At 37.3% G+C, this 70,889-nt stretch overlaps 5 protein-coding genes, 2 long non-coding RNA genes and 1 pseudogene across 10 annotated transcripts; 3 read left to right on the top strand and 5 right to left on the bottom strand.

Moving 5' to 3' along the window:
- The first annotated feature begins 20,563 nt into the window (after positions 1-20,563).
- Positions 20,564-21,502, top strand: LOC113735069 (uncharacterized). The gene is made up of 2 exons (XR_003459507.2): positions 20,564-20,623; positions 21,027-21,502. It is a non-coding gene; the product is annotated as an uncharacterized lncRNA (long non-coding RNA).
- Positions 21,503-25,228: 3,726 nt separating this feature from the next.
- LOC140037968 (trans-resveratrol di-O-methyltransferase-like) lies at positions 25,229-25,847 on the bottom strand. The gene is made up of 2 exons (XM_072083158.1): positions 25,605-25,847; positions 25,229-25,489 (listed from the first exon to the last, which is right to left on the bottom strand). The coding sequence occupies exons 1-2, from the start codon at positions 25,845-25,847 to the stop codon at positions 25,229-25,231; spliced, it is 504 nt and encodes a 167-aa protein (XP_071939259.1).
- An 8,764-nt stretch (positions 25,848-34,611) lies between these two features.
- LOC140037967 (uncharacterized) lies at positions 34,612-35,744 on the top strand. The gene is made up of 3 exons (XM_072083156.1): positions 34,612-34,934; positions 35,000-35,106; positions 35,221-35,744. The coding sequence occupies exons 1-3, from the start codon at positions 34,612-34,614 to the stop codon at positions 35,742-35,744; spliced, it is 954 nt and encodes a 317-aa protein (XP_071939257.1).
- A 12,432-nt stretch (positions 35,745-48,176) lies between these two features.
- On the bottom strand, positions 48,177-50,195 carry LOC140037966 (trans-resveratrol di-O-methyltransferase-like; annotated as a pseudogene).
- Positions 50,196-52,846: 2,651 nt separating this feature from the next.
- On the bottom strand, positions 52,847-54,800 carry LOC140037720 (trans-resveratrol di-O-methyltransferase-like). The gene is made up of 2 exons (XM_072082725.1): positions 54,010-54,800; positions 52,847-53,665 (listed from the first exon to the last, which is right to left on the bottom strand). Exons 1-2 carry the CDS (start codon positions 54,790-54,792, stop codon positions 53,351-53,353), a joined length of 1,098 nt encoding a protein of 365 aa, XP_071938826.1. The 5' UTR covers positions 54,793-54,800; the 3' UTR covers positions 52,847-53,350.
- Positions 54,801-58,333: 3,533 nt separating this feature from the next.
- LOC140037718 (trans-resveratrol di-O-methyltransferase-like) lies at positions 58,334-60,361 on the top strand. The gene is made up of 2 exons (XM_072082722.1): positions 58,334-59,138; positions 59,492-60,361. Exons 1-2 carry the CDS (start codon positions 58,356-58,358, stop codon positions 59,804-59,806), a joined length of 1,098 nt encoding a protein of 365 aa, XP_071938823.1. The 5' UTR covers positions 58,334-58,355; the 3' UTR covers positions 59,807-60,361.
- A 3,475-nt stretch (positions 60,362-63,836) lies between these two features.
- LOC140038140 (uncharacterized) lies at positions 63,837-64,835 on the bottom strand. The gene is made up of 2 exons (XR_011841963.1): positions 64,569-64,835; positions 63,837-64,097 (listed from the first exon to the last, which is right to left on the bottom strand). It is a non-coding gene; the product is annotated as an uncharacterized lncRNA (long non-coding RNA).
- An 820-nt stretch (positions 64,836-65,655) lies between these two features.
- LOC140037717 (uncharacterized) lies at positions 65,656-67,865 on the bottom strand. Of its 4 annotated transcripts, none has more exons than XR_011841723.1 (5): positions 67,701-67,865; positions 67,255-67,488; positions 67,050-67,101; positions 66,525-66,598; positions 65,983-66,433 (listed from the first exon to the last, which is right to left on the bottom strand). XR_011841723.1 is itself a non-coding variant. In XM_072082721.1 (4 exons), the coding sequence occupies exons 1-3, from the start codon at positions 66,650-66,652 to the stop codon at positions 66,077-66,079; spliced, it is 402 nt and encodes a 133-aa protein (XP_071938822.1). In that variant the 5' UTR covers positions 66,653-66,689; the 3' UTR covers positions 65,656-65,716; positions 66,055-66,076. The 4 variants fall into 4 exon arrangements, 2 of the variants coding, with proteins under 2 accessions (XP_071938822.1, XP_071938821.1); XR_011841722.1 differs by having other exon boundaries at positions 67,255-67,401; XM_072082721.1 differs by lacking the exons at positions 67,050-67,101; positions 67,255-67,488; positions 67,701-67,865 and adding an exon at positions 65,656-65,716 and having other exon boundaries at positions 66,055-66,287; positions 66,371-66,433; positions 66,525-66,689.
- Between the last annotated feature and the right edge of the window lie 3,024 nt (positions 67,866-70,889).

Raw genomic sequence — 70,889 nt, 5'->3', positions numbered from 1 at the left:
GAGGAGATATGAACCTCCCTATTCCGTCCAAGGCGGGTACGGGGCCCTCCAGGCCCAGTCGACGGGGCAGGTCCCTCTAAGGGGACCGTAGGCTGAGGAAATGAAGTTGAAGGCTTATTCTTGCCTTTGGTTTTCGGTTTAGTCATTGGGGATTGGAAAAGAGAGCAAAGTCAAGGTGAAGTTGGGTAAAATGGAGTGGTGGTTAATTCACAAAGCAAAGGGTCCCCCAAACACAGCTCCAAGCACCAACAATTAAACAAATAGCAACCAAACAGCCCAAGAATCAATTAAGTAGATAAACAATAAAAATTGCACCCAAAAACTAATTAAACACGTAAACAGCAGACTACTCCCCAAACACTACCAAATCAACCCAAATCACTTAATTAGACTAATCGCAGCAAAGTTCCCCCCAAAAACGAATTAGAGAAACCACCGGAGTGAAAACTTTCCCCCAATATCTCTGATTGAACACCAAATTTCACAAATAGACCACAATCAACCACAGATATATCACAGCACCCAAAATCAAACAAGAAATTGAAAATCTGGCCTCAGCTAAGAAAGTAAAAATCTGTCCTCTGCTAAACAAAAATTAAGAATCTGGCCTCAGCTAAGTGACAGGAAATTAAAGAAAGAAATCACCCGCGGGGGACAACTGGCAGTTGCTGATAAGAGTTTATTTTACGTATTTTTAGTGTGTTTTATTAGTTAATTTTGGTTTGATTATTTAGTTTTATAACTAAAATAACTAAGGTTTTGGTAAAAAAACTACATTTTATGTTAAAATGGCTAAACATTGCATTTTATGGATTTTTATGGTAAAAAAACTTCATATTTTGTAGGTTTAATGATTCAATCATCAAATGAAGTGCATTGGGAAGATATTTGGATGATTGAAGATGAATTAAAGTGGTGAAAATAAAATATGAAGTGTAAAAGGAAAAATGCAAGAAAAGTCAGGTTTAACAACTCTGACACGTTTTGGTATTTTGACTATATCTGGAGCTACACAGATCGGATCAAGGTGATCTTGGTACCATTTTGAAGCTAAGAGATATATCTACATTTGGTATGAAGACATCAAAGTCCAATTCAGCCGTTTTCATAGTCCAAAAGTTGAAATACCAAAATTCAACTCAGCTGTCCAAAGTGGAAAACAGAGCTCCGACCAGTCTATAGTATTTCGGTCATATCTCAGGCTACAAAGCTCTAATTTGGATGATTCTTGAAGCATTGAAAATCTAACTCAAAGGGCTACAACTTTGGTGTTTTACACAAAATCCAGTTCGGCCTGTATCATGGAGAAAATCGCAGTTGAAGTAAGGACAAAGTGAAAACGCGAGTACACAAAACGTGACTTGTAGCTGCGTTTTGTATAGGCGCGTTTTCTGGCCGCAATTCTGCAATTTGCTCAGTCAGTTCTCTTACGTTCAAACTACTTTCCAGCTACAATCTGCAAGAGAATTCGGTGCACATGCTTCAGAAGACAAAATGGCAGACAATATGGCTTATTTTCAAGTCAAAAACAATGGTTTTTGACTATCTTAACAAAATGAGATTTGAAGAATCATAGCAGCAAATTTGGACTGGGAGAAGAGGAACTTTTCATGAGTTTATATGCAGAGACAGAGGATTCATTCATGGAGGAGAACATACGGGAGAGAACTTGGAGTGCAGAAATGTAGTTTTTCCATTCTCTTAGTATCATATTAGTGTAGTATAGTTTAGCTAGTGTAGTTCATCCACTCTTGTATATTGCTAGACTAGGATTAAGATAGAGATGAAGAAGGCAAGGTGATGAGCTCAAGTGACATGGGTTACATTCCTTTCCAACTCTTTATCTTTTGTACTTGATTCCAAATTTAGTTAAGATGCAAGTTCTGGATTTTATATTTAATATGTGTCTTTAAAGTTTATGCCTTGGGTTTGGTTGAACTTTCTATGATTGTGAGTGTTTATTATTTGGTTATTTGATTGCTATGATTTGAGCAAGTTATTTAGCACTTTTGCTCTTTAAATCATGATTAATCTGGTACCATTAATTGTGATTATCTAAGGTGTTATTTCTGCAATGAAAATTGAGATTTAACATTAGTTCAAGAAGTGCTAAACATAGGGAGTACACTCACGAAAGTAGAGGTGCACCTATGGGGTTTTGGTGATTAATTTCATGTAATTTCATTGAAGAAATGAACTTGTAACTAATTTCATAACCATGAGAATAGGTATGGATTGGTTATTAGTATAATTGATTCACTACGAAAGTAGGATTCAAATGCATAAGGAAATTACACCATAACTAGCCTAGATGTAGTATTCAATGATCCAAATATAGCACTTGCATGAGTAGTTAGGGATACCACAACCTAAGGAGCATTTATTTGTTATTTTGTATAATTTCAGTAGGTTAAATTTGTTATAATTTATTGATAGTCTAAATAATAGAGAAGTTTTAGTAATACCGGTAATTGTTCACTCTTCCTTGTGGGATCGACCCGATATATACCCTAAACTACTAGTTGATCTGTATACTTGCAGTGAACGGGTGTAATTCGGTATTTTTTATCTTGCACGTATGTAAAATACCCGTCAGTTGCTATGGTGGCACTGGAGGAGGAAGAAGGCGGCGCGCGGTTGGGTGCGAGCTGCTAGCTCTGTTGAGTCTGCGCTGGCGCAAGGCGGGCGCTGCACTGGAGTGGCGCGCTGGTTCCTGAGGGCTGTCGCGCAAGCTGTTGGGCGGCGCACGGACTGCGCTGGAGGCGCGCGCGCTGGAGTGGGCTGAAGTAGCTGGTCTGCGCGCGCGGGCTGATTCGGGCTGTGCGCTGGCGCGCAGCAGGCGAGGCTGGACAAGGTCGCGCGAGGCTGGTGGCGTGCGGCGCTGCAAGTGGCACAGGCGCGCGCGGTCTGCGCGCTGGGCAGCGCGCAGATGGGGAAGCTGCTGGTGGCGAGAGACGCGGCTGAGCAGCTGCGTGGTAGGCGGCGATCCAAGTGGCGGCGCGCAGATCTGAAACGCGCAGAGGGCGGCGCTCGGTTGAAGCTTGGTGGACGGCGACGGGCAGTGCGGCGGCCGACCAAGTCAAAGAAGGAAAAAGGAGAAAAGAAAGGAAGAAGAAAGAAGAAGAAAGAAAAAGGAAGAAAAGAAGAAGTAGGTCTACAGAAGTTTTTTTTTTTAACGTGACCACCTGGCGTGGGCACGCTCAACTGCTATGAAGGTTGCAGAACCTGAGCAGAAATTTCCTCCGTCAGGCGTGACCGCCTGGCGTGGGCACGTCTAACTACTATGGAGTTTGCAGAACCTGATCGAAAATTTCTTCCCCTCAAACGTGACCACCTGGCGTGGGCACGTCTAACTGCCATAGAGTCCGCAGAACCTGAGCAGAAATTTCCTCCGTCAGGCGTGACCGCCTGGCGTGGGCACGTCGAACTACTATGGAGTTCGCAGAACCTGAGCGAAAATTCCTTTTCCTCAGGCGTGACCACCTGGCGTGGGCGCGCCTAACCACTAATCACCTGCCACAAAACATCAAACCATCAATTAACACTAATACATAACTAAAACTTCAAAAATGCACGAAAACTGAAACAAATAGTCTTGGGTTGCCTCCCAAGTAGCGCCTTTCTTTAATGTCTTTGGCTAGACATGGCCAAAAACCCTCAAGCATGATAAGGTGGATCTTGGAGGTGTTCAACTTCTACTTCTTCAACATAGAAACCCTCATAATAAGGTTTGAGACGATGGCCATTCACCACGAACTTTTTCTCCGTTTTTAAACTCTGAATTTCCACTGCACCATAATGGAACACATTAGAAACGACAAATGGACCAATCCAACGAGAACGCAACTTACCGGGAAAAAGTTTGAGTCTTGAGTGATACAAGAGGACTTTTTGCCCCACTACAAAAGTTTTCCTAGAAACCTGCTGATCATGAAAGATTTTACTCTTTTCCTTATAGATCGTGGCATTCTCATACGCCTCATTTCTTATTTCTTCTAACTCTTGTAGCTGCAATTTCCTTTGGACCCCTGCTTCATCTAATCCCATGTTACACTGCTTCACTGCCCAAAACGCCTTGTGTTCGAACTCCACGGGGAGATGGCAAGCCTTACCGAAGACAAGTCTATACGGAGACATCCCAATCGGCGTCTTATACGCTGTTCTATAAGCCCATAGTGCGTCTTCTAATTTTAAACTCCAATCCTTCCTATCCGGGCGCACCATCTTCTCCAAGATCGATTTGACTTCCCTGTTTGACACTTCGGCCTGACCGTTTGCCTGCGGGTGATACGGTATGGATACCTTATGAAGTACACCGTATTTTCGAAACAAGGCCGTGATAGTCTTGTTGCAGAAATGTGTCCCTCTATCACTAACCACAACTCTTGGCATTCCAAAACGGACAAAGATATTAGATTTTAAGAAATCTGCAACCACTCTTGAATCATTAGTACGAGTAGCTTTAGCTTCCACCCATTTAGAGACATAATCTACAGCAAGTAAAATGTATAGGAAACCAAAAGATGAGGGAAAAGGACCCATAAAATCTATCTCCCAAACATCAAAAATTTCAACAAACAACATGGGGGTTTGAAGCATTTGGTCCCTACGAAAAATATTCCCCACCCTTTGACACCTATCACAGGATTTACAGAATAAATAAGCATCTTTGAACAGGGTAGGCCAGTAAAAGCCACTCTCTAACACTTTGCAAGCTGTTCGCTTGGGCCCAAAATGCCCTCCACATGCAAATGAATGACAGAAATTTAAAATGGAGTGGAATTCACCTGCACTTACACACCTCCTGAGCACTTGATCCGAACATTGTCTCCAAAGGTACGGGTCGTCCCAAATGTAATATTTGGCATCGCTCTTCAACTTGTCCCTCTTAGCCTTTGGCCACCCTGCAGGCAGTTGATTAGTCACTAGAAAGTTTACTAAATCGGCATACCAGGGTACAGACGAGTTAATAGCAAGTAGTTGCTCCTCTGGAAATGCCTCCCTCAATGGTGGCTCCTCCTTATGAGCCAGCAGGCGGCTCAAGTGATCAGCGACTAAGTTTTCTGCCCCACTTTTATCCTTAATCTCCAAGTCAAACTCTTGAAGAAGCAGGATCCATCTGATGAGCCTTGGTTTAGCATCCTTCTTCGTCATCAAGTATCTCAAGACTGCATGATCAGAGAAAACTGTTATTTTTGCACCTAACAAATAAGGTCTAAATTTTTCTAATGCAAAAACCACAGCTAGCAATTCTTTTTCTGTGGTAGAATAGTTGAGCTGAGCTCCATTTAACGCCTTCGATGCATAGTAGATTGCATGTGCAGCTCTACCAATCCGTTGCCCCAGCACCGCTCCTACTGCATAGTCACTCGCGTCACACATTATCTCAAATGGGAGGCTCCAGTCTGGAGGTTGGATAACAGGTGGTGATGTCAATGACTCCCTCAACCTGTCAAATGCCACATTGCACTCCTCGGTGAAGTCAAATGCCACATCTTTTTGCAACAATTTGAACAGGGGCGCTCCAATTTTGGAGAAATCTTTGATGAATCTCCTGTAGAACCCTGCATGACCCAAAAAGGAGCGCACCTCCCGCACACTTGCGGGGTAAGGTAGAGCAGAAATAATATCGACTTTTGCCTTGTCTACCTCTATACCTCTGGCCGACACTACATGCCCTAAAACAATACCATGATCCACCATGAAATGACATTTTTCTCAGTTTAGAACCAAATTTGTCTCAATGCATCTTTTCAAAATTAAAGCTAAATTATCAAGGCATTCGTCAAAACTGTCTCCATACACACTAAAATCATCCATAAACACCTCAATAATCTTTTCTACATACTCAGAGAATATACTCACCATACACCTCTGAAAAGTTGCTGGGGCGTTGCAGAGGCCGAAAGGCATCCTCCGGTAGGCGAATGTACCAAAGGGACAGGTGAAGGTAGTTTTCTCCTGATCCTCTGGTGCTATTGCGATCTGAAAATAACCAGAGAAACCATCAAGAAAACAATAATAGACACGGCCAGCTAACCTTTCTATCATCTGATCAATAAAAGGTAGAGGGAAGTGGTCCTTCTTCGTCACAGCATTCAGACGCCGATAGTCAATGCACTGGCGCCATCCTGTGAGTTTCCTCACCGGGACCATCTCACCCTCTTGGTTCTTTTCAACTGTTACTCCCACCTTTTTCGGGGCTACTTGCACGGGGCTCACCCAAGGACTATCTGAGATGGCGAAAATGATCCCCACCTCTAGGAGTTTAAGTATCTCTTTCTTCACCACTTCCATCATTAGTGGGTTCAGTCTCCGTTGCCCTTGCCTCACTGGTTTTGCATCATCCTCAAGCCGGATCCGATGCATACATAAAGAGGGGCTAATTCCCTTGATATCTGCTACGCTCCACCCAATTGCCTCCTTATGATCCCGAAGAAGACGAATTAGTCTGTCTTCTTGCCCTGGTGATAGGTGTGCAGATATGATGACTGGTAATGTCTCATTTTCTCCGAGAAAGGCATACTTCAGATGCTTAGGGAGAGGCTTGAGCTCCAACTCAGGCGCCTGCACAATAGAAGGCAACAATTTTGCCTGAGTTTCTGGTACAAAAACAAAAATAAGCTCATACCTTGGAGAAACTGGGGGGAGCGAATGTAGTGCTCCAACAGCGTGGTATAGCTCATCACTTATTTCTACATCAAAAGTTGCTCCCAACTCAAGATGTTTGGCCAATGCCACTGCCAGTGCGTCAACCCCATCCAATTCAAATATTTCCTGTACAAGGGGCTCAACAATACTTAAAGCACAAACATAGTTAGTTTCATCTGGGTACTTCATCGCTTCAAAAATATTAAAATTTACAATTTCTCTATCAAACTCCATTGACAAGGTACCCTCATTTACATCTATCTTTGTCCTAGCAGTGCTTAAAAATGGCCTACCTAACAATATAGGAGACGGATTTAGTGCCCTTTCAACCCCCATGTCTAGGACATAGAAATCTGTAGGAAAAACTAACTCATTGACCTGTACCAAAACATCTTCAACTAACCCTTCTGGGTAAGCATTGGTACGGTCTGCAAGTTGAATTATGATGCCTGTGCCTTTTAACGGGCCAAGATTTAGAGATGCATAAATTGTCTTAGGCATAACATTAATTGACGCCCCCAAATCCAACATTGCTTTCCTAATGGGAGTACCTCCTATCTTGCAGGGAATGGTGAACATACCTGGGTCCCCACATTTTTGTGGGAGCTTTCTCTGGAGCATAGCTGACACGTTTTCTCCCACCGCCACTCGTTCATCTCTCCTTAGCTTCCTCTTGTGGGTGCACAAGTCCTTCAAAAATTTGGCATATTTTGGTATCTGCTTGATTGCATCCAGTAGGGGAATGTTGATCTCCACTTTCCGAAACACATCCAAGAGCTCTTTTTCCTTTTCTACCTTCTTTGTCTTTTCCAACCTGCAAGGAAAAGGGGGTAAATTAGAGCTAATAATGAGCGGAGAAGTGGAAGTTACCTTAGGATCCTCATGAACACGTCCTTCCTCCTCAATTTCCTTTTCTATCTCCTCCTCGCTTGTGCTTTTTGAATTTTTTACTTTAGGCCCTTCCAACTCCTTGCCACTCCTCAGTGTCATGGCACTTACATTCTTGGGATTCACCTCGGGCTGCAACGGCAGTTTCCCATAAACGTGGGACTCCAAGCGGTTAATGACAGTTGCCAGTTGGCTTATTCGAGCGTCTTGGTCCTTCTTGTCCGCTTTGATCTCCTGATGAAGGCTTTTGATTAGGTCCTCCAAGGAGCTTCCTGAATTGGAGGATGAGGATTGAGATTTTGGTTGCCAAGGCTGGTGGAATCCTGGTGGACGATTCGGGAATGAACCTTGTTGCCTGTTCCCATAACTGAGGTTGGGATGGTCTATCCAACCAGGGTTGTATGTGTTGGAATACGGGTCATACTGTCTGCGGGGCGCGGGCACGCCTCCGGCCATATTTACCTGTTCTGCCCCGTCCTCTTGCAGAATGGGGCACGAATCCGTGCAGTGGTCCATGCTAGTACAGATTCCACACACCTTTGCTCGCGGTGTGTCTCTCATGGCCAATTGTCTGACAGCAGATGTCAACTCTGACAGTTGCTGCTGGATGGATGATGTCTCTGCCTCATTGACTCTACGGGTAGGATTGCTTTCACGGAAGCCGAACTGCTGAGAGTTTTCTGCCATGGCTTCAATAAGGTCTCACGCTTCCCTCGGTGTCTTGTTCGCCAGGGTTCCTCCACTCGCAGCGTCAATAATACTCCTGTCAGTTGACTGGAGTCCCTCATAGAAGTACTGGATCAACAGCTGTTCACTAATCTGATGCTGTGGGCATCTAGCGCACAACTTGGTGAACCTTTCCCAAAAATCGTACAATGACTCCCCGGAGTATTGCTTGATGCTGCAAATCTCCTTCCTCAAACTTGCAGCCCGGGACGCGGGGAAAAATTTCTCCAGGAATTTCTTTTTCAATTGTGCCCACGTGGTGATACTACCTGCAGGCAGGTAGTATAACCAATCCTTCGCTGCATCCTTGAGAGAGAAGGGGAAGGCTCTCAGTCTTATTTGCTCCTCAATGACCCCAGGAGGTTTCATGCTAGAGCAAACTACTTCGAATTCCTGGACATGTTTGTGGGGTTCTTCACCAGAAAGACCATGGAACGAAGGCAGGAGCTGAATTAACCCCGATTTCAGCTCGAAAAAGATATTTTCAGCCAAAGTTGGGAACGTGATGCACAAGGGCTGATGAGTCAGGTCTGGGGTAGCCAGCTCCCTTAATGTCTGAGTGTTAGCCATGCTAAATTCGTCTTCTGTTGACTCGTTTGCAGTAGATAAATGCCTTTCTTTTTGTCTCTTGGTCTCTTGCCTCCGCCTACGCGCTACCTTCTCAACCTCAGGATCGTATACCAAGTCACCTGTGCGAGAAGAACGGGGCATAAACTAGCAAAAGTACCAAGAAAAATAAAAATAAAATAAAACAAAATAAAAACTGAATTCAAAAAGAAGCAAATAATTCAAACGTCAAGTCCCCGGCAACGGCGCCAAAAATTGACAGGTGCTGAACCTGTGCAATAATAATAAATAAAACCTAACTACCACTTAAAGCAGTCAATAGTTAATTCGAGTACTGGAGCAGGGGTTCTAGGTGTGCAATGGGTTACTTGATTCACCCTGTTCCCGAAGAGTTTGCTTAATCCGATATACCTAAATTAATTATTTAACTGAATTTACTAACTAATAGACAGTGCAAGCAGGGTCGTCTCCTCAGGGACTGGAGAATTATTTATTCCTTTTCGAATCAAGGCAGATGGGGGTTGTCACGATTTAGTGCTAAAATAAAGCAAGTGCAGAAAATAATTAATTAAAAGAAATAATTAAGAGAAACTCTAGCCAAGGGTACACTTCAGAATTGGTTCATGCAACTGATCATCGATTCACAAATAATTCCAACTTTTATTAATAGATTGGTTAAAGCAGTCTCGCACGCGCTAAACAACCAACCCTTCCTTAATTTATCGATAGCTAAGGTACGACCGTTAGCTATTTCTCTAACCCAAAAACAACCCTAGGTACGACCGTAGGATTCAATTTCTAGATTGCATTAGTAATTAGAAAGGCCCAATCCTGACTAACAAACACGCTACGAGGGTTCATTCAAGCCAGATCAAATATTCCCCTAACACAAATCCAATTGTGCCAGTTGCTACTGGAATAGAAATAACGAACAATTACGGATTCAGGTACCTCTATTTAGCAAAATAGCCTATATGAATAATTAAATATTGCGCATTTATTCAATCACTCACACGAACTATAGCGGTTAAAAGCAGGAAACATATGAATACCAATAAATGCAGGAAACAATTAAAGCGATTTAGATCTCACAGTAGTGATGAACCCATTCGTCAGTTATCCCCTTGACTAGAATTAGCGAATTAGCCCTCCATTAATGAAGGACACGCTACGCGGGAAGAATCAGGATCCGTCGCTGTATCGGACCTTTTTTTCGTTTGGTCAAGAGCGGAAGTCCAGAACAAGAAGTTTTGATTTCTTGCACTTGTCTCCGAAAGCCCAAGCGTATGAAAGGCAGATTGTTCTGTGGTTGTCGTCAGCAAAAGTGGAAACCAAAGCTTAGAAAAGTCAATAACGGCGGCTATTCTTTCCTTCACTCAATTTCTACCAAAGCATACGAGAGAAAAGTCCTCCAACTCATTGATTTTGGTCAAAAGTAATCATAAGCTAAGGAATTCTAGAGTCAACATGAGATGGGAAAAGAAAATCCAAAAGTCAAGAATTGTGGCTTTGTTCTCTGCCGTTTCTCCCTACAAAGCTGCGGCTCTCTCTCTCTTTCAAACACAAAAAAACGAAGACCAGCCTTCGCCTAACCTAAGCTGCGCCTGAGATAAATTACAAATTGTTACCTCCTAAAATTGCAGCCAGACTCCCTCAAAATATATTAAAATAAAACCTATTACAATTAGGTTTCTTCAGCTTCTCAAGCGGGCCCCACGTACGATGAATCTTCTAAAAGTTGAATTTAAGCACTTTTCGGCACCCATTCCTGCAATTATCACCCAAAACAGAATATTAGTAAAATCCACCCAATTAACGAAAATATTCAGTCAATTAATTATGCAATAACGCCCGAAATACCCACTAAAATGCAACCTATCATATATCTCCTTCATAAATATCGTATTTTAATTCCTTTTCGTTGTGACTCAGTAACAACGGAACTTGTTATGATTATAGATACAACGAGGAGTTGTTAGAACATATTGACAATCATAACTAATTTATTTATAAATAGATAAATTTTATCATTGTATTAATGATTAGTTAAGTGAATTAAAATATAGATTAATCCTAGAAGCTTGTCTCTTGTTGAATTATTTGTATTTAATTTATTGTCTTTATTTAATTGAGCTGTTTAAGTTAATTTCTCACAACCCCATCTTATTTATTATTTTCTTTCAAGAAAATAAATCCTCCAGTCCCTATAAATATTATCCTACTCACTACTACACTTAATTTTATACTTTTAGAGTAGGAATTTATTTTTGGTGGTCTTGACGTAATCAAATTTTGATACTATTATTAGGGACCGGTGCCTAATTGATTTATTTGCTTTACCTTAGTATCTTTTCTTTCTTTTTTTTCTTTTTATTACTTTTTTTACCCCCTCTTTATTTATTGTTTCCTTTCAACAAAATACATCCTTCAATCCTTATGGATACGACTCTACTTCCACTATATTTTAATTTATACTTTTAGGATTCATTTGGTTTAGGGACTGAATGAGATGGGATGACTCATTTTTTAATTATTAATCTTGAGTTAAGTCATCATCGGATTAATAATCCAAATGATCTAGTATTTGGTTGGTTCTAATTTGGATAGAATGTATTGGAAAATAATCCTATGCAGTGTTTGGCTAGAAATTGGATGAGATAGGATTACTATTTTAATGTCTAAAGTACTCCTTAATTTGTAGGGTTATTTTAAAAAATAATTTAATAATTTATAACATTTATTGAAATAAAGTAATTTGAAATTTTAGAATTATAAAGTAAATTAAGGGTTTTGATATACAAAAATTTGCATTCGCTCAAACTCAACCCATTCAGGCCCTTAAAAATAAGTTTTAACCTCATTTTTAATCTAAATTTGAAATTCAATTAAATATGGATCAAATTTTGGTTAAATTGAATAAAATCCAACCCATTTAAGAGTTTAACTGATCCAAGTTCAAGGCAATATAGAAGATTTTTCTTTAGGCCGACCTTGATGATAAGTGACTAATTTACATAATAATTGTATGGCATTTTATGTTATTTTTAGTCATTTTGGTTATATTATTGAAAGAAAAAGAATCAGTTTGGCTATAATTGGTGAAAAATACTTTTAAGTGATTCAATGAGATTTTTATCACTTTTTACTTGAATTTTGTGCATTTTGACAGTTTTGATATATTTTCGTATTTTGGCTATAACTTGAGTTACATTGATCGGATTGAGATGATTCTTAAGTTAATTTGAAGATAAGAGATAGATCTACAATTTGGTGGAGACATCTAGATCCAGTTTGAAGGTTTTCCAAGTAAAAAAGCCGAATTGCAGTGGCTAATTTTCTATGGTCAAAGCTGAAATAGGGTAATGAGCAGGCAAGGGTATTTTGGTTATTTATCAGCCTACACAAATCCAAATGAGGTAATTCTTAATGCATTGGAAATTAACTCAAAGGGCTACAATTTTTATATTTTGGTCAAGAGTTATTTCTGTCTCCATCATCAAGAAAAGTTTGGTTGAAGTTGAGGCAAAATCGGAGCAGAGCTAGAAATTGAACAAAAGTACACAAAAGTGTCACTATAGCAATTCGGCCAGAACTTGGCCGGATTGTGGTCAGAGAAGGCTGCTCTTTATGCGAAAAATTCAATTTCACTTCCACTAAGTCACATGCAATGCTAGACTTGTGAGAAACATCACCAGCTGTAAAAGAAAGGTGGAGGTCTCATTTCTTGACCACCTTTCATCTTTATATAGTCAAAATTTGCAAGATTGAAAAAAATATAGAGAGACATATGGGAGAATTTGGAGAGTGCAGAAATGTAGCTCTTTCATCTTCTGAGTGTTAGATTAGTTTAGGTTTAGCTAGTTAGTTCATCCTTCTTGTTTATTAGCTAGATAAAGAAGAGGTTGGAGGATGAAGAAGGCAAGGAGATGAACTCATGGGACAAGGGTTACATTCTTTTCTAACTCTTTATCTTTTGTACTTGATTCCCAGTTTAGTTAATATACAAGTTCTGGATTTTGTTTTTATGATGTGTTTCTAAAGGTTATGCCTTGGGTTTGGTTGAACTTCCTGTGATTGTTAGTGTTTATTATTTGGCTATTTGATTGCTATTATTTGAGCAACTTATTTAGCACTTTAGCTCTTTAAATTATGATTAATCTGGTACCATTAATTGTGATTATCTAAGGTGTTGTTTCTGCATTGAAAATTGAGATTTAACACTGGTTCAAGAAGTGCTAAACATAGGGAGTACACTCATGAAAATAGAGGTGCACTTATGTGATTTTAGTGATTAATTTCATGTAATTTCATTGAAGAAGTGAACTTGTAACTAATTTCATAACCATGAGAATATGTATGAATTAGTTATGAGTATAGGTTATTCACTACGAAAGTAGGATTCATATGCATAAGGAAATTACACCATAACTAGCCAAAATAATGGTAATCAATGATCCAAAAATATCATTTGCAAGAATATTTAGGGATACCATAACCTAAGTAGCTTTCATTTGTTATTTTCTTGTATAAGTTCAGTAGGTTTTACTTGTTATAATTCATTGATAGTGTAAATAATAGAGAAGAAGTAGTGCCGGTAATTGCAATCTTTCTCGTGGGATCGACCTGATATATACCCTAAACTACTAGTTGACCTGTATACTTGCAGTGAAACGGGTATATTTTGATTTTTTTTAACTTGTACATATAGCAAAAACTCGTCATATTTTTGGCGCCATTACAGGGGATCGAACCCGGGTCGTCCGCATGACAGACAAAAATACTTACCACTATACTACAACGACCCTTAATATCCTATACTTACTCACAATTCATATACTTGCAATAAATCGCACGTGGGGGTATTTAGAAATTTATAAGTGTAAAACTTGATTGTGAATCAGCTAAATTGATATGTATACCCTACGCACGTCAAGTTTTTGGTGCCGTAGCCGGGGAAGATTTGGCAATATCGTTGTGAAAAATAATTTTATTAGTTTAGGCATTATATGAGTTATAATGTGAATGTTATTTTTGTGTTCTATATTTATTTGTGTTTTATCATCTATTCTTCTTACTAATCTTTCTCTTAAGTTATTTAAAAGAAAATTTAGGTGATGAGGAGAACAGGTCAATTTGGAGGACAATGCTTGAGAAGTGGAAGATTGGCAATGGATGGTTACCAAGTGCAAAGCTCCTTCAATAGAGGTAACCAAGAATTTACTGAATGTATGTCTTTTGAAGATGGTTTAAGATGCTTAAAGGCTAAAATTGATGTTATGATGCTACAAGTTCAAATGGACACAATTATGCAAGAAATTGAGCAAGGGAGGAATATTAATGTTTTTAATTCTTACCATGTAATTTGTGACTTGTGTGGAGGATATCATGCTACAAATACATGTATGCAAGCACAAAATATGGATTATTATGATGAATTAGAGTATTACAATCCTTATTTTGATCGATATAGTGCTAATTGGAGCGACTACTTGAGGGAGAATTTCTCCTGCTTATGGTTGAGATAATCAATGTGCATATAGTGATTATCTGCATTTTTATGATTACCAATCTGAAAGTGTCCAATGTGAATCAAAACCATCTTGGGAGCTGGCAATAGAGAAGTTAGCTAATACACCTCTACCTTGGGAGTTAGAAAGTGAACCATTAGCTAATGATTCTAATGCATCTTGGGAGCTAGTTGCAGAAAATTTTTCTAATCAATTTGATTTAGCAATAGAAAAGCTATCAAATGCAACTTTCGATCGTTTTGATAGGATTGAGGAAAGAATAGATGAATTAACTTCTCACTTTGATAGAATACATGAGCAATTGAATGCATTGTGTGAAGTTATTTCTTCTAATAATTTGCAAAATGATCCTAACATGAATGGTGGGAATGTTATATGTGAAAATGGATTGTATTTGGATGAAAATGATTAATTTCAATTGTATTTCAATGAGCAACTATCCATTTCATATGATAATACCTTTGGAGCTAACTTTGAACCTCAAGAGGTGAGTTGTAATGACTCATTTTTCACTTTTCTTGAGGAATGTATAAAAAGTATAGGTTTTAAAGGTATTCCTGCCCAAGATACTCTCATGGCATTTCCTTTGGTGAATTCTCAAGTGGTGCTTATTTAAGATAATATTTATGAAACACTTGGGATAGGTAAGTCATTTTCATCTCTCACATCATTAGATCATGTGACTTTGGCTATAAAGTCACCATTTAATAATCCACCACTACCTATAATGGTGGATTATTCGTTAACTAAACCTTCTTGAAAAATGAAGTGAAATAGTCAAGCTAATGACTATAAAGAAGTGCTAGTTGGGAGGCAACCCAACGATTTCTTAGTTTTAGTAAGTTTTAGTTATTTAACTAGTGTTTTTGTGTGTTTCATAGGTGGCAATGGGAATGGTTTATCCAAATTGTCCAAGTGCAAAAGAGATTTGAAGAAAGCAAAAAGGGAGTTTTTATATTCATTTGATGCAATTCATGTATTTAAGGTGCTTTACTCTAAAGATATATTGATGCATGAGTTCATGTTTCAAAGTGCAATTGATTGAGAAACACATTTTTCTTGAAAAAAGTGAAAAAAGTTTGAAAATTAGATGAGTTAAAAGCTTGATTAAATGGAAAACGGAAGGAAAAAGTGCAGAAATAAAAAATTTTCGGCACTAAATCCGGCCTAATATCTGGCCATAAAACGGCCGGATACATGGCCGGATTAACAGGGGAAGAAAACGAAAATTTTTCAAGCTACTAGCTTGAATCCGGCTGAAACTCCGACCATATTTCAGCCAGATATGCAGAAAAAAAATCTATCTGGCCGGATTGACCTGCAAATTTGAAAAAATTTTCTTGGCTCATTGGCCAGAATCCGGCCTATAATTCGGCTAGAAACCGGCCGAATTTTGGCCAGTTTTATGTAACAAAGTGGAATTCGCGCACGGATTCCCCAATTTCCTCCTTCTTTTCTTCTTCAATACACACACTCACACCTAAAACACACACTACTCCTAAAATCTATCTTTTCACTATCTAATCTCCAAACTAAACAAACCAAAACATTCTCCTTTCCCTTGTGAGTTGATTTTATAGCTTAAAATCCTTCAAAAATAAGTTTTAATTCGGATTTGAGTTTGAAAAGAACAAGGTTTCAAATTTTTGAACTCTTAATTTGGGGCCAAATTGGAGTGAATTTTTTGGGGGGTTCTTCACCATTTGCATCCATAATAATCAAAAAATAAGTTTGAGGTAACAAATCTTCATCAAATGTTGTCATTTGAATAAGTTTGATGCTTTTTATTGAGCTTATTGATGATTATTGGTGAAGTTTAACTCATGAGTTTGTGATTATTTGGTGAATTTAGCAATTTTTACCTAATTTTGAGTATTAATTTGACTTGATAATTATTAATTAAATTCTTGAGCTAATTGGATTAAAGAAAAGTGTAAAAGATTGATGGATTGCTCTAGGATATTTACATGCTAAATTTAGGTTTAATTGGCCTATTTTTTTAATTTTGGCATGTTTATTCCAGAAATTTTGGTGAAAAGAAGAATTAATGACCTTTTAAATTTAAAATTCATGATTAAGGTGTTATTAACACTTAATTATGCTTATTTAGGTCATTCGGGAGTAAGTTGTGCATTTGTTTAATTGCTTCCTCTAATGGGTTTTATATACTTAAATGTTTAATTGAAAAAAAATGGAGCATCTGTTGTTGATTGTGATTCTTACTTATGGTGTTAATTGCACTTATTATGTAAGTAAGTTGATAAGTTTGTTTCTTTAAAGATAAAGGTAAACGTGAACAAGTGTTCGTTATCTTTATTTAGCAATGTAGCTATTAAATGTAGTTAACGTCTAATAATTTTTAGGTACAATGGCTCGCACGAAGAAAGTTGGGGTAAAATCTCCCCCTCCCAATAGGAGAGGAGAAGCTTCGACGGCTAGACCACCACGTATGAAAAGGAAAGCAAATAGACATCTTGTGCTTCGAGATGAACCATCATCCGAAGAGAAGACTCAACAACAAATGGAGCAAGAAGAGGAACAAGAAAAGGAAGTTCCTTATGATAAGTTGCGTTTCACCTCCGCCGAAAATGAAGTTTGGTACAATGCTAGAAAAGGAGCTAAGGTATTGGTGGAGAAAGATGTCACTCCAGCTGTTGAGGAGGTCTACCATCTCAAGGTCTCCTTTGCCAAATTGGAATGGAAAAACTTCTTTAACATCCCAAACTTCTATTATGAGGAGCTTGTCCGAGAATTTTATGCAAATGTGGAGGACAAGAAAGTTTTTCACTACAACACGGAAGTCATTACCAGTACAGTGCGAAGGAGAAAAGTTCAAGTCCATAGAGCTGATTTGGAGAGCTATCTTCATGTTTCGGATATGAGGTATAAGGTAGATTTGAAAAGAGCTTTCAAACCCTGTGATTTGGACTCTTGGAACATGCTAGAGGCACTTGTACGTTTGGAGGTTGAGTACAAGGCTACTCAGAAGATTGGGAGATATTTTGTATTGACCTCATCCTTTCTGGAGTCGCAATGTCTTCTTATTTACCTGTTTGCCTCCAATATTATTCCGAGGGCAAGTGGAACCAATGAAGCGCGCACAAGTGACATCTATTTCTTGAATAAAATGGAGCATGGTCTAGGCAACATTCGAGACATTCCTTTGGGAAGCATTATCACCAACCACATGCAGACAATGTTTCGCAGTAACGACATTAAACATGCTTTCCCATATCCTCGCTTCTTGACCTTGGAGTTTCAAAGGGTTGGAGTGGATTTTTCTAACGCTATCCCTACAGGTCTCAAGAAGAAGGATGTCTTTACACTGGATTTTTGCAGGTTTATTTTGAAAAGTAAAGATGCAGGTGGTTCTTCGACTGAAGAAGGTGCTCAAGGAGACATTAGACAAGAGGAAGAAACTGAAATTGAACGAATTGAAGAACCTCAAGGGGTTGAACAACTACCCCACCGGTCTCAAATGACCCGTCATCCAACCTCACCTCAAGACACTCGGTCGTTTCTGAAAAAGATAATGGATAAGCTGCTTTGTGTCGAGACTAAGGTGAAGAAAAGTCGACAAGAGAACAAACGGAACTCCGAGCGTCTTCGTTGCATTGAGACCAAGTTGGGTATTGAAACTCCTCCAACTTCACCCTCTTCACCTGACCAAGCGACTACTTGAGGGAGTGCTCGTCCGCATCAGCCCGGCCGCAGAGATCTGCTTGGTGGAGAACTTGGCGGCATAGAGTTTCATCTTGGAGCTCACCAATTGGCCAAGGGATTCGGGGTCCAGGTCCTCCGGATAGGGGTCGGAGTCGACCTCCCCGACCTTCCACACATTGGGGGAAAAATACGTGGATTTAACAAAGAAAAAGTCCCCCTTCCAGTTCTTTATGGAAGAGGGGACCCCGAAGAGAAGATCCTAGGTGCCCTTCCCGCCCCAACCTTTGTTAGCAGTTCGGCGGGAGAAATAGTACCACCCAGGAAGGAAGAGTTTGAAAATGTAATAGGCTCGGAAGAAGGAGAGAGAATAGGGAATGGAGCAGATCTGGCAATAGATCAGGAATCCAATAATGATCCTGATCGAGTTGGGGTGGACCTAGGTGATCCTGAGCCCCCAATAGTTCAGGATCTCAGCCAGGGCTGGAGGAATTGGAAGACGGAGCCCTGCGACCAGCTGCTCTCTATAAATGGCTACAAAGCCGGAGGGGGGTCGGCTAGCTCGGTCGTTGGGCCCGGCAGCCCTCGGCTCAAAAGCCGGAGGAATAGAAAAGGACCCGGCCAGCTTGGCCACTGCCTCGGGTGAGAGAGTGACTCCCTGCTGGTCGGGATGACCATAGTCAAATCCGGGGTCATCCCCCTGCTCGGAAGCAGGGGTCCCCTCGGAGGAGTCCCTGTTCTCCCCAGCTCCTCCCTGGACTCCGCCAGGAGAGTCATGTGGGGACTTGGGGGAAGGGATGGAAGTGGCCTGCTGCTCGATGAAAGCGTCGAGCTCGGCCGCCTTCTCCAGGACTCGGGCAGAAGGAGAGTGGGCAGATGGAGAACTCATAATATCAATGGGCTCGAGCAGGTCAGGAATGGGGAAGTGAAGATTAGAGGCAGAAGAAGAAGAGAGAGGAGCAGGAGGAGGCGACGATGAAGATGAGGACGAAGACGAGAAAGAAATGAGGATTCTGGGGGCTCTGTGACGGGCCGGAATTTGGGATGCGGTGGAAGTAACACTGGAACGATCCGACATAAAAAGCAGAATGTGGTAGGAGAGTGCGGAAGAAGAAGGAAAAGGACTTACTGATGACTGGAAAGATAGGGGAATCGCCGGAATCTGGGCACTGGAAGCCGGAAGCCTTGTTGCTGGGAATTGAAAATGCACGAAGGAAGGAGAAAATGGCAAATAGAGTCGGGTGAAATCTGATGACCCTTATTTATAGGGGGAGAAATGGGGAGAACGGTTGCTTGAAATTGAACCGTCCCCATGTGAACGCATTTAAGAATTTTACGGAGACCAAGGGGACGCGACAACTGAAAGGACAGGGGCACAGCTTTTCAGTGATAGCACTGTACCGGAGGTGACCCTGGCAGAGCAGTGCGCGACGCTGACCTCCCACATGGCAGGGGTGTAGATTAAGTCTGCCAGGACGCCCTACCTAATCTAGGGGGCTAGTGCAGAGGTCCCGTCCTGGGTCTAGACACGTGGAAGCCCAGCAGGGGCAGAGTTGGGCTTGGGCCCTGGGCCCCTGGCAACCGTCCTGGGGCACACCGCCACTAGGGCTCTGCAGGGCTCCAAGGAGCAATCCCGCAGAGGGCGGGAGGATCCCCCTCAGCGCGGGATTGAGGTCATACCAGGCAAGTCCCGAAACGTACGGAGGTCGGACTCTGGAGCAGGTATAAATGGTAACGCACACCAACTACACGAGGTACGCTCACTATTGGCACATTGCTCTCGACTGCTTTACTTCCCGTGAACTTCGCTCACCGGAAAACTAACTTGACCGTCGGAGTGCCCTCGGGGACCACCTCGGGGCTCTCCGGTTAGTCTCCCAAGAGACTACTTCCTGTTTGTTTTGCAGGGTTGGACTAGTTCTCCTCATCAACACGCCGAGCTCGTCAGGTCAGCTCGGTCTGGGGAAGCTCAGCGCTTCTTCAGGGGACATGCAACTGAAATTATTGCCACCTACCCCCAATCATCGAGTGAAGTTATTACCACCAACTACCCTTTCATTCAGCCATCTTATCCCAAAATCTTATCCACATCGGATATCGGAAGAAGAAAGAAATGAAATATAAGTTTCGGTCCTTTGAATTATTTATAATTTTGAATTAACACAAAGTTTCAATTCAAAAAGTTATTGGGCCAATCTAGTAAATTTGAAGGTATTAAAACAAATCTCGTGTGATCTCTGTGCGGAATTCTCTAAAATCTGCGTACGATTAAGTGGATAGTTATGACCAAATTTTGCAAGGACGTAAAATTTTTAAAAGGAAGGATTGAATGAGATGTCTCATATTTAAAATTGGAAGAAGAACTAAATCAAATATAAATTCAACCCCATCAAATTACTAATAGGTTTGGATTAATCATTTTGAACACATAATTTTAGCTCAAAAAGTTAATGGGTCACACCAGTGGACCCAAAGGGTTACATCTGCCGTTTCATTCAGCACTCTGTATATACGCATGTGTGCAAGAGTTTATGCACACAGGATCTCACACCAAATGGCTTTTAATTATTCTTTCTTCATTGTTCTTGTGCTCCTTGCATCTAGTTAGTCTCTCATACTTATTTTGTTTTATCATTTGCATACAGTCATAATTAACACAATAGTCTCTCTCTCTCTCTCTTTCTCTCTCTAAGCATATTTCATATAGTATTCAAATTATTCGTATAATCTAATATGAAAGGAAGGAAATAGTATCATGAGAGAGTAAAAAAATTATTGCAAGGACATTTTTTGGGGGGATGGGTGGCACAAAAAGTGCCTATTAGAGAAGTTTAGGGGGTAAAGTGCAAATAAGTGAAAGTTCATGGAGATTTAATGCATTTAATCTAATTGAATTGTTAGTTTGTCTTTAAATTCAATTAGAGTATTAATTACTAGTAGAACTCAATTACCATCCATTACTAGCTAATTTCCTACTAAGATTTTTGTTTTTAATTTCTTTTGCAGGTGTGGTGCTGGGGCAAGATGAAGCTGGGGAAGCTACAGAAACCACCAATGCTGTCAAAACTGCATCCAGAAAAATGCTGCCAATTGGAGGACAGATTATAAAAATGCTTGGCGTTGGAGTTCATGATGGTCAGGAACCGAGCTGTATACCCGCCGGGGAACCCTGCACAGGCAATCCATGGGGCTGTTGTCCTGGCTGTATCTGCATCCGGCAGCTTACCGATAGGTGTGTTGGTTACTGCTGAATCAAGCTAAAGCTCCAAGCTAAAATGCTGCTAGCATCTAAGGGAACAATTAGCAAATTGTTCTAGCCGTTACATAAATAAATGGAAGCATGGTTCTAGTGTAGTATGTTATCTCCAGCTGTTGAATAAAATATTGTAAATGGATTTTCAGTCGGAAATCCATTTCTTTTGTGTATGAACTTCCTTTTTATTATTTTCTGCAATTTCCATTCTTATATTTTCTTTTATCTATCAATTTTTAAAGTTTAGGCTTTGGGATAAAGATTTATTTTGTTCAATTATCTTTATGTTCTCTCTATTAAACTCTCTCGATTTTTATTTTTGCAACTTTTTCTTTTTTTTTGTGAATTTTATTTATTGTTGTGAGTAGAGGGTAAATTTATCATTTTATTTGTTCTATTTATTGGCTCTTGACAGTATTATTGACAAGGGAGGAACATGCCGTTGTTAGCTCCAAATAAATAATTAACCATGAGAACTTTTGTTTAATACAAAATAAACACAGAGTTTACCCTTACAAATCCAGCCAAAATGCATTCCGAATCATTCATGTCTTAACATAATTTGTTTGATGAGATAGCAAAGTGCAAATGATCTACATAGGATGAAGTGTCTTTTTTTTTTTCCAATAATTTTTTGTGTGAAATTGCAGCAATTTCAGGCACTAGAGATATGTGAATGCATAGGAAGTTAGAGCTCCACAAAAAATATGCAAGTAAAAGAATAAAAGACAAAAAGATTTGTACTTCAATTCTTCAAGTGAGACTCTAAGTCTAATTAAGAAAAAAAAAAGCATAAAGGAAGAGCTCGAGAGTCAAATTAAAACTTTACAATTACTTGATTGATGACCCTATTGATTAATTCCAATGTTCAAGAAACTAAAAGGAGGTATGGAACTCAAGAGCATTAAGAAATCAGGATCGAGGGCATGGTACTTCGTTTGCAATTGTATGACCATATTTGTACAATCATTTGACCTGCAAAAATGCCATAACAAAATGATGGGTGAAGTAGGAAAGATTTTCTTAGGATCTGTTTGGATGAGGGATTTGGATTTGAAATCCACCCATCAATTGGAGGAATTTCATAGCTCAAAATTGTACAGTGGAGAGAATGACATAAAATATGCATTCCTAATTTATCTCAAGGAGGAAGCATGTTTAGCCAAAAGACTCATTGGCTTGGTTTAAATTGACAATACTGTAGAATAAATAGTCCTAATGTTCCAGGTTATATGAGCATATAATTAAATTTAGGGTAAAAATACACTTTACCCCTTGTGGTTTGGCGCTTTTTCGCATAACCCCTTGAGGTTTGAAAAGTTATATATAACTCTTTCATAGTTTGGACAAGAGTGTCAAAATGGCAGAATTTGTATTCTATAATAGAATCAACTAAAATATCAAAAGTACTCCTTTATAAAGTTGAAAACTATTAATTACCAACAGGGGGTTATGCATATATTTTAAAAATCAAAATGGGATTATATGGTAAAGTACTAAATCATAAGGGACTTATGTGGTAAAATACAAAACTATAAAGGGTTAAAATGCCATACATAATATGTTTATATATTTTACTTATTTCAACTATTTTAGTTTTTAAATAAGGGTATTTTTTATATATTTTGGGTTCCGTTATATAGGATATTTTTGTCAATTTGACACTTTAGTTCAAACTATAAAAGGATTGCGAATAACTTTTAAAACTTTAGAAAAATTATGTGAAAAATTATTAAATCACTAGGGAGTAAAGTATATTTTACCCTTAAATTTATTAAAGATGACAAGACAAATCAAGTACGATGTTATCTAAGAGTACATCGCACAGTTTGTGCACCACCAACCCTTGCATCCAAAATGTCCTTCGGAATTGTGTTCTTTGTGGTCATGCCAGTGAAATTATTGCCACCTACCCCTAATCATGCAAGTGAAGAAGTTGTTACCACCAACTACCCTTTCACTCAGCCATCTTATCCCAAAATCTTATCCGGCACGTGTTTTTTGTGTTCATGCAAGTGTAAATGTACTGAGATAATCCACATCGGAGATCGGAAGAACAAAGAAATGAAATATAAGTTTTGGTCCGTTGAATTATTAATAATTTTGAATTAATTATTTTAAATACATAATTTTAGTTCAAAAAGTTATTGGATCAATCTAGTAGACTTGGAACGTTATAAATGGTATTAAAGCAATTATTGTATGATCTCTGCGTTGGACTCTCTAGAATCCACATACGACTGAGTGGATATTTATGACTAAGGGGAGACGTCACACATGGAAAATCGGAAAAAGAAATACATGAATTATAAGTTTTGAATACATAATTTTAACGCAAAAGGTTAATGGGTCACACCAGTGGACCCAAGGCGTTATATCTGCCGTTTCATTCAGCACTATATATATATATATATATATATATATATATATATATATATATATATATATATATATATATATATATACATACATGTGTGCAAAAGTTTATTCCTGCAAAAGTTTATATAAGAAAAATGTTTTAAACTAATATTTGACACTCCACTTGTACTTAGATACTCTCCATGTAGTATTATATTCGTAATTAATTTTGGATGAAGACATGGTTACTCGTCTATTTTGAATTACTTGCAATACTTTTGAGGATATAATAGGATGTTATTTTCATTAACAACAAAATAATTGTTTGATATAAAAGCTTAAAGTACCTTTAGAAATGTATATATCTACACAGGTAAAACTTAATTGTCAAATCGACTATTGAAACTACTTGTGCCATTCTTTTGAACAATAATAGAGTTAAGTTGAAACTTTGTTTAACTATGTCTTTCATTTTTGTTACATTTCATGCAAAGCGCTAACATAACATGGGTTCGATTTAGAGAACGGCTCGTCCAAAGTTGGCATTCTTGGAGAACTGGATTTTGGCAAATTTGTTTTGTCAATTTTTCTTAGCATTGAAACTTGCAATATCTGTGAAAAATCCAGCACAAGGCTGTCAAAAATGGCAGTCTTGATTGAATAACTTTGTCTGAATTCTTAAAAAAAAAAAAAAAAAAAAAAACTTTGTTTGATTTTTTTTGCTCCCTGAATTTCTCGAACTAAGATTATTTTGATGTGAGCTGGTCTTTACGTTGGTACATACAACATACTACTGTCTGATTCTTTTGCCTTTTACGGGTAAAAGAAGGAAAAGAAAATATTAAAGATGTACTAAAATTTTTTCTAGTTAAGCAATGAACTGGATATTTATATTGAATGCGATAATTTACATGAGAGACACGCACTCTTGTTAATACGAGATAACAAGTTCAACACAACTAAATGCTGCAGAGAGGGGGAAAAATGATGGGATTTGTATCTCAGGGAAAAGGGAAAAAAAGAAAATCCACAACCAAACACAAGGTAATTTTTATGTTACAAGCAACAAAATGTTCCTTAACTTAGGGATAAACCTCAATGAGACACCTCATGCCCAAGACTGGATATACTTTATAGCTACTAAATCCAGCATCTGAAAACAATTTTGACCATTCCTTCCCAGTTCTTTCTTTGGCAGGGCCGAGCATAACCAACATCTGCATGTCCAAGCTAAATTCTGTTTCAAATGATGTCTCATCTTGTATCTGGCTTCCCATTACACTGTCTATAATGATCACCTTCCCCCCACTGTCCATTTCCGTTAAGTTTAACGGATTCCGTCACATTTATAATTTAGTTCAAAACATGAGTGATCGTGTTGTATATTTTAAAATCATAGGGGGCTTTTCTGTGTATTAGATTTATCACAGGAGTCTTTTTTATTTTTTTACCCTAAAGAAAATCAGAATTCAGTGACAGGATGTCTTTAGTTACCTTGAGCAAGATTGCATTAGCACGGGGTACACTTTGAAACATATCTCCAGCTAAAAATTCCAAGTTCTCAGCTAAACATATCTCATATACAGTACATTTTATGCTAGGAAAGTTTGGGCAACGGCCTTAGCAACTTTGCCATACCACCCCCAACATCAGCAAAAGTTGTCAAGCCTTCAAACACAAACTTGCATTTGGTCATCAGCACTTCTACAGACAACTGACTATCACTAGCCACGGCCTCGTAAAACATGTTTCCAAATCGAACTTCTCGCACGCTGTAATCCCAGAGATTATTCCCATATGCAGTATCAAATGGAGAGGGACCATCATTCTGGAACCACTCGGTCAAGAGATTCCAGGGCTTCAACAGGGCAGGATCACATGATAGAAAAATGTGTGCCCGTACATTGAATTTTCTCGTCTTTCAAAAGAAGCTGACCTGCAGAAGTGAGTGCATAGCCTTGAGGGTTTTCAACAAAGAATCCAGAGTTAGCCAAGAATCGCATTAAGCGAAAAGCGTGGGCAGATTTGGAAGGGTGGATTGGGAGGACAGAAATCAAGTCAGAAAGTGTGATGGGCTTCCCATGATTACTGATCACATCTGGGATTCCCAACTCAACTGCACACTTTAGACATGCAGATTTCTTGAAGTGGAACATTGCATTCCACACATGAGTTTGAGCTTCAATAAGCTCAACTAAATTCTCAGCTTTTTCCATCTTTTGTTCAAATTCAATGGCATTAATTCAGTAGCCTAATTAAACAATAAATGGTCAAGCAGGACTGCATTTATATGCCAGTAAATTATGGGTAGCAGTGCATATCTGCTACTAAATTATGGCAGTAGATTCCTCTTGTGCCTCCTATGAGGCTATATTTGATTGGTTTCCACGATTTCAAAGTATCTAAATAGGTTTGGCAGATCTAGAGGTGTCAAACTTCACCAAACCAAATAAATACTCCCAAGCAATTCGATTAAAATATCTAATTTCTGATGCAATTGCAATTATGAGTTAGTAACTGAGAAAATTCAAAACAAATGAACCACTAGCAAGACTGAGAGTAAATTGAAGCTGCCACCATTGATGGTGACTGATAGGTTGCAATTTTATTATTTATTTTATTATTAATTTCCCCTATTACCTGACCCAAGGTGAATTAATTGTTAAATTCTACTCACTTTTAGTGTTTTGCATTTATTTCAGGGAGTAGAATGAAAATATGATAACAAATGCCAATTTAACAGAAAAAGAGTCCAAGTCATAGAGCTTATCCGAGTGGCATAGTTGGCAAAGGAAAATTTGTACCCATTTTGGTAATTGCTGATGAGGGCGGAAGACGGTATAAAAAGAAGAAAAAGGAACGCAGGGGAAGTCTTCTTCTTCCTCTCCGGAAGGGGAGCCGCCGCACATTGGAGAGCTTTCTGTCTTGTAGTTTAGCTGCAGTTGTTGACTTTTCTTCTTAGTTCTTGTTAGCTAGTTTCTTTCTTACGTATGAAGATTGCTGAGGAGCTTAGCTTGCGATTTTCCTTTTGAAGCTTTTGATTAGGACTTCCCTGCGCATGTCAGGAGCAAATAGGAATAGCTTTACTGGTGACTTTTCCTTTGGGTCTTGGTACGCATGGCAGGAGCAAAGAGGACAGCTTTGACTTTTCTTCCCCTTTAGTTCTTGCGAATTGAATTCTCCAAATATCTGTGACAATGGCCGCGGCTCTCTTTACAATTTCTTGTGGGCTTTGTTTAGCAACAATGAACTAATTTCCCTTGTCTAGTCAAGGGACAACGGATGCTTTGGGTCACCTAAAATTGTGAGGTCGATTTAATTTTATCTCTTCTTTTTATTTATTGGTATCTGCATATTCTCTGATTACAGTGATTATGATTGTTCAATTAATTGATTGTCTTGGATCCGGATAATTAGTTGATTGGGTAATCTATTGTCAATTAGGGTGTTAAATCCGTAATTGTTTAATTGCCTTGAAATAATGACAACTGGCATGATTGGGTTTGTGTCAGGGGGATATGCGGGCTAATCTGAAATAACTCTGGTAGTGCGTTATTTGGTTAGAATAGGGCTCCTCTAATATGTAAGGCAATTGGGGAATTAAATTCTATGGGCGTACCTAGGATTATTTCTCAATTAGAGCAGTGATTAACGGGCGTACCTTGATCACCGACACAGTAAGGAGGGGTTGACTGACATCGCTTGTTTGGTAGTTATAACCTATTTATTGATGAATAATTGGAATTGCCTTTGCTTCAATGATCAACTAGGTGAACCATTGCTGAAGTTATTCCTTGGCTAGATCCTTAATTATCATTCATTTGATTTTAGTAATTTGTTGTTTAATTTTTAGTAGTTTCTTAGATTTTATTTGAACTTCTTTTATTGTCACCTTCTGCATAAAAACACCCCCTTGTCACTGTGAATTTGAAAAGAAACAATTACTCCCAGTCCCTGTGGATTCGACCCTGCTCACCACTATCTACTGAAATTACTTTTAGTTTGAGCAGGTTTTATTATTGCACAGGCTTCGACAACCTGTCAATTTTTATTCAAATTCAATGGCATTAATTCAGTAGCCTAATTAAACAATAAATGGTCAAGCAGGACTGCATTTATATGCCAGTAAATTATGGGTAGCAGTGCATATCTGCTACTAAATTATGGCAGTAGATTCCTCTTGTGCCTCCTATGAGGCTATATTTGATTGGTTTCCACGATTTCAAAGTATCTAAATAGGTTTGGCAGATCTAGAGGTGTCAAACTTCACCAAACCAAATAAATACTCCCAAGCAATTCGATTAAAATATCTAATTTCTGATGCAATTGCAATTATGAGTTAGTAACTGAGAAAATTCAAAACGAATGAACCACGAGCAAGACTGAGAGTAAATTGAAGCTGCCACCATTGATGGTGACTGATAGGTTGCAATTTTATCATTTATTTTATTATTAATTTCTCCTATTACCTGACCCAAGGTGAATTAATTGTTAAATTCTACTCACTTTTAGTGTTTTGCATTTATTTCAGGGAGTAGAATGAAAATATGATAACAAATGCCAATTTAACAGAAAAAGAGTCCAAGTCATAGAGCTTATCCGAGTGGCAGAGTTGGCAAAGGAAAATTTGTACCCATTTTGGTAATTGCTGATGAGGGCGGAAGACGGTATAAAAAGAAGAAAAAGGAACGCAGGGGAAGTCTTCTTCTTCCTCTCCGGAAGGGGAGCCGCCGCACATTGGAGAGCTTTCCGTCTTGTAGCTTAGCCGCAGTTGTTGACTTTTCTTCTTAGTTCTTGTTAGCTAGTTTCTTTCTTACGTATGAAGATTGCTGAGGAGCTTAGCTTGCGATTTTCCTTTTGAAGCTTTTGATTAGGACTTCCCATACGTGTTTCTTAGTTCATGAATTCATACTGATATTATACACAAATATTAATGATAAATCTAAGTATCAAAGAAAGAAAGAAACTCAAACTTTTAAATTCCTTTTCAATTTTTCTCATCTAATTATCAAAAGGACGACAATGCCAATGTTGGTATGGCTGGTCAAATTAAAAAATTGAGTAAAAAGGTAATTTCAGAAAAATTTTCAAAACCCGTAAGGTTTAACGGGCCGCAGGTTTGACCGTTCGAGTCAAATGGTTCAAAACGAATTATCTGCAACTCCGATCCAATTGCTAAATCGGCTTGGTTCCATGGCCTATCCACCGATTTTACCGATTCAATATTGGGCCGAACCGGATTTAATAACTATGGTTTTAGAAAAAAAGTGTGGTATGGTCTTCAGAAATTAATTCATTAACAGAAAGAGCTCTCTTTTTCTTTATTTCTGTTTTTTTTTTTCAAAGCTTCACTAGTCAATGGTTAGTGACGCCCTATTTTATTCATCTTCAGTTTCCATGTACACTACGCGAAGTGGAACTGAGTATAGCCGACATGTAAGCACATTTGACGGTTAGCAACAAGGAATAATACGAACAAGCCATGAGTTTCAATCCTGGTCATGTATATCTATCTATGAAATAAAAACTGAATTTAGAAATCTTCAACTTTGGCCCGTGAATTTAGAAAACCACTCGTACATCATCAAGTCTCCAGGTGTTAAAAGCAAAAAATATAAATATAGTGAGAATAAGAAACGATTGCCCGTCTCTTTTTAAAGTGAAAATTTACCTCGAATATATGTTAAAGAGTTTGATTTTGATATGAGCTCCTACACGTGATGTTTTCATATTGGATGAAGGGAAGCTGCAAATCTGGTTAGGTGATACTAGCGCGAGTGATGTTTGCTTGAGGTCTAACAGCTTTCTTTTGAAGAAAATTAAGAGGTTGTTTGAATTGCATTTTGAGGAAGATATTTTGGGAAAGAAATGGTGTTATACTTTTTTGGATGTAATTTTCATGAAATAAAACGCAATTTTGAACATCAATGGTGGCAATTTTGAAAGTACTGTTATACTTTTTATCACTGTTCTACATTTTCAATCGGTAGAATCTTGAACATCAACCTATTTGGTTGCACCTACAATTTTGGGTATTTGTCCAACTACTCTATTGATTTTGCCCCCTTCCAATTTCTGAATTAATTGGGTTGTGTAAATAGTTTTGTTTATGTGCTATTTCTTTGCTTATTTGAAAAAAAAAGTGAAAGGAAAAAGTAACAAAAAGGTGAGACGTGCTGTAATTTCATTATTGAGTTGTGTAAAAGCTTTTTCATTTTGGCAATTGAACATACATATAGAATTTATAATACCTTACTCTTGAAATTCTTGCCTCGTGTGAAGGTGAAAAGAAATTACTGCATAGTTATATTTTGATAAGTTGTATAAAAGAATCAAAAAAGAAAAAAGAATAAGGTTTTGATGAGGAAAATTCAGAAATTGAAACGGCATGATTAGGGTTGAAAGATGAACTAATCTATATGATATTTGAATTGAGTTTAAGAGTTCGTTCGAGTTTGGTTCGACAACTAGTCAAACCAAACTTGAATATCATTTTATATTTGATAGCATTCAAATTTGATAAAAACTCTAATAGGTTGCAATTTTATCATTTATTTTATAATTAATTTCCCTTATTACTTCACTAAATGCGGATTAATTGTCAGATTCTACTCATTTGTGGCATTTGTACTTATTGCAGGGAGTTGGAGCAAAATGTGGTAAATAGGCGCAAATTTCACACTACAAATACTGCTTGACATGGCCACGTCAACTCAGCCCTTAACATGTCGAGAAAGTTCAGGAAAGACATGTGACACCTACTCGTGTTTGGAAGAGCAACATGGGAGCCGTAACTATTCCGTTAGTTGGTTATTTGAGTTTTAGCAGAGAAAGGAAACTTACTAAGGCTCCGTTTGATAACACTGAATCTGAATTCTGAATACTGAAATAATTAATTTGTTGAATTTTAAGCACTGAAGAGAGATATATGAATGTCTGAATCTTAATGCTGAATCTATTTATACTGTTTGATAAATATTCATAACTTAATGTTTAATAAGTTAAATTGTACAATTTTGTCCTTCTATCTTTTAATCCAAAAAGGAAAGAACCTATGATTTAATTAACTTAAAATTGTTAGGTATGAAAATTACAATGATTGTGAAGAGCAATGCATACAATGACAATGTTTCTTTGTGTGAGAAAAGGGTATGGTTTCATCGTTTTTAGAATGGGAAAACGAGTTTTTAATACTTCAAAAGCACGTTCAATTACATTTCTCAATCTTGCATGTATTTAGTTAAAGCGTTCTTCTTTTGATCTTGGACGAGAAGCATTTCGAAAATCAGACAACCAATATCTAATATTTCAATATGGTGTCATAAAGCCACATGTGTGTGGATAAGTTGCATCACATAAATAATATTTATCTGCACAAAAAATATATATATCAAAATATAAATGTTTGTGGATGAAAATTACTGCAAAAAAAATACTATTGTTAAAAAAAATTTTGAATAGAGAATATCAGGTTGTTTTGTTTAATTAGATAAGGATTTTGAATAGGGAATATTAGGTTGTTTAATTAGATAAGGATTTTGAATATAATTAACAAACAGGGATATATTTGGTAGATAAGATAAAGTAGTTGAAGTAAATCTCTTGATTCTTATCAAATTAAGCATTCAACTAAGATTCTTGTGTTGAAAAAAATACATACAAATTCAGCACCACTTAATAAGTTCAGCAGGTGAATTTTTATTTATCAAACACCCGCAACATCTGAATGTCTGAATGAATTCAGTTTCAGCACTTTTTTATATTATCAAACAGGCACTAAGTAAGTTTCCTTATTTTGTGTTGTGTGGGGCGGCTGAATAGAGAAAAAGAAGAAGTGGAAGCGAGGGGAATTTCCCCCCCACCCCCACCCCCCGCTTAGAAACGGGGCGAGGGACAGGGGAGTGTACCCCCGCCCCGCCACCCGCTTTAAAAAAATAAATATATAAAATATATATGTATATAACTATATATATAATATATAATTTAATTAGTTACAAACTTATGATAATGATATTATTAGTTATATGTATTATATAATGTCTATTAGTATATATAATATAATTGATATTATTAATTATACTAATAATTATATATGTGTACTAATACAAATTATTAATTGGTTATACTAAATTTACTAATACATTTTTACTAAATCCTTAATTACACTTAATACAATAACATTTTTTTATTAAAAAAAGTACAAGCACAATAATAAATTAGTGATTGTATATGTGATAAAAGTGAAAACTTGACTACTTTAGTTATATTTATTTCATCATGTTGGATTGTATTCAAATAATTTTTGTTTGATTATTTTTATAAGTTTCAATTGTAAAATTACAATGAATAATAATTTGATGATATATTGATATTTTAGTACTTGATTATTTGCTAAAATTTAACTATAACAAAATTATATAATAAATTTTTATTACATCCACGGGGGCACCCGCGGGAGAAACGGGGCGGGGCTGGAACGGGGTGGGGGGAGCGGGGGACGGGGGATGGGGTAGGGGTAGGGGGAATTTATAGGTAGTGGTGCAGGGGATGGGGGAGGGATCCCCCGCCCCGTTGCCATCCCTACTCTTGGGAGTAGAGGCAGCCGCAAAGTACGAATTAGATAGAAGATATAGCAGACAATTGAAGGACAAACTTGGAGATTAGCATTTTACTTTTCTTCTTCGCCTTTTAGTAGCTTGTCTCCTCGCATGTCAGGAACAACTAGAAGATTTAACCATTCTATGCAGTTTTCGTTTCCTTTCATTATTTGAAGTGAATTGAATTCTCCCAATTACCGAGACAATGACAGCGACTATTGCTTCAGTTTTGTATGGGTTTTTCTCATCAACAATGAGCTAAACCCCTTTGTCTAGTTAAGGAACAACAGATGCTTTGGTTCACCTAAAAATTGTGAAATCGATTTAATTTTATCCTTTTCACTTATTTATTGGTATTTGCATATTCCCTGATTACAGTGCTTATGATTATTTAATTAATTGATTGTCTTGGATCCGGATAATGAGTTGATTTAATAATTTATTGTCAATTGGGGTATTAAATTAGTAATTGTTTAATTGTCTCGAAATAGTGACAACTAGCATGATTAGGTTTGTGTCAGGGAAATACGCGAGCTAATCTAAAATAACCCTGGTGTGCGTTATTTGGTTAGAATAGTGACTCTCTAATACGTAAGGCAATTGGAGAATTAAATCTTATGGGCGTATCTAAGGTTATTTCTCAATTAGAGCAGTGATTAACGGGCGTACCTTAATCACTGACACAGTAAGGAGGGTTGGCTGTCATCGCTTGTTTGGCAGTTATAACCTATTTATGAGTAAATAATTGAAATTGCCTTTGCATCGATGATCAATTAGATGAACCATTGCTGAAATTATTTCTTGGCTAGACCTTTAATTATTATTACTCTGATTTTAGTGAATTGTCATTTAATTTTTAGTTGGCTATTTAATTTTTAGTTGAATTGTTTTAATTGTCATTCTTTATATAAAACACCCCCATGTTACTTTGGATTTCAAAAGAGACAAATATCCCCAGTCCCTGAGGATAGACCTTACTTGCCCTGTTTACAAATTAATAATTATTTGTGTAAAAGTCATCCCATTCGAGTATATCGGATCAAGTAAACTCTTCGGGAATAGGGTGAATCAAGTAACCCATTGCACACTTAGAGTCCATGCTCCGGTACTTAGAATCGGGTTTTGGTTATTTTAATTGGCAATTAGGTTTATTTTTTATTATTGTACAGGCATCGACAACCTGTTAATTTTTGACTCCATTGCCAGGGACTGACGTTAATTATTTGTTTCTTTTTAAGTGTTATTTTTATTTTAATTTCCAGGTATTTTTTCTAGTGCATGCCTCGTTCTTCTTGTACAGGCGAATTGATTTTCGACCTTGAAGTAGAGAAGACTGCACACCGAACTAGGAAAGAAACTAAACAGCTCAGAGAGGAGCAATCCAGTGCTGCATCTCGGGGACTTAATCCAGAGGTGGAGTCGACAAATTTGCATGGTGATCACTCGAGTGATTCGGACCAAAAGGAAATCACCATGGCAAATGTACGAATATTAAGAGAGTTGGCTGCTCCTGATTTAACTCAGCAGCCTTTGTGCATTACTTTCCCAAATTTAGATGATAACACTTCATTTGAGTTAAAATCTGGTCTAATTCATTTCTTGCCATCTTTCCATGGTTTACTAGGTGAAGAGCCTTACAAGCACTTGCAAGAGTTTGATGTCGTTTGCAATAGCATGAAACCCCCGGGGATCACAGAAGAGTAGATAAAAATGAGGGCATTCCCTTTCTCCTTGAAAGACTCTGCAAAAGACTGGCTGTACTACCTACTGCCAGATAGCATCACCACGTGAAACCAGTTGAAGAAAAAATTCTTAGACAAATATTTCCTGTGTCTCGAGCTGCAACTCTAAGATAGAAAATATGCGGCATCAAGTAGCATCCAAGAGAATCGCTTTATGATTACTGGGAGCGATTCAAGAAGTTATGCATCAAGTGCCTTCAGCACCAAATAAGTGAGCAATTGCTTATATAATATTTTTACGAGGGGTACTCTTTAGAGACAGGAGTATAATAGATACTGCAAGTGGAGGGGCACTGGTGAACAAGACTCCTCGAGAAGTGTGGGAGTTAATTGAAGGAATGACTGAGAATTCGTAGCAGTTTGGTACGAGGGAGGATATCCCAACACGCAAGGTGAATGAGGTAAAGACATCTTCTATCCAACAGCAGTTGATTGAGTTAACATCTTTTGTTAGGCAACTGGCTGTAGGAAATGCATCACGGGCCAAAGTGTGTGGGATTTGCACTACTATGAGTCATTCTACAGAGATGTGCCTAATGATCTAAGAAGAAAGTGCGGATCAACAAAAGACAGATTCTGACCTGCAGAACATAAGGAATCAAATGAGCCAGCTGCAAGCAATGCAAAATCAGATGAGTCAGATGGTAGTGGCAATCAACCGCCTGGAATTCCAAGTTTATGAAAAATTGCCATCTCAACCTGAATCGAACCTGAAGAATGTAAATGCAATGACCTTAAGGAGCAGAAAGGAAATTCAGGGACCTGAACTTGTGATTTCGAAAGATAAAAATGAAGATCGAATTGAAAAAGAGCTTGAGGATGAAGGAATGAGAAATGCGAGTCCAAAGGTAATTCCTGATTCTATAATTAGAATTGGAACTAACTCATCGTCTTTTCCGAGCAGGTTAGAGAAACCAAAGAAGCAAGATAAAGAAAAGGAGATTCTAGAGGTTTTTGCAAGGTGGTAATCAATATCCTTTTGTTGGACACAATCAAGCAAGTGCCAAAATACGCTAAATTCTTGAAAAGCTTGTGCGTTAACAAGAAGAAGTTGAGAGGGGATGAGCATATTGTGGTAGGTGGGAACGTTTCAGTGATTTTACAAAAGAAACTACCAACTAAATGCGGAGATCCAGGTATGTTTACTTACCCCTATAAGATTGGACATTCTAATATAAAAAATGGCATGCTAGATTTAAGGGCTTCTATTAATGTGATACCTAAATCAATCTATGATTCCCTAAATTTAGGACATTTGAAAGAAATAGAGATAATAATTCAATTGGTTGATTATACATTTGCTTATCCGGATGGGGTAGTTGAGAATGTTTTAGTGCAAGTAGATGAATTAATTTTTCCTGCTAATTTTTATGTGCTTTACATGGATGATGGAAGTGCCCCAAATCCATCACCCATTATATTAGGAAGGCCATTCTTAAGTACTGCCCAAACTAAGATTGATATTAGTAACGGTACTCTCACAATGAAATTTGATGGAGAAATAGTCCACTTTAATATTTTTGATATAATGAAATATCCTGTTAACTCTCACTCTGTGTTTGCTATTCATGCTATTAATCATTCTGTACAAGAATTTTCTGAGTTTGCTTGTAGGGATAAATCCAAAGTTACTACGAACAAGTATCAGGGGATGAAAGCAATTTATGAGGTGAAAAGGAATAGAAAATTAAGAAAGAAGACTGCATTCAATGGCTATTTGGATCTCGGAGGAGAGCCACCGATTACAAGGAAAATTGAATTACATCCAGATTGAAGAGCGTTGTTTAACGTCTAGCCAAAGATGTTAAAGAAAGGCGCTCATTGGGAGGCAACCCAATTTCTTTTAGTTGTTTGTTCAGTTTTGTTTGATAGTTTAAATATGTTTTCCTTGAGTTTGATAGATTTCTGGGTTCAATTTTCGTTTTTTAATGATTCATAGGTATCTCTCTGATTTGACGCGCCCGTGTCAACTGGACGCGTGGCAAGGCGTAACTTCTTGATGGTCAAAAGGGTTTTTACCCTCATGACGTGCTCGCGTCGAGTCACATGGAGAGCTCTTCATCAGAAGGGTTTCCATCCTTATGACGCGCTCTCGTCGAGTCACCTGGAGAGCTTTTCGTCAGAAAGGTTCTTGCTTTCTTGACGTGCCCGCATCATGTTTGCAGGAAATGTAAGTACTCAAACCTCAAGGAAAATTTTGATTTCCTTTTAATCTCTAATTTTGAATTTCAAAAATAAATTTTGTTAATGATAATACAAACAAAAAATTTTAAAAATTCAAAAATTCAAAAAAATTAATTCAAAAAAAAAGAAAAAGAAAAATTTTCCGTTTAACCATAGCTTCTGATTTTCAAATTACAACTTTTTAACTTTATAAAAAAAATCAAAAACTATTTCTTTCTTTTTCTTCCTTTTCTTTCTTTTTTTTCTTTCTTCCTCTCCTTTCTTTTTCTTTCTTTCTCTTTTCTTTCCTTCTTCTTCCATGGTTCTGCATTGGCCACAACTCTCTCGCCAATCGCCATCCTCACGCCGTCGCACCCACTTGCATGGCCCTTTCGCGAGCACACCACCACGGCCACTTCACCACGATTGCTCACTCCTCCTCCAGCCTAGTCGTGCATTTCCCCTTTTCTCTCTTTTCTCGCTCCACATCTGCCACACGCCGCCATCTCTCTCTTATCTTCCAACGCGCACCGCCAAAGATCCACAGCGGCCGAAGCCCAAGCCGACACCTCCGCCTCTCCCTCGCCGTGCATCTCTCTCCCTCTCTCTTTGCCGCAGCAACCAAACCACTCTGCAGCTGCCGTCGCGTGCCACATGCCACCATGATAGAGTGCAATTTAGTCGGTCTTCTCACGTGCTTTTCCTATTTATTTGGACTAAATACTGCACTAATCGGTGGATTTTACTATGATTTTGTGTTCTATGCGAATTGCAGCATTTAGGGGCAAAAGGAGCTGGAAAATTAACTTTTGAAACTTTCCTGTCAGTTAGACGTGGGCACGCCTAAGTATGATGTCCAAAGCCGGATTTGCGGGATTGTTGGCCACGTGCAAACTTCCAAATATTTGGAGATTCCTTCGCGGGTGACAATTCTGGAACAATGCTGACTTAGCCAATTTGCACGTGAAGAGTCATTTGGCAACAAGACTTCAATTGGGATTTCAATTGATTGGGTTCCTTCTTTGACTAAACGTGCTGGCCCACAAAAGCAGGAAGACTACTGGGTCTCTTTTGGAGACAGCCGCACGAGGACTCTATAAATACAATCCCTTCGCTGGCTTCAGGCGGGCGCTCGCTCTCTCTCTCTCGGCAGAAACGAGTTTTAGTTTAGGCTTTTAGCATAGTTTTAGTTTTTCTTTTCTTAGTTCTTTTGCATGGTTGTTCTCCATTAATGGAGGACTAACCTCTTAATTCTAGTGAAGGGGACAACTGAAGACTTGGTTCAACAATTACTGTGAGATCTAATTTATTTTAATTGTTTCCTCCATTTATTGGTATTCATATGTTTCCTGCTTTTAACTGTTATAGCTCTTGTGTATGATTGATTAGTGCGCAATAATTAATTATTCATACAGGCTATTTTGCTAAATAGAGGTAATTGAATCCGTAATTGTTCGTTATCTCTATCCCAGTAGCAGCTGGCGTAATTGGGTTTATGTCAGGGAAACATACGATCTAATTTAAACAAACCCTCGTAGCGTGTTTGTTAATTAGGATTGGACCTTTCTAATTATTAATGCAAACCAGAAATTAAATCCTACGGTCGTACCTAGGGTTGTTTTTGGGTTAGGGAAATAGTTAACGGTCGTACCTTAGCTATCGATAAATTAAGGAAGGGTTGGTTGTTTAGCGCGTGCGAGACAACTATAACCACTCTATTAATAAATGTTGGGATTATTTTTGCATCAATGATCAGTGCATGAACCATTTCTGAAGTATACCCTTGGCTAGAGTTTCTCTAAGTATTTCTTTTAATTAATTATTTTCTGCATTTAATTCATTTAGTTGTCGTTTAATCCCAAAACCCCCCATTAATCTTGACTTGAAAAGAAATAAATTTCTCGCCAGTCCCTGAGGAGACGACCCTGCTTACCACTATCTACTAGTTAGTGAATTCAGTTAAATAATTAATTCAGGTATATCGGATTAAGCAAACTTTTCGGGAACAGGGTGAATCAAGTAACCCATTGCACACCTAGAGTCCCTGCTCCAGTACTCGAATTGACTATTGACTGCTTTAAGTGGTAGTTAGGTTTTATTTATTATTATTGCACAGGTTCGGCACCTGTCAATTTTTGGCGCCGTTGCCGGGGAGTGGTGTCAGATTAATTTGTTTCTTTTTGAGTTCATCTTGTTTTTATTTTTATTTATTTATTTTTCTCTTATTATTTTTTTTATTATATAGTTTATGGCTTCTAACACTCCGTATTTTGGTGATATACTGGATCTTGTTTTCGGGGAAGGCAATGAGATTGATTGTTTTTCTAAGTTTGCATACTTAGAGGCAATAAACTCTATTAAAAAAAGAATGGCTGCTGCAACCTGTGAAATTTGTTATGCCAGGGATCATTCAACCGGTATGTGCCCCGAATATCAAGATGATCTGAGTGTCCCACTCAATAGTTATGGAGATTTGTCACCCTGGTCTCAAACGTGGTATAACTCTAATCCAAACGGGTATGATCAAGGATGGTGGGATAACTCCAGTTATGATTATACAACAGGGCCAATGAATTTTCAGCAGCCAATAAATTTTCAACAGCAAGGGTCTCAACAACCATCATCCGTGTCAGGTATGTCTCTTGAAGAGATGATAGAATTACTAGCTGCTAATGTATCTCGAATTCAGCAGGAGACACAAAGGATGAGTGAAGAGATGAAAGAAGCAAGGCGTGAATGGGCATTTGAAACGAGCAAATTGATTTCCCCAGTTTATGAAGAATTGCCCTCACCGGCTATTATCGACCATGAGGAAGATGAGAGTGCAATTATTCTGACAAATGACATGGTACTGCAAGAGTCTCAAGAAGAAGAATCTAAAGATGCAGTTGAAAAGAAAGATGAAGAGCAAGAATTAAGACCCCAACATCAAATGGTTCAAGTGAATGAATCCAGTGGACAATCTCCAAATGCGGTGACATCTCCTCCACTCCTTGATCAATATTTTCCTGACTCTCATTCTTTAATTCCTGTTAGTGAGATTGATTTTATTATACCAGACGATTTTGAATTTCATGCCAGGAATAAGTTAAGAGTCATGATGGCAAAATATTTCGAACCAATAAGTGCTCGTGATGGAGGAGTGGGTGAAGATTTAAGATCATCACTTGTTTGTTTGGCGCCATCTACTAATCCATGGAAGACCGTAGCTCGGGTGGTCAAGAATTACTCCATTTACGAGGGCTATCAGGATTACATAGAAGATGAAGCACTGAAGCGAGCTACACGATTTTATCCTCCATGAATAAACAGGACAATGTCTAGCCGAAGACATTAAAGAAAGGCGCTGCTTGGGAGGCAACCCAAGGCCTTTATTTTAGTTTTCTTATGTTTTTGGAGTTTTTGTTAAGTGTTAGTTGCATTTAGTGAATTGTTGGTTTTGTGGCAGGAAATTGGCAGTTAAGCGTGCCCACGCCAGGTGGTCACGCCTGAGGGGAAGAAATTTCGTACAGGTTCTGCGGACTCTATAGCAGTTAGACGTGCCCACGCCAGGTGGTCACGCCTAAGTGAAAGAAAATTTCGTTCAGGTTCTGCGGACTATATAGCAGTTAGGCGTGCCCACGCCTAAGCCAGGGGTTCCTTGAGTTAAAAAAAAAAAAAAAATTTCAAAGGACCCGCAGCCCTACACTTTCTTTCTTTCTGTCTTTTTTTCTCCTTCTTTCTTCTTCCTTTTCTTTCTTTTTCTCCTACTTTTTCCTGCTGTCAGCCGCAGCATCTCGCCTCAGGTCCGCCGCCTGCGCTCCACGCCATTTCGCGTGCAAGCTCCGCCACCAACTCTTGCACGTCCTCTCCCTCCTCTGCGCCCAAGCTCAGCTCCAGCTCTCCAGCAGCCCAGCTTGTGGAGCACAGCAGACCGAGCGCGCAGCTTCACCCGTTGCGCGCAATCTTCAAGCCCGCCACACGCAGCAGGCGGCCAGAGCACCAGCGACCAGCAGCCCAGGCGCGCGCTCAACCAGGGGCGCAGCAGTGTGCTTTTCGTCTCCGCGCAGTCAAGCCCAGGCGCGGGAGACCCAGCGGCGAGCGACCCCAAGGCGCCTTCCCAAGCGCGTGTGGCGCACGCGCGACGCCTTCCTTCACTCCAATGCCCACCCCTGCTCTCTTCACTATCATCCACTGCCTACTCCAAACCTCCGGTGAATTCTTTCTTTATTTTTCCGTCAATAAGTAGCTGAGGCCAGATTACTAGTTCTTTATTAGCTGATGCCAGATTTTAATTTCTTAGCTGAGGCCAGATTTTTGATTTGCTAGTTGAGGACAGAAAATTTGTGCTTGTTTGGGTGCTGTGGCATATCTGTGGATTGATTGTTGATTATTTGGTTAACGTTGTGCCCAACCAGTGATATTTGGGGAAAGTTTTTACTCTAGTTGTCTGTTTAATTAATTCTTTGGGGGTGTGTTCATCGGCCGTTTCTGCACTTGTCTGTGATTGGAAGCTGTATTTAGTTGTCATTTGCTTTGTTGGCTGTTTGTTGACCTCTTTGGAATCCCATTTCCTTGCCTCCACCTTGCCCTCTGATTTCCAATGACTAAACCAAAAAAATAAGGGCAAGAGCAAATGGACACTCGAATGGATCGGATGGAGCGTCAAATGGGTGGGATGGCCTAGAATTTAGCACAGTATCCCCATCACGTGGGTTTCCGCCCGCCTTTCCCTCTCCAGCCGTAATTCAGTTCTGCCCTCCTCCGTTTTAAGGGAAGTTTCGTTGCCCCAATATCTCTGTTTTGCTCTTTCTTTGCTTACATTGAGGGCAATGCAAGATTTAGGTGTGGGGGGAGGTAGTATATTGGCTTTTTATTGAAAAAAGTGCAAGTGTTTTTATTGAAAAAAGTGCAAGTGTAGGCATTTTTGTTGGAATTTTTTGTTTGACTTTGTCGAATTTTGTCCAATTTTTGCCTATCTTTGTGCTTATTTGTGATTATTCCTGATAAACGATGGTTAGATGTTTCAAATTTTTCTATTGCTAAGACTTTACACTTTAAGGTGTTGAGTATGACATGGTTGATTTTAAGGGTATCTCTTGGGTGAATATTTGAGATTTTGTGACTTTTGCACTTTTTGGTTAACTTTTCTAAGTATTGTAAATATTTGTCTAGCATTTTTTGTGCAAATTGGTTCAACTATTAATTTTAGTTCTCCATGTTTAAGAAATGAAACGGGCTTGTGTGATCTTTAATTTCATTTTTGGTGCTTATTTATGAATAGTATTCAGCTATACTCCGCTAGTATCGTTGTCTAGTAACCGGGAGTCTTCACCACAAATGTCGACTTTCGCGTCAAAAAGCGACGATAGCTATGAGTATGTGGTTTTTAAGCGATGATGGCTGAGTAACCGGGTTCCTTCATATGGCCAATGTCGGAGTTCGCGTCAAAACGCTTGAATGATTAAAAACTAAGCGTTCCCCCTAAAAAAAAAAAAAAAATCATCATTCATGTGTGGGGATATTCTAGAAAAAAATATGTGCTAATAGTGAAAAATATGGAAGTGTTTGAATGAATTGTTAACCCGCTAATCCCTGAATTTTAATGTTGAGATTTTGCTTAATAGTTGAACCATTTGCTTATGGATGCTGGTTGAATATTTTATATTCTTAGATTAGTTAGTCATAAATTGAAAGAGTCCTTAATCTTCAAAACTAACTGGAGAGATATTTCTTGAAAAGCGCCACTAATACTTGACATGTGTTTTAATTGTATTTTGGCAATAGAAGATTTGAGCAATAGCCATTATTTGAATTTGATTATTTGATTTGTCGTTCTCATACTTGAGGACAAGCATGATCTAGGTGTGGGGGTAATTGATAGAGTGCAATTTAGTCGGTCTTCTCACGTGCTTTTCCTATTTATTTGGACTAAATACTGCACTAATCGGTGGATTTTACTATGATTTTGTGTTCTATGCGAATTGCAGCATTTAGGGGCAAAAGGAGCTGGAAAATTAACTTTTGAAGCTTTCCTGTCAGTTAGACGTGGGCACGCCTAAGTATGATGTCCAAAGCCGGATTTGCGGGATTGTTGGCCACGTGCAAACTTCCAAATATTTGGAGATTCCTTCGCGGGTGACAATTCTGGAACAATGCTGACTTAGCCAATTTGCACGTGAAGAGTCATTTGGCAACAAGACTTCAATTGGGATTTCAATTGATTGGGTTCCTTCTTTGACTAAACGTGCTGGCCCACAAAAGCAGGAAGACTACTGGGTCTCTTTTGGAGACAGCCGCACGAGGACTCTATAAATACAATCCCTTCGCTGGCTTCAGGCGGGCGCTCGCTCTCTCTCTCTCGGCAGAAACGAGTTTTAGTTTAGGCTTTTAGCATAGTTTTAGTTTTTCTTTTCTTAGTTCTTTTGCATGGTTGTTCTCCATTAATGGAGGACTAACCTCTTAATTCTAGTGAAGGGGACAACTGAAGACTTGGTTCAACAATTACTGTGAGATCTAATTTATTTTAATTGTTTCCTCCATTTATTGGTATTCATATGTTTCCTGCTTTTAACTGTTATAGCTCTTGTGTATGATTGATTAGTGCGCAATAATTAATTATTCATACAGGCTATTTTGCTAAATAGAGGTAATTGAATCCGTAATTGTTCGTTATCTCTATCCCAGTAGCAGCTGGCGTAATTGGGTTTATGTCAGGGAAACATACGATCTAATTTAAACAAACCCTCGTAGCGTGTTTGTTAATTAGGATTGGGCCTTTCTAATTATTAATGCAAACCAGAAATTAAATCCTACGGTCGTACCTAGGGTTGTTTTTGGGTTAGGGAAATAGTTAACGGTCGTACCTTAGCTATCGATAAATTAAGGAAGGGTTGGTTGTTTAGCGCGTGCGAGACAACTATAACCACTCTATTAATAAATGTTGGGATTATTTTTGCATCAATGATCAGTGTATGAACCATTTCTGAAGTATACCCTTGGCTAGAGTTTCTCTAAGTATTTCTTTTAATTAATTATTTTCTGCATTTAATTCATTTAGTTGTCGTTTAATCCCAAAACCCCCCATTAATCTTGACTTGAAAAGAAATAAATTTCTCGCCAGTCCCTGAGGAGACGACCCTGCTTACCACTATCTACTAGTTAGTGAATTCAGTTAAATAATTAATTCAGGTATATCGGATTAAGCAAACTCTTCGGGAACAGGGTGAATCAAGTAACCCATTGCACACCTAGAGTCCCTGCTCCAGTACTCGAATTGACTATTGACTGCTTTAAGTGGTAGTTAGGTTTTATTTATTATTATTGTACAGGTTCGGCACCTGTCACACCACCTCTGTCTCCTTCTTTTCACCGCCATCATTCTCTCCCGGAGATATTGTTTGGCCCCTATCTACAGTGGAGAGTTTTACATTTGCTGGTTGAATTGAGTTGAGATGTCTCAAAATTTGGCCGCGTACTTCCATCACATCGGTTTCACTCCACCATTCCCTCCTATCCCTTAGCCATTCGACAGGGAAGTTTCGTTATCCTCTTCGCTTTACTTGCTTTCTACTCTCCATTGGGGACAATGTCGGATTTAAGTATGGGGGATTGGATAGCTGTGATGCTAGTATTTGTAATTTTTAGTTTTTAGATATTTTTCCTTTATTTTTAGTTTATTATTTGTTTATCTTTCGTTTATTTTCTTTCTTTTTAGTGATAAGCTCTTATGTGAATACCAAGGTTTGATTTTGGATTGTTGACTCTAATTCTGCTATTGCCAATATTCAGTAATAAAAGTGTATCTAATTAATGTGGCTGAATCCAAGAACATCTCTTTGGTGAATATCGGTGATTGTGTGGCTCTTCTAATTTTTGGTTAACTTTTTCTAGGCATTGGGAATGATTGTTGGCATTTTCATGTGAATTGATCTAGTTATTAACTTTAGTTCTCTATGTTTGAAAAATGAGGCTAGCTGCTGCTATTTTCTTTATGATATTTTGAGTTATTGTGTTATCTGGTTGTAAATAAGAGTTGAACGTACTCCGCTAGTTTTTACTACTGAGTAATCGGGGATATTCACCTAAAGTGTCGATTCTCGCGTCAAAAGATAGTAATTGCTATGAATGCGTGGTTGCATAGCGATCGGAACTGAGTAATCGGGCTCCTCCATCTGGCAAATGTTGGAGTTCGCGTCAAAAGGCTCTAATAGCTAGAGGCTAAGTCTTTTATTACTATGAAAAAAAGAAAAAAAAGAAGAGAAAATAGAAAAACGTGATAAAAAAAGTGAAAGTTGTGTTAGTGTGTTATAAAAATCAGCTTGCCGGTTTGTAGATTTAATGTTGAGATTTTGGTTAATAATTGGACCATTTGTTGATAAATGTTGAGCAACCATTCCTTTTTTTTAGATTAGTTTGCCTTAAATTGGAGGAGTTTGTGGTTTAGAAGCTAACCGGGGTGATGTTTCTTGGATCTTGACCATGATACTTGATATTTATTTTTCTTTGTATCTTGACAATAAGATAGATTGAGCAATAGTCATTGTCAAATATTGGTGTTTGTTTGCTATTCTCATGCTTGAGAACAAGCATGGTTTAGGTGTGGGGGGAATTGATAGGTTACAATTTTATCATTTATTTTATAAATAATTTCCCTTATTACTTCACTAAATGCAGATTAATTGTCAGATTCCACTCATTTGTGGCATTTGTACTTATTGCAGGGAGTTGGAGCAAAATGTGGTAATGATAGAACGCTAATTTAGCATTAATTTTGTTATAATTTCCTTTTCTTATTGGATTGGATATTGCATTAATAGACATATTTTGTTTGAATTGTATGTTTAGGGGATGTCTATCCAATTGGAGGAGGAAAGTGCAGAAATAGCATATTTTAGAAGATTTTCCTCCAAGTAAGTGTGGACGCATGAGAAGACATCAATCAAGTTCGGAGTGTGCGGGATTCTATGCAAGGCAGTATCCTAATTCAAATGGGAGTCGTCATCATAACTGGAAGATGATATTATCTGCCAAGTTTCTAATTAGTAATTGCGTTGGTTTAGGAGACTTTTAAGCACTTTGTTTTGCTATCTTTTAGGAAGTAGTTTTCCTATGGTAGGAGATTTCTTTGGAATCAATTACTACGGATTGTGAGGGAGGAAGTTGAATGTATTTCAAGAAAACAAATAAGAGGGAACAAGGCCGGATCTCGCGTGATTAAGAGTTGGGGCCAGCAACAAATTCGCAGGCACTTAGGTCTTTGTACTTTTCTTTTTAGCCAACTTTTGAGAGGAAGAAAAGGATAGAAAAACTAGGAACAATTTTGTGAGCTTCAGATTGCTTTTCGCATGGTTGTTCTCCATTAATGGAGGACTAACCTCCTACTTTTAGTCAAGGGGACAACTGACGAATTGGTTCGGCAATTACTGTGAGATCTAAACCGCTTTTAATTGTTTCCTTCATTTATTGGTATTTATATGTTTCCTACTTTTAATTGCTATAGCTCGTGTGAATGATTGATTAGTGCGCAATAATTAATTATTTATATAGGCTATTTTGCTAGTTAAGGGTAATTGAATCCGTAATTGTTCGTCATCTCTATCTCAGTAGCAACTGGCGTAATTGGGTTTATGTCAGGGGAACATACGATCTAACTTAAACAAACCCTTGTAGCGTGTTTGTTAGTTAGGATTGGGCTTTTCTAATTATTAATGCAATCTAGAAATTAAATCCTACAGTCGTACCTAGGGTTGTTTTTGGGTTAGGGAAATAGTTAACGGTTATAACTTGGCTATCGATAAATTAAGGAAGGGTGGTTGTTTATCGCGTATATGACAACTATAACTGATCTATTAATAAATATGGAATTACCTATGTATCGATGATCAGTGCATGAACCATTTTTGAACTGTATCCTTGGCTAGAATTCTCCCAATTATTTCTGTTAATTAATTATTTTTTGCATTTAATTTATTTAGTTAGCATTTAATCCCAAAACCCTCCATTAATCTTGACTTGAAAAGAAACAAATTTCTTGCTAGTCCCTGAGGAGACGACCCTATTTACCACTGTCTACTAGTTAGTGAATTCAGTTAAATAATTAATTCAAGTATATCGGATTAAGCAAACTCTTCGGGAATCGGGTGAGTCAAGTAATCCATTGCACACCTAGAGTCCCTGCTCCAGTACTAGAATTGATTATTGACTGTTTCAGGTGGTAGTTAGGTTTTATTTATTATTATTGCACAGGTTCGGCACCTGTCAGGTAAATAGGTGCAAATTTCACACTACAAATACTGAATGTGTTTGGATAGTGAGTTATTTCCCCAAATATATTTGCTTATATCACCATTATAATTTTTAATACAGTTTTTTATCTTTTCAATTACCTTTTAATCTCACATACATCACATCACAAAAAGTGATACAGTAAAAATATATCAAATAACCCACTATCCAAACACACTCGACATGGCCACGTCAACTTAGAACTTAACATATCGAGAAAGTTCAGAAAAGACGTGTGACACCTGCTCGTGTTTGGAAGTGCAACATAGGAGCCGTAACTATTCCGTTAGTTGGTTATTTGGTTATTTGAGCCATAACTAAGTAAGTTTCCTTATTTTGTGTTGTGTGGGGCGGCTGAATAGAGAAAAAGAAGAAGTGGAAGTCAAAGTTTGATCAGGACTCTAGGCTTTTGGGAGTAGAGGCAGCCGCAAAGTACAAATTAGATAGAAGATATAGCAGACAATTGGGGGACAAACTTGGAGATTAGCTTTTTACTTTTCTTCTTCGTCTTTTAGTAGCTTGTCTCCTCGCTTGTCAGGAACAACAAGAAGATTTAACCATTCTATGTAGTTTTCGTTTCCTTTCATTATTTGAAACGAATTGAATTCTCCCAATTACCGAGACAATGGCAGAGACTATTGCTTCAGTTTTGTATGGGTTTTTCTCATCAACAATGAGTTAAATCCCTTTGTCTAGTTAAGAAACAACGGATGTTTTAATTCGTCTAAAAATTGTGAAATCGATTTAATTTTATCTTTTTCTCTTATTTATTGGTATTTGCATATTCCCTGATTGCAATGCTTATGATTATTTAATTAATTGATTGTCTTGGATCCGGATAATAAGTTGATTTAATAATCTATTGTCAATTGAAATATTAAATCCGTAATTGTTTAATTGTCTCGAAATAGTGACAACTGGCATGATTAAATTTGTGTCAGAAGAATATGCGGACTAATCTAAAATAACCCTGGTAGTGCGTTATTTGTTTAGAATAGGGCCTCTCTAATACGTAAGGCAATTGAAAAATTAAATCTTACGGGCGTACCTAAGGTTATTTCTCAATTAGAGCAGTGATTAATAGGCGTACCTTAATCACCGATATCGCAAGGAGGGGTTGACTGTCATCACTTGTTTGGCAGTTATAACCTATTTATTAGTAAATAATTGAAATTGTCTTTGCATCGATGATCAATTAGGTGAACCATTGCTAAAGTTATTTCTTGGTTAGACCTTTAATTATTATTACTTTGATTTTAGTGAATTGTCATTTAATTTTTAGTTGGCTATTTCATTTTTAGTTGAATTGTTTTAATTGTCATCTTTTATACAAAAACACCCCCTCGTGTTATTTTGGATTTCAAAAGAGATAAATATCCCCAGTCCCTGAGAATACGATCCTACTTGCCCTGTTTACAAATTAATAATTATTTGTGTAAAAGTCATCCCGTCGGGTATATCGGATTAAGCAAATTCTTCGAGAACAGGGTGAATCAAGTAACTCATTGCACACCTAGAGTCCCTACTCCAGTACTTAGAATCGGGTTTTGATTATTTTAATTGACAATTAAGTTTATTTTTATTATTGTACAGGTATCGACAACCTGTCAAACTCGTTCAAGTTCGATAGGACAAATAAACAAATCAAACTTAAACAAAATTTTAAAATCATTAAAATAATTAAATAAATTTAAATACTAGAGTGTTCGACTTGATTAAGCTCAATTGCATCCCTACGCACAATGGGCTACATGTTGGGTCTCCTTTTTGGGCTAAGTTATCTGCCCTGTAGTCTGTCTCTTGGGGTTAGCGAATGATTCCTCAAATTCTCTCCCTGCAACGGGCCATGAAAAGAAATAAATACTCAAGATTGTGCTTGGAAAGTGTTGAGCATGTAACTTACAGGTCTGCCCGACAGAATAGCTCTGCAGAAAATTCTCGCATGGCTATTTTCACCTCCCAAAAAAATATTGATTTATTGAAAATGAAAAGAAAATGCCACAAAAGATTACAATCGTAAAAGAAGAAAAGATAAACATGTTGACTTCTTACATATGTCTAACAAAAATAGTCCAAAAAAATTATCCACTACTCCTAATAATAAACCTCAATGAATCTTGCCTAGTACTTAGGGCTGCAAACGAGCCGAGTCGAGTCGAGTTTTGAGCTAATCGAACCGAGTCTCGACTAAATTTTACCAAGGTCGGGCTCGACGAGCCAGCAATTTTCGAGCTCGAGCTCAACTCGAATCAAGTCGAGCCGAGCTCGAGCTCGAAAAAAATAAAAAAATAATTATTTTATTTTTTAAAAAATAAATAAAATAATATTTTTTTATTAATAAATAATAAAATATTAAGGATATATACATAATTTCACTATGAAAATAAAAAATAAAAAAAAAATATAGATATAATATACATAATTTTATTATTAAATAAAAATAAAAATAAAAAATATATATATATACTCAAGCTCGCGAGCCGGCTCGCGAGCTAACGAGCTTAATATTCTGAGCTCGACTCGAGCTTGACTCCGCTCACGAGCGGCTCGATTAGTTTGCAGCCCTACTAGTACTAGAGTTATCTTATAGTCATTGAATCCTGCCTCAGAAAAGAGTTTTGCCCACTCTCTCTAATTTCTTTGTTTCCCCGTGACAAGCACCATCATCAGCATATCAAAGAAAAGTTGACTTTGAATTGCCTCATGATCATCAGCTCCCTTTTGCTGGTCATTCAGTACCATGTCTATGATTATCACCTTCCCTTCATTTTCCTTGCTAGGAATTGCTTCTTTGCAATTCCTAAGCATTTGTACACATTCCTCTTCATTCCAATCGTGCAATATCCACTGTTTAAATTAATATTCATATCATCACAAAGAATTCAAATTAGTCAAGAATACCACATCAAAAAGACATGGTTGTAATGAATCAGCAGCATATATAGACGTGTTTAGAATCAATACTAAGCTGCCTTTTAACAACAAAAAGGTGAATATGGATCTGTTGCATCTTCTTGGAAAGGTGATCTTACCTTCATTGTAACATCATCTGCAGGAGGAATAGCTACAAACATACTTCCTCCAACAAAGGCTAAACTCTTGTTATTCGCTACCAAGCCGTCAACCACATGAGGAAGATCGAGAACAATACAGTTCAAGTCAGGAAAAGCATCAGCAATTTCCGTAGCCAAAGTTCCAGTTCCACCTCCAACATCCACCAAAGAATTCAACATTGAAAGGACATCCTTGCAATCCCTGATCAGAATACTGCCAACTAGCCTAGAATCGCTAGCCATTCCTTCATTAAAAAAATTATTAAGCCTCAGATCCTGGCCTGCAAGCTCCCACACTACCTTGCCGTGACAAGTCTTGAAGGGATTCACATCACTGTTGTTTTGCAACCACTGGCTAAGGTGGTACCATGGATCCATCAAGGTAGGATCAAGCATGGTGTCACGCTAAAAGGCTCATCTTTTAATAAAAGTTTAGAAGAAGTAGTGAGCATATAACCTTCCTCTTCATCGTGCTGGGTAACTTTTGCCTCGATGAAGAAGCCTGAGTGGATTAGAATCCTCATCAGACGATAGACAAAGGGGGCTTTTGCATTGCCAATTGGAAGAGCATTGGTGAGTTCATCCAGACTCATTGGCTTAACATGCTGGTGATTAATATCTGGTATGCCGAGTTGAATTGCACATTTGAGGGAAATGGAGTTTATGAAGTTGAATATGTGATTCCATATGTGAGCTTGAGCTTGAAGTAGCTTATTAGCATCACCATTTCTACCCAAGTCCATCTTTTCGCTGTCGATTTTGTTTTCCTCTTTGGGTATAACAGGTAGGCATCCAATCTTATAGTTAAAGAGCATATAAGGCCCATACCAATGGATAGGCATGATGATTAGTAACTGGTGCCATGAGTGGCTATAACAATTCAATTTAGTTCTTCTGCGCACTCTTTTTGTTGACTAATATATTTGCAAGATCCAGAAATGTGTATTTGTACTTGGGACTTCCCCTGGTGATAACAGCATCAAAAAAGCAAGTTTTCGCCTACATTGTTGATAAAGCAAAATCCAAAATGCAGGGATGGAAGCACAACTTACTCAGCTATGCAGGAAAAGAGGTACTACTTAAGTCAGTCATAATAGCATTACCAAATTACACAATGTCATGCTGTAGGTTGCCTAAAGGACTTTGTTATGAAATATGTGGTCAAATGGCAAAATTTTGGAGAGGCCAAAATGAAGAGGATAGGAAGATGCAATGGGTAAGTTGGGAGAAAATTACACAGGTGAAGGGAAATGGAGGTCTGGGTTTTAGGGATCTAGAGCACTTTAATAGTGCTTTGTTAGCAAAGCAACGATGGAGGATATTGATGCAACCAGACCTATTAGTGAGCAGAGTGCTAGGAGCAAAGTACAAAATAGAGCAAACAGGCTGGGATGGAGAAGCTCCAAAGAACGCAACATGGGTGTGGAAAAGTATATACAGCTCTGGACTGGTGCTAAAAAAAGGAATGTGGAAGAGAGTGGGAGATGGGACTACTATATATCAACATATGGAGGGACAAATGGATCATGGCATCACCAATCGGGAGAATAGCAACTCAGAAACCTCTAGCTTGTAACTTGCAAACTGTGGCAGACTTGTTGATAGAGAAGGAATGAAATACAAAGCTGATTGAGGAGATGTTCTCAGAGCAGGAAGCTTCACAAATATTACAGGTGCCATTAAGTTTGTTTCCCAGAAAGGATGCGGTTTATTGGAAATACTCAAAATCAGAAAATTACACTGTGAAGTCGGGATATGCAGTAGAAAAGGAAGAGGTCAACCAAAGACACAAGAAAAATCATGGAGAGGAAGGAACCAGCTACGCACAGCATAAAGGAAAAGTGTGGAAGAGCTTGTGGGGATTAAGGATGAAGCCAAAGATAAAACATTTCATATGGAGATGCCTACACAACAGCATTTCTGTAAATGAGTTGATACACAAAAGAACAGGAAAAGGCTCTCCATTATGCAAATGTTGTGGGGAGGGGGAGGAGACAGTGGAACATATGATTTTCTTTTGCAATAATGCTGACCCTATATGGAAGCTGGCCCCAATACAATGGGACAGATTATTGCAATGGAGATCAAATTTCTGGAGATGGTGGGAAGGTATATTAGAGGCAAGGAGCAGACAAAGAGGAGAAGACCACATCACTTTAACAGCAAACATCATCTGGCAAATTTGGAAGGCAAGAAATGCTCGACAGTTTGAAGGGAAATGTGGAGAGCACATGGCCATACTAGAAACGGCAAAAAATGAATGGCTGGAGTTCCAAGAGGAGCAGGTGGAAAATGAAAAAAGCACAGGACAGGAACGAGTCACCAAATGCAAAACTATCTATGGAGCCCACCAGACGCAGGGGTAATAAAGATAAACACTGATGCCACGATTCCTACTAAATCAGCAGGAGCTGGGTTAGGAATGATAGCGAGAGATAGTGATGGAAACATTGTCCAAGCAAGAGGCATCAGGAAGTATAGCAGTGGTGGTGCGGAAATGGAAGAGGCAGATGCACTCAGACAAGGCCTGCTAATGGCTAGAGAAGCTGGATGGCGAAGAATTGAAATGCAAACTAATTGCAAAGCTGCCATTGAAACAATATGCAAGACAGGCTTGGGTGAAACACCAATTGGCACGATCATAGAAGATATTAGACATTTGAGTGACATGTTCCAAGACTGTACTTTTTCTTTTGTGTATCGAGATGGAAATAGAAGTGCTCATAAAATGGCACAATTTGCAACTAAACTTGTTTCCAAGGTAATATGGAAACAAAGTTTCCCCCTGTGGCTCAAAGAGAGTATACAAGAGGATAATAGGACCAATGTCCTTTTATGTAACTAAAATCTTGTATTATCAAGTTCATATATGTATAAGAAGAATACCGTTTGAGAAAAAAAAAAAAAAGAAAGGTGTATTTGTGGAGAATGGGCTGGGACGGTTGTCAGGTGCCACCGTCCCAAATGATGTATGGGAAAGATTTTCTCAACAAGGCAAATTTTGATAACGTGCAGCCAAAAGCAAGTCACATAACTTTGAAATTACAAACATATATGGATCTACACGAATATTAATTAGATACAATGTCATTGTTTCGAAATTGAATAAGTAATTTACATTTTGTTTAGAAAGTGTTGTACAACTTAGGCAAGTTAAGAACTGAAAATCTTTTTCAGTTTTTTGTCCCTCACGTTTATCCGTTCTTTCTTCAACTTACATTCAGCTGTAATGGCTGAATTTAAAGCGGAAGCGATGCATCTACTTCAACTTCAACAATGTTGGAAACAGTTATTGTCCTTAGCTACCTCAACTCCACACCATTTATACATAATGTGCTTGCTGTGTATTCCAGGCTGGGATTTGGACACATTCCAGTGTTGGATTGTGGTGGGGTTTAATACCAAATCAATGGATTAAATCCTTTATATAAAGGAGGCAAATGAACAATTTTATTACACTCAAAATATATTTAATAACAACACACAAAATACATTTATATTGGACACTAATAATTGAGCCTCACTCTTGAGAATAGCTGCTCAAACACTCACTCAAAAATTGAACTCGTTCATTTCCTATCTTTCACTTGAGCTTTGGTGCCCTTCAACTGAGGAAATGGCATTTATTTATACAAGCGGCTGTAATTTTTCTCTTCTCATTCAATACCCAATTGCCAGAAAATCCGGTGAACTTCGCTAGTAAATCTGGTTCAAGATACAAGCACGAACCAAGTTGATCAGCCGCCCACGTTCAGCTTCAAGACTGGACTTTGGCAATTTGTCTATTGACAATAAATGAGTAAAACAAACACTCCAAAGCCATAAAACTTATTCTGAACATCCTGACTAAAGATTCATCACTCTTTAGCACAAACAACATTTTCAAAAAGCATATTAATTAATAATAATCAACCTCAATGATAGATCTCAATCCCAATACTGCAGTTATCTTATAGTCACTGAAGCCTGCCTCCGTGAAAAGTTTCGCCCAATCTTTCTCATTTCTTTGCCTTCCTTTGAGTAGAACCATCACTACCATATCAAAGAACAGTTGGGTCTCAATCGCCTCATGATCATCATCCCCTTTCTGCAGACTTTTGCAGAACATGTCAACAATTATCACTTTGCCTCCTTTTTCCTTGCTAGGAATTGCTTCTTTACATTTTTTTAGTATTTGTACACACTCATCATCACTCCAATCAATCAATATCCACTGCTTGATTGCAAATTATATCACAATGAAAGAAAATTTTTGTTAGAAACACTACACCCCATCTAAAGCTTTTTGCGTCAAAAAGGACTATTCTCTTATAGTACGAAACACACGCAATCAATTTGACGTTTAAAACTTTGTTCTTTTTTTTTTCCCACTTCATGATGCAGTTCTTAGATTAAGCATAGCCTCAATTTCTACTACTCAATCTTACTTTTGAAGTTGACACTTCTTATAATTGGTGAATTTTAATCTTATGAACTCAGGCAATAAGGATAAAAATCTAAATAACACTACTATAAAAAAAATTGTCAACTAGAAAACGTGCCACATCGATTTCATACCTTCATTAAAACAGCATCTGCAGGAGGAATGGCTTCAAACATGTTACCTCCAACATAGGCCAAGTTCTTACTACTCTCCAAGCCATCAACAACATGAGGAAGATCAAGCACAGTGCATTTCAGGCGAGGGAAAGCATCAGCAATTGCCTTGGCAAAGGTTCCAGTTCCACCTCCAACATCCACCAATGAATTCAAACTCTCAAAAACATGCTTACAATCTTTGGTCACCACACTACTAACCAGCCGGGTATCACTAGCCATTGCTTCGTTAAAGAATTGATTAAGCCACGGCTCATGACTTGCAAAAGCATAAATTGACCTCCCATGGCAAGTATAAAATGGGGTTTCATCACTATTCTGAAACCACTGGCTGAGATGGTGCCATGGATCAGCCAAGGTGGGATCGAGCATGGCTAGTAAAAATGGCGTCATGCTAAAAGGGTTACTCTTTAAAAGGAGTTCAGAAGCAGAAGTGAGCAGATAACCCTTTTGATTATCATTCTCATTTCCAGGAATCTTTGCTTCAACGAAGAAGCCTGAGTGGATCAAAATCTGCATGAGACGATAAACGAAAGGGGCTTTTGCATTCTTGATGGGAAGAGCATCGATCAATTGATCAAGGGTCATCGGCTGGCCATGTTTGTGAATAGCGTCTGGAATGCCTAATTGAATTGCACATTTGACGGACATAGAATTTATGAAGTTGAATATATGGTTCCATATGTGAGCTTGTGCTTGAAAAAGCTCACCAGTATGATCACCAATATTTCTAGCCGAATCCATCTTTTTGTTTGAAATTCTAGGATTTTTTTTTGCGCTTTTTGGTTGGGAATTACAAGTAGAACTCGCATTTTATAGGCCGGGTATGGGATTCACAGGAATAACGTTGCAATAGTTTCTTCTAATAGTCTGACAAGAACCTGTTAGCAAAATAAACAATGAAATCAACTCAGAAACAAGGATCCAAAGGCAGCTGACATCAGTTTCCTTTTCTTGACCAATTCATATATGAGTATATGGGTTAGTCTAGTCTCCTTCTTGGTGTAACTACACATAATTCAGTGTTTCTGGAGACGTGCTTAAATTAAAGTGTATAATCAGCACTTATTAATTAATTGTTCTTTGTGTCGACTCGTATTATCACTTGAGAAAATCACATAATGCACGCTGCAGGTGGTGCTTCTTGTTTGGAAGACGAAGAAAAAGAAATTTAAATTGTCACAACTTTTGAGCCGTGGTTGAGTAAAATTTTACGTTGGTGCATCATTCTTGAGCAAATTCTCTTTTCACAACGATCTGGTGTATTGCAATGCTTAAGAAACATTATTCTTGTCCTAAATATAGGGATCGATTTCTTAATTGGAACGTTAAGCCTTGTTTTCTTCCTACTATGAGAGATTCACAACTCTAATGGATTCGAAAATTAGTACTAGCCATTATTGTTAATCAATATCAAATACTAGAATTTCATGAAATGTGGAACCAATGTTATTTTGGGCTATTCTTTTATTCATAATGTATGTATCCATAATTTGCAGCTCTTAGATTTAGAGTCTTCGACCTATAAAATATGGGGTAATTGAACATGGCATGATGCTAAAGTAAATGAAGTGGTCTTTAATTTAGGGTCTTATCTAATAAGTGTCCATTAGCCATTCATTGTTAAGATGAAGTTCACATGTAAATATCTTAGAAATGTAAAGTTAAATGATAGGTCGCAATTTTGTTATTTAGTTTATAATTAATTTCCCCTATTACATTACCAAATATGAATTAATTGTCAGATTCTACTCATTTGTGGCATTTGTGCTTATTATAGGGAGTTGGAGCAAAATGTAGTAAATTAGGCGCAAATTTCGCGCTATAAATACTGTTTGGCGTGGCCACGTCAACTCATATCTTAATATGTCCAGAAGGTTCGGGAAAGACGTGCGACTCCAGCTCCCACTGGGAGTAATTGTTTCTTTTCAACAGGTTGTCAGCCTGTGCAATAATAAAATCTACTCAAACTAAAAGTAGTTTCTGTAGATAGCAGCGAGCAGGGTCGAATCCACAGGGACTGGGAGTAATTGTTTCTTTTCAAATTCACAGTGACAAGGGGGTGTTTTTATATCAGGGGTGACAATTTAAGCAATTCAATTAAAAGTAAAATAATAAAAATAAAATAGCCAACTAGAAATTAAATAACAATTTACTAAAATCAAACGAGTGATAATTAAGGATCTAGCCAAGGAATAACTTCAGCAATGGTTCACCTAATTGATCATTGAACCAAAGGCAATTCCAATTATTTACTAATAAATAGGTTATAACTGCCAAACAAGCGATGACAGTCAACCCATCCTTACTGTGTCGGTGATTAAGGTACGCCCGTTAATCACTACTTTAATTGAGAAATAATCTTAGGTACGCCCGTAAGATTTAATTCCCCAATTACCTTACGTATTAGAGGAGCCATATTCTAACCAAATAACACACTACCAGGGTTATTTTAGGTTAGCCCGCGTATTCCCCTGATACAAACCCAATCATGCCAGTTATCACCATTTTGAGACAATTAAACAATTACGGATTTAACGTCCCAATTGACAATAGATTATCAAATTAACTAATTATCCGGATCAAAGACAATCAATTAATTAAACAATCATAAGCACTGTAACCAGGGAATATGCGAATACCAATAAATAAAAGAAAAAGGTAAAATTAAATCGATCTCACAATTTTAGGCGAGCCAAAGCATCCGTTGCTCCTTGACTAGAAAAAGGGGTTTAGCTCCTTATTGATGAAAAAATCCCATACAAAACTGCATAAATAGTTGCGACGTACATTCTCCCAATTAAGGAGGAAGAAACGGTGGAAAACCGAATAATGGAAAAAAAAAAAAAAAAAGACTACCTGATCAAAAAGATGATGACCCCTTATTTCTACCCTAAGTGTAACATACGTGGACTTAAAACCACTAAAGGACGAAATTGTCCAAAGCCCAAGAGAAGTCAAAATTGACGGCTACTTATTCTCACAAAATTCCTATGTAATCTGCACTTCCTATTCGGCTAACAAAAGTCAGTAAAAGGAAGACTCCCAAATCCCCTTGATTTCTTCCGTGGCTGGCTCTCAAAAAGGTACCAAAAAGATAGGAGTCCTGATCTCAATTTGACTCCAGTCGTTGCACTTCCCAGTGGGAGCTGGAGTCGCACGTCTCTCCCGAACCTTCTGGACATATTAAGATATGAGTTGACGTGGCCACGCCAAATAGTATTTATAGCGCGAAATTTGCGCCTAATTTATCACATTTTGCTCCAACTCCCTATAATAAGCACAAATGCCACAAATAAGTAGAATCTGACAATTAATTCATATTTGGTAATGTAATAGGAGAAATTAATTATAAAATAAATAACAAAATTGCGACCTATCATTTAACTTTACATTTCTAAGATATTTACATGTGAACTTCATCTTAACAATGAATGGCTAATGGACACTTATTAGATAAGACCCTAAATTAAAGACCACTTCATTTACTTTAGCATCATGCCATGTTCAATTACCCCATATTTTATAGGTCGAAGACTCTAAATCTAAGAGCTGCAAATTATGGATACATACATTATGAATAAAAGAATAGCCCAAAATAACATTGGTTCCACATTTCATGAAATTCTAGTATTTGATATTGATTAACAATAATGGCTAGTACTAATTTTCGAATCCATTAGAGTTGTGAATCTCTCATAGTAGGAAGAAAACAAGGCTTAACGTTCCAATTAAGAAATCGATCCCTATATTTAGGACAAGAATAATGTTTCTTAAGCATTGCAATACACCAGATCGTTGTGAAAAGAGAATTTGCTCAAGAATGATGCACCAACGTAAAATTTTACTCAACCACGGCTCAAAAGTTGTGACAATTTAAATTTCTTTTTCTTCGTCTTCCAAACAAGAAGCACCACCTGCAGCGTGCATTATGTGATTTTCTCAAGTGATAATACGAGTCGACACAAAGAACAATTAATTAATAAGTGCTGATTATACACTTTAATTTAAGCACGTCTCCAGAAACACTGAATTATGTGTAGTTACACCAAGAAGGAGACTAGACTAACCCATATACTCATATATGAATTGGTCAAGAAAAGGAAACTGATGTCAGCTGCCTTTGGATCCTTGTTTCTGAGTTGATTTCATTGTTTATTTTGCTAACAGGTTCTTGTCAGACTATTAGAAGAAACTATTGCAACGTTATTCCTGTGAATCCCATACCCGGCCTATAAAATGCGAGTTCTACTTGTAATTCCCAACCAAAAAGCGCAAAAAAAAATCCTAGAATTTCAAACAAAAAGATGGATTTGGCTAGAAATATTGGTGATCATACTGGTGAGCTTTTTCAAGCACAAGCTCACATATGGAACCATATATTCAACTTCATAAATTCTATGTCCGTCAAATGTGCAATTCAATTAGGCATTCCAGACGCTATTCACAAACATGGCCAGCCGATGACCCTTGATCAATTGATCGATGCTCTTCCCATCAAGAATGCAAAAGCCCCTTTCGTTTATCGTCTCATGCAGATTTTGATCCACTCAGGCTTCTTCATTGAAGCAAAGATTCCTGGAAATGAGAATGATAATCTAAAGGGTTATCTGCTCACTTCTGCTTCTGAACTCCTTTTAAAGAGTAACCCTTTCAGCATGACGCCGTTTTTACTAGCCATGCTCGATCCCACCTTGACTGATCCATGGCACCATCTCAGCCAGTGGTTTCAGAACAGTGATGAAACCCCATTTTATACTTGCCATGGGAGGTCAATTTATGCTTTTGCAAGTCATGAGCCGTGGCTTAATCAATTCTTTAACGAAGCAATGGCTAGTGATACCCGGCTGGTTAGTAGTGTGGTGACCAAAGATTGTAAGCATGTTTTTGAGAGTTTGAATTCATTGGTGGATGTTGGAGGTGGAACTGGAACCTTTGCCAAGGCAATTGCTGATGCTTTCCCTCGCCTGAAATGCACTGTGCTTGATCTTCCTCATGTTGTTGATGGCTTGGAGAGTAGTAAGAACTTGGCCTATGTTGGAGGTAACATGTTTGAAGCCATTCCTCCTGCAGATGCTGTTTTAATGAAGGTATGAAATTGATGTTGCACGTTTTCTAGTTGACAATTTTTTTTATAGTAGTGTTATTTAGATTTTTATCCTTATTGCCTGAGTTCATAAGATTAAAATTCACCAATTATAAGAAGTGTCAACTTCAAAAGTAAGATTGAGTAGTAGAAATTGAGGCTATGCTTAATCTAAGAACAGCATCATGAAGTGGGAAAAAAAAAAGAACAAAGTTTTAAACGTCAAATTGATTGCGTGTGTTTCGTACTATAAGAGAATAGTTTTGTTTTTCCTTTTTGACGCAAAAAGCTTTAGATGGCTTGTAGTGTTTCTAACAAAAATTTTCTTTCATTGTGATATAATTTGCAATCAAGCAGTGGATATTGATTGATTGGAGTGATGATGAGTGTGTACAAATACTAAAAAAATGTAAAGAAGCAATTCCTAGCAAGGAAAAAGGAGGCAAAGTGATAATTGTTGACATGTTCTGCAAAAGTCTGCAGAAAGGGGATGATGATCATGAGGCGATTGAGACCCAACTGTTCTTTGATATGGTAGTGATGGTTCTACTCAAAGGAAGGCAAAGAAATGAGAAAGATTGGGCGAAACTTTTCACGGAGGCAGGCTTCAGTGACTATAAGATAACTGCAGTATTGGGATTGAGATCTATCATTGAGGTTTATTATTATTAATTAATATGCTTTTTGAAAATGTTGTTTGTGCTAAAGAGCGATGAATCTTTAGTCAGGATGTTCAGAATAAGTTTTATGGCTTTGGAGTGTTTGTTTTACTCATTTATTGGCAATAGACAAATTGCCAAAGTCCAGTCTTGAAGCTGAACGTGGGCGGCTGATCAACTTGGTTCGTGCTTGTATCTTGAACCAGATTTACTCGCGAAGTTCACTGGATTTTCTGGCAATTGGGCATTCAATGAGAAGAGAAAAATTACAGCCGCTTGTAGGATCCTTACTAGTATAAATAAATGCCATTTCCTCAGTTGAAGGGCACCAAAGCTCAAGTGAAAGATAGGAAATGAACGAGTTCAATTGTTGAGTGAGTGTTTGAGCAGATATCTCAAGAGTGAGGCACTGATATATTAGAGCAACTATTCTCAAGAATGAGGCTCAATTATTAGTGTCCAATATAAATTTATTTTGTGTGCTGTTATTAAATATATTTTGAGTGTAATAAAATTGTTCGTTTGCCTCCTTTATATAAAGGATTTAATCCATTGATTTGGTATTAAACCCCACCACAATCCAACACTGGAATGTGTCCAAATCCCAGCCTGGAATACACAGCAAGCACATTATGTATAAATGGTGTGGAGTTGAGGTAGCTAAGGACAATAACTGTTTCCAACATTGTTGAAGTTGAAGTAGATGCATCGCTTCCGCTTTAAATTCAGCCATTACAGCTGAATGTAAGTTGAAGAAAGAACGGATAAACGTGAGGGACAAAAAACTGAAAAAGATTTTCAGTTCTTAACTTGCCTAAGTTGTACAACACTTTCTAAACAAAATGTAAATTACTTATTCAATTTTGAAACAGGGGAGAATTGTAATTTTGATCCTCAATCTATTACTCATGTGTCAAATTAGTCCCCAATTTATTTTGTAAGGCAAATGTAGTCCCCAATCTATCCAATTTTGTGCAAAATTAGGCAATTGACTGATTCCTTCCAATTTCTAACGGAATCATGGCATGTGCAATCACATACCAGCACTTAAAATCTTTTTTTTTTTTTTTTTACACTCAGAAAACTCAGCACTTAAAAATAGACTAATATCGGATGAAAAGGAAAACTAGGTGACTATGATGCAAATTTGAAAACTTACTCTTCTTCCCTGAACAAGCCAGAGAAGAGCTGCTGCCTTGCTTCCATCATCGGCAAGCCACCAAAAACCAGGAACCAGAGAAGTACAGCACGAAAATTATAAAATTTTTTGCAGTTATGTTCTTGGGCCCATTTTAGTGCTTGCTTTACTGGGTTTTTCTTTGTTTAATCTAGCACTGAAGGATTATCCTGCTGCTTTGGAAAATATTATTTCGGATGCAGAGGAATCTCAAACTGGTGGTTGTTAATGTGGTTCCAGCGCAAAGGTCAAGCAATTGGCACCCTTTGAAATATTCTTCGAGAATGGCGCTTGTTACAAACTTGTCATCAAAAGAGAGGTATTATTGGAACAAAGAGAATGACGAGCTTCGGAATGAGGTGATGAGTGAGAAGATTATTGAAAGATGAATTTTGCAGTATGAGAGTAGAAAGGGTAGTAATAATAATAGTGGTGGTGGGGGCTTTGGGAGAAAATATTTTTTAGGGTAAATTCCACTTTACCCCCCTGTGGTTTAGCATTTTTTTCACATAACCCCCCTATGGTTTCAAAAGCTATACATAACCCCCTCATGGTTTGGATTAAAGTGTCAAAGTAACAGAAATAGTCACTCGTAACGAAACTTCTAAAAATGTCGAAATTACCCTTATAAATACATGACACATTAACCCCCTATGATTTTTATATTTTACCATATAACCCCCTTATGGTTTAATACTTTACCATATAACCCCCTTATGATTTTCAAAATATACACATAACCCCCCTTGGTTAATACATAAATTTCAACCTTACATAAGGGTATTTTTGACATTTTAGGTGACGCCGTTACGAGTGACCATTTCCGTTACTTTGACACTTTAATCCAAACCATGAGGGGGTTATGTATAGCTTTTGAAACCACAGGGGGGTTATGTGAAAAAACGCTAAACCACAGGGGGTAAAGTGGAGTTTGCCCTATTTTTTAAATTATAGGATTTGTGTGAGAATTGGGTGAGAAAATATTTGCTTTCAAGGACAAATATTTCTCATCAAATCCAGAGGCCATTGACGATGGGATTACAGATGACCTTTTGCGTTTGAAGAATCTCTATGTTATATCAAATCCTGGCATTGACGAAAAGAAGTTGAAAGCCAATGGAAAGTCAAAATCTTATGGTTCTCGTTTCAGTGAGCAGAGAGAGAGGATAGTTTAGTTGAAGTCATACTAGACATTTTGGGGGAACCCAACAAAGGGATGGCGTGTCAACTTTTGAGTTCATAAGCGGTGGAGTTATTGGAGCTTTGCTGAATTACTTTACATGCGGATATTTAAGTTTCCTAAGCTGCGGCAACAACCTATCAGAAGGTACAAATCTTTTGTTTTAGTTGCTCTTCCATCAAATATTGGAGAAGATGACTACGTTTCAGAAATTGCAGTCCCGCAGTTTTCCTTTTAGCCGATAATAGTCAGTTTCAAGTGCTGAATTTTTTGGGTTAAAAAAAATGCCTTCCGTTAGAAATTGCAAGGAATCCGTCAATTGCTCATTTTTGTGCAAAATTGGATAGATTGAGTACTACATTTGCTTTGCAAATTAGATTAGGGACTAGTTCCACGCATGAGTGATAGATTAGGGACCAAAATTATAATTATCCCTTGAAACAATGACATTGTATCTAATTAATATTCGTGTAGAGCCATATATGTTTGTAATTTCAAAGTTATGTGACTTGCTTTTGGCTGCACATTATCAAAATTTGCCTTGTTGAGAAAATCTTTCCCATACATCATTTGGGACGGTGGCACCTGACAACTGTCCCATACCCCTTTCTGGATCTTGCAAATATATTAGTCAACAAAAAGAGTGCGCAGAAGAACTAAATTGAATTGTTATAGCCACTCATGGCCCCAGTTACTAATCATCATGCCTATCCATTCGTGTGGGTCTTATATGCTCTTTAACCATAAGATTGGATGCCTACCTGTTATACCCAAAAAGGAAAACAAAATCGACAGCGAAAAAGTTGGATTTGGGCAGAAATGGTTATGCTAATGAGCTACTTCAAGCTCAAGCTCACATATGGAATCACATATTCAACTTCATAAACTCCATTTCCCTCAAATGTGCAATTCAACTCGGCATACCAGACATTATTCACAAGCATGGTAAGCCCATGACCCTGGATGAACTCACCAGACATTATTCACTTTTATTTTTCAATTGAGCATTTTGATATGGATTTCTCTATTATCTCACAGCACTAATGCATTTGTTGTTGTTGAGCTGAATTTTATGTTAGTACGTGCTCAAAAATTCTAAACATAAAATTTGGTTAGAAAACCACTAAGGTACAAAGAAACTAATAATAGTTAAGACCTCAACATCTAGTAGATAAAATTGATAATATGAAATAGTAAGTTCGTTCCATGTTAAATTACATAACATAGTTTAGTTATATCTAAAAAGTTTTGACAAACATATGAAAAAATCCATGTCACTTTCATATCTTACTAATACACTACAACAAAAATGGCCTTTAACGGCATTTAAAAGTGTCAGTATAGATAATCTTACCTGACACTTTATCTATCCTCACACCTAGGGCGAGTGTTGTCCCTTCCAATGTGGGGATAGACTCATACTATTCAACATGTCAGGAAAACTATGTTGTTATAACATCCCATCTGCCAACAAAAATCCCTTTTCTTGATAATTGAAAGTGTCAGGATAGGTATAGTACAACATTAGAATATCGAATTCTATGCTTACACTTTTAACTGCCAGGAGTTTTTTTATCTTTTTTTTTTTTTGATATAGAAGCAACCTGCAGGTAGTGCTCCCTGCTATACATTCCGTCAATCAGAAACCCAAAGGACTTGTAAAATTATCCCAAAGAACAGAATGCATATAGTAATCTAAAAGCAAAAGTCAATACTCAAATATAATTTGTTGAACTAAAAGTCAGTAACAAGTACTAACATAACAAATCCCTAACAAATACAAACTTGAAAGATTCTCATGTGCACAAACTTAAAAGATTCTCTTGTGCACAAACTAAAATATTCTCATCCCTAGCAAGTAGAAAGAACTTGCAGTAGCTTCCAAACTTTCCAATGAAATGAGAGCCTTCAGTCATAACCTGATATCTTTTGTGAGCCATCATTATTCTGCAAAGAAAGACCAGAAATAAAAAAATAAATTAAAGATATCAGCACCTAGCAATTATGTTCTAATGTAAAGTAACGATACCAAACAGGATTCATTTCATTCGAAATAAAGTTGATTGCTGAATAGCCAAATTTTGGTACCAAGCAGGTTTGCAAAACTTAACTGGCAAAAGCAAAGGTGATAACGCAGGTTATATTTTCTTGTATATCAAAAGGTTTTGGAATAACACACTGATCCAGTTGCCATCATTGCACTGAAATTTCTACTTGCTATCACCAAACATACTACTAAAGCAGCAAACATACTAAATAAAGAAGAAGAATGACCCAAAAGATAGATGTCATGATTGAAATTACCCCCCTTTAGAAGACTAGAATTTATGAATCTAGATGTAATTTAATCCTTTGGCTTAGCAATGAATTCGAACGTTTGACATAACAATCTGGGGAGAAAATGTGAAAAAGCAATACCTCTTCTTTGAAGTTTAGATCATAAGTCTTGTCTTTACCATAAAACTCAGAAGCAGCCACATCCATCCCAATCAGTGTTTTGAAAACCGGACCGGACCGGCCGGTTCGACCGGTTGAACCGCGAACCGGCCATGGCTCCGGTCCGGTTCACTGCCAGGTTTGACTTTGTCAAGAAACCGGTCAAAAACCGGTCGGACCGCGAAACCCGCTGAACCGGATTTGAACCGGTTATTTCCGGTTTTTGAGTTTTCCTTTTTTTTTTTTTTTTTGCAAAATGTAGTTATCAAGATTCGAACTCAAAACCTTTGTAATAGAAGACCAATGTAGTAACCATTGCACTATCACATCTTATTAGTTTTTTTGGTAACTTATTTATATAAAACAAACACTCATATTTCTTTTGTTCCATTTTTTTTACAAAATATCATCCTTTCATAACTCTTTCTTTTTAATCTTCAACACACACACACACACACTCTCTCTCTATCATCTTTTCTTTTGCCACTCATTTTTTAATCAAATCTCTTTATTTTTAATTTATTGATGTTTTCTTCCATATTTTAATTTTGTTTTTGTCCATTAAATTTAAAAAAGTTAAAAAAGAATTATTTTTCTTTAACCCAATTTATTTAATACCACAACCACTCACTTTTATCTCATTTTTTGTTTCTTATCAAATTTGCATTTCTATTTTCAATTCTCTTGATTTTCTTCGAACTCCAAACTTCCTTTTTTAAATTGTAAATTTAAATTCCAAAATGTAAATTAAAATTTAAGTTCACAATGTCTAAATTTCATAGACGTGAATTTTGTATAATTTCAAATATTGTGATATTTTTGGATTATATTTAAGATTTTTTTGGTAGATATAATTGAAATTGAGATGAAATTTATTTGTTTTAACTTATAATTTAAAAAATTTATTTTTAAAAATCCAAGTTATTCAAAAATAGTAAACTTTTCATCATATAAAGTATTAAATTATCCATTACATGTCTTATTTTGTGCACATATATATTTATATAAATTATTTTTTAAAAAATTCATTGAACCGAGGTTGAACCGGTCCGACCGGTTGAACCTCGACCCTTTCACTTCACCGGTTCGATTAACGGTCCGGTTTTTAAAACATTGATCCCAATCACAACCTGCAGCAATTTCAAACTCTTCAAACTGATTTCAATACAGACTTGTTGAAATAAACCATACCACAGACAAGCACCCATCAAATAAGTTCAATTAGGATGTTCAAGAAAGCAATGGTGGACCAATGCCAGAAGTACCATTAATTTTTTAGGCAAATATCTCACTTCCATTCTCACTCACCACTTCCCTTTATTCCCCAATGTATTTAGCCAAAGAGGGGAAAATACCAAAAAACAAAAAAAAATCTTCAATTGAGTGTACAGATGAGTTTAATTGACAAGCTTATGTAGCTTAAAAAATTGGATAATATGAAAACTAGCAATAAATGAAGTCCACTAACCTCTAACCGAAAGGCACGTTCCTCATTGTTTCCCTTCTCTGTGCAACATCTTAATTGCAGCCACAGTGCCATCACTCAAAATCCCTCTATACACTACCCCATACCCTCCATTTCCTATCACATTTGCTGCACTAAATTTGTTTGTTGCAATCTCAAGCTCCGTGTAAGTAAAAACTTGTACACCCCTAAGCTTGGATGCAGCCTGCTTCCATACAAACATCCGCCTTTGACATCTGCTCCATGTTCACCAGCAAAACATATACCCATAGCATTCAAGAACAGTGTAACCAGTATAAACATCCATTCCAATACTTACTTTACCAGTGTAACCAGCTTTAGCAATAGCTGTTTTAAGCAATTCAAGACCTTCCTTGTTCTCCTGAAATGTCAAAGTCACAAAGTTGTAAAATATATGACAACCGAATTGAACAATGAACAGGAAGCATATTAGCAAAATGCCATGAACTAACCTGGATATTAGAGCAATGTCACCCTCATGACCAACATTTGTTGCATCTTGGCCATACTTCTTCTTAATTACAGACTGAAGAAAGAGATCAGCAATAAACAAGCATATGTCAAAGCAACAGAAACACATCAAATGCGCTCACAGATATGAAAGAGGATAAAGTATCTTAATTACAATAATTCTATTAGTTTATATAGCCCTCAGGGGCTTGGTCTGGTGGTTGAGGTTGCTGAAGATGGAGCCTCAGGTCCCTGGTTCGAACCTTGCTGCCAGCAAGTTGCTGAGGGTGGTGAATAGTCTGCGGGGTCCACTCCCTGCGGGACACACCTAAAAAAAAAAAAAAAAAAAGTTTATATATTATTGAGTAAATTAATATCAGTACCAAAGGAAAGAAGGTTGACATTTTATCGAACAGGTTATGGACAACAAATCCAGTATAAAGGGTAGTGGCCACTTATATGGGAGAAGCCGGGGTACAGGGCAGGGGGCAAGAGGAGCTTTTTTGGCATAAGACGAGAGCTGATACCTTTGCTTTCCAGCAACGCCTCGACACTAGCAATCATTTCTGGTACCTTGCTCTGTGCAAAAGGTTATTCTTATGAGAAGCAAATCATGTATAGGGAATTACTCGAGCAATATTATATGCCAAATTCACTTCCCATTTTCATATATGGGACAACGAACTTTCTTATTCTTGACTCGTGATGTGATTAACATAGAAGAAGGCTTACCTTTAGGCTCTCTGCAAGGAATGAGTGGTTAGCCAGTTTGTGTACTTTTGCCCATTTTTTCCCCTCATTTGTTATAAGCGGCTCACCTATTAATTTGATAATTTCTTTGCAATGCCTTCCATATCCATTTTCTGGTAACCGCCTTCTCTGTTGGTTAGTAATTCTTTGATTAGCTCTGCATCTATTATAATTAATTGGGCTTGTGAACCATGCGAACTAATATATAGTTCTTACCTGTCAGCCGAAACAGAAAATCATGAAAACAAGATTGAGAATGAAGCAACTTTTAGAAGAAAAATCAGTATCGAACTTGAACTAGCATACCACAGAATCTTATTGCAGCTTACAGGAGTTAATTATTTTCACATCAGTTGGTTTACAGAGCAGGAGCAGGAAATCAGAAAATTGTACAATTTAGGGCAAAAAGTAACCATGCAATTACATACCTTCAATAGGGAAGCAAAGGTAGTTTGATTGCGGAGAGATTCAGCAGAAAAAACTTTGTGGGGAAAGGAAAATTTTGGCAGAGAGCTTTGAGAGATAGTTTGCCGAGAGAGATGAGAAGAGCCAAAATTTTGCTGGCCGGCAAAATGAAAATTTGAGATTTCACTAAGTGTTTTGGCAAAGGAATCTTCCGCCATAATCAAACGACATCGTTTTATGTTTTAATTTTTTTGGTGTATCTCACATTTTTCTCAAGTGTCATGATAGGGAATCTAAAGACACATTATTATTTTTATATCAGATAAAATTAAAAAAAATTAAAGTATATATTATTGATTTGATAACAAATGTCATGATAGAAGTGCTATAATGACACAAACCAACAAGTGTCCTTATACACGTGTCAAGAAAAGCCATTTTTGTTGTAGTGATACCACTTAAGCAATAGCAAAATTAATTGAAAATTAAAAAAAAGGTAAGGGATTAGATGGTAATCAGTAGATTAGGTAGGTGAGATGGGAGATTGTAGTCAATTTGAATGCAACTATCAGTTCACAGAACGTAGAATAAGATATTTAGGTTGATTAAATCCTTGGATTAGGGTCTATACTGAAATGGTTAGCAACTTACCAATTTGTATTAGACTTCAAGATCTCATTCAGTTTGTGTTTAACTAACTTGTTTTTATGTACTATTTTTCAATGAAATACAGGTCAAATTGAACACATACTCATTTTTAGTGAGTTCTGATCAAATTAGTAGAGTCAAGTGATTACATTTTAAAGTGATTTTCGTCATATCGTTTTCAAAATATAGTTTCTTTGAGCTACGACTAGAAAGCGTGCCGAAAAAAACTTAATCGTAATGGCTGTTAATTGATGTCCTATTACCATTCATGACTTGCACACTTTTGGCAATTAGAAATGTACTGCATGAATGGCCAAATCTATGTATGGTTTCAATCAATTTTGTTTCGACAAGATACTTTCGTGCACATGTATATGGTTGTTCATGAAACTATCTAGCCAATTCCAATATTATATAGTGTCCGTGATAAATCTCTTTGTCAATAAGTTTAATCAAAATTATAAACATATACTATTACCCCTTCTTTCTTTTTGAATGATTAGTTTGCTACCATAAATAAAAGTGTTTTGAATGATTTACCGATATATGTTTCTTGATCTTTTGATTTGTCTAATATGTCCAAAATTATAGAAGTGTTGGCGCGAGCGTAAAATTGAGTATCATGGATACAATATTCGTATATAACGAGGTTTACAATTTGGTACAATTTGAACTCTATTAGCCTCTTCTTCCTTGTCTCTCTCTTTTTCTTTTGTATCCAATTGAATGCATTGAGTGGTCTTTTATTCGAATACTAATGCTGACACCACTACAAATACTAATCATCAATATTTGACAGTTGATTACTAATCATCAATATTTTTTATTGATTAGTTTTTTTTTCTTTTTCATTGACACTCTGTTTTTGGTTTTTCAGCTTTTTTTGTTTTGTTTTGGTTTATTGTGTTATGTTACTTGATGATGATGATTCAGTAAAGTTCAAATTTTTCTATTTGAATTGGATATATGTATTTTAATTTTCTAATGCTGATTAAATTGTCAATCTTTGGTGTTACTCATTTAGATATGTCAAATTTTAATAGATGAATTCAAAAGAATTAATTTTTCTGTAATAACAATTTTAGGTCCCATTTTAACATAGAAAAGAATTATTTCTTTTTTTTGCGACAATTTTATGTCCCATTTTACCATATACGAGAGGAAATTTTTGATGAAAATAAATTTGTGATGTTAAATTTAGACAAAAACATAATAAGAGTGAAGTCTGATGATTCTCTTAGTGAAGGATGTCTGTACAAGATAGGAATTTTGGAGATGTTAGTCTATGTCTGCTTATTAGTGTGAGATCAATGGAGTTTGTTTTGTTAATGATATGATGTTGATTACTATTTTGTTATAATGAATAAGTTCCATAAAAAGAAAAAAGATATCTTGCCTCCAGGATCCGTACCCCAGGTTGCCAATGGATCCACAAAAAACTATAGGTTCATTTTCCACCTCAGGCTCAGAGTGATAGTTATAATGCTATGCAATTAGCTAGTAGATTAGTACTATCAATGGTCTATCTGCCTACAAATGGTCATATGATATGGATTTCTCTATTATCTCACTGCATTTATGCATACGTTGTTATTAAACTGAATTTTACATTAGTACTTGCTCAAAAAATATAAACAAAAAATTCAGTTAGAAAACCACTAAGATGCAAAGAAGCTAAAAATAGTTAAAAGCTCAACATCTGACAAATAAATTTGATAACATGAAATTTGTAAGTTCATTCCAAGTTAATTGCATAACATAGTTTAATTATATAAAAAATGTTCTGACAAACATATGAAAAAAAATCATGTCGTATTCAAATCTTACTAATACAACTTAAGCAATAGCAAAATTACTCGAAAATTAAAAAGATGTAAGGGATTAGGTGGTAATCAGCAGATCAGGTAGGCAAAATGGAAGACTGTAGCCATTTTGGATGCAGCCATCAATTCACAGATCATAAAACAACACAGTTAGGTTGGTTAACATCCTTGGATTAGGGTCTATATCTCAAATGGTTAATAACTTACCAGTTTTTATTAGACTTTAAGATTTCATTCAATTTGTATTTAATTGAGTTATTTTTATGTACTATTTTCAAATGAAATATAGGTGAAATTGAACAAATGCTCATTTTCAATAAGTCCTGATCATGTTAGTAGATCCAAGTGATGTTAACGATTTGAAGTGATTGTCATCATACCGTTTTCAAATTAGAGTTTTTTTGAGCTACGGCTAGAAAACCCTCCAAATTTTTTTTTTAATCATAATAGCTGCTAATTGATGTTCTATTACCATTCATGACTTGCATACTTTTGGCAATTATAAATCCAATCCTATGTACTGCATGGATGGCCAAACCTATGTATGGTTTCAATCAGTTTTGCTTTGACCAGATTTTTTCGTACACGTATGTACGGTTATTCATGAAACTGGCTAGCTAATTCCAATCTTTTATAAAAGTGTTCGGGCTAAATCTCATTAGTCCATAAGTTTAATTAAAATCACAAATATATACTACTACCCCTCCTTTTTTTTTTTGAAAGATTAGTTTGCTACCCCTC

Source organism: Coffea arabica, chromosome 3c, assembly GCF_036785885.1.
Source record: "Coffea arabica cultivar ET-39 chromosome 3c, Coffea Arabica ET-39 HiFi, whole genome shotgun sequence".
NCBI classification, from domain to species: domain Eukaryota; kingdom Viridiplantae; phylum Streptophyta; class Magnoliopsida; order Gentianales; family Rubiaceae; genus Coffea; species Coffea arabica.
This window is presented reverse-complemented; position numbering and strand designations above follow the sequence as displayed.

What these genes read in the sequence shown, in the direction of transcription:
- LOC140037968 (XM_072083158.1), bottom strand. Translation starts at nt 25,847, where the DNA reads ATGGAAAAAGCTGAGAATTTAGTTGAGCTTATTGAAGCTCAAACTCAT. An exon ending in TGGCTAACTCTGGATTCTTT is followed by an intron (nt 25,490 to 25,604) that starts GTTGAAAACCCT and finishes GCCCTGTTGAAG; the next exon opens with CCCTGGAATCTCTTGACCGA.
- LOC140037967 (XM_072083156.1), top strand. Translation starts at nt 34,612, where the DNA reads ATGGTAGTGGCAATCAACCGCCTGGAATTCCAAGTTTATGAAAAATTG. An exon ending in CTAGAGGTTTTTGCAAGGTG is followed by an intron (nt 34,935 to 34,999) that starts GTAATCAATATC and finishes ATTCTTGAAAAG; the next exon opens with CTTGTGCGTTAACAAGAAGA. An exon ending in AACTAAATGCGGAGATCCAG is followed by an intron (nt 35,107 to 35,220) that starts GTATGTTTACTT and finishes CCCTAAATTTAG; the next exon opens with GACATTTGAAAGAAATAGAG.
- LOC140037720 (XM_072082725.1), bottom strand. Translation starts at nt 54,792, where the DNA reads ATGGATTCGGCTAGAAATATTGGTGATCATACTGGTGAGCTTTTTCAA. An exon ending in CAGATGCTGTTTTAATGAAG is followed by an intron (nt 53,666 to 54,009) that starts GTATGAAATCGA and finishes GCAATCAAGCAG; the next exon opens with TGGATATTGATTGATTGGAG.
- LOC140037718 (XM_072082722.1), top strand. Translation starts at nt 58,356, where the DNA reads ATGGATTTGGCTAGAAATATTGGTGATCATACTGGTGAGCTTTTTCAA. An exon ending in CAGATGCTGTTTTAATGAAG is followed by an intron (nt 59,139 to 59,491) that starts GTATGAAATTGA and finishes GCAATCAAGCAG; the next exon opens with TGGATATTGATTGATTGGAG.
- LOC140037717 (XM_072082721.1), bottom strand. Translation starts at nt 66,652, where the DNA reads ATGTGTTTCTGTTGCTTTGACATATGCTTGTTTATTGCTGATCTCTTT. An exon ending in GACATTGCTCTAATATCCAG is followed by an intron (nt 66,434 to 66,524) that starts GTTAGTTCATGG and finishes TTGACATTTCAG; the next exon opens with GAGAACAAGGAAGGTCTTGA. An exon ending in AAGCTGGTTACACTGGTAAA is followed by an intron (nt 66,288 to 66,370) that starts GTAAGTATTGGA and finishes AACATGGAGCAG; the next exon opens with ATGTCAAAGGCGGATGTTTG.